We start from the raw sequence: 71,605 nt of genomic DNA, 5'->3' as shown, positions 1-71,605 counted from the left end.
TCCAACAAAGGCCACTTCGAGAGTGTCTCTCTTAAAGACTTTCACATCCGTTAGTCCGAATAGTGTGTCATAACCAACGGAAGCTAATTGGCGAACTGAAAGTAAATGATATTGAAGAGATTGGACAAGCATGACATTTGCAAGAGACATGGCATTAGTGATTACCACCTTGCCCAACCCAATTACCTGCCCTTTCGACCCTCCACCGAATACAATGCTCATGTATGGTCGAATGGCTTGCATGAAGTCATAGAGCAAGTTACTATCTCCGGTCATATGATTGGTGCATCCACTGTCGATCACCCATTTGACTCCTCCGGAGAAAACAGCCTGTAACGAATTAAGACTTGGTTTGAGGTGCCCATTTCATCATGGGGCCTCTCACATTAGTTACAAGAGTCTTAGAGACCCAAATAGCATAAAACCGGAATGCATTACGGGGACCAACGAATTTAGCATAAACCTCTCCTTCCTTTGATTTGCGAAGTACATAGGATGGAGGCATGAATTCAGTTGTCTTGTTGAGGGTGGGCAAACCCCTAGTGGCCGACCCACTCACAACCTTACCTTTTTCCTTGTGTCCCTCTCATACAAATATTTCTTTAAGTGGAGTGGTATACTTGAGAGGAGATGCACTTTTCTTGGCGGTGCTTGGATTGAACCCAATCCCTTCCTTGGCAAAGACTCCAATGTGTTGACTTAAGATCTCATTGAGAGTCTTTTGTCCTTGTGCACATGTCATGAGACCTCTATCTAGTTGTGCCTTTAGCAAACAGTTTTCCTCAAGGATAGATGACAGTTCACTACTAGAGTTAGTAGTGCAGGTATCAACATTAATAATAGGTGAGGAGTAAGCCTTAGCTAGAGTGTCAAGATAAGTAACCTTGAGTGCCTCAAAGCTCTTTGTAAGAACAGTGAGTTTCTCTTCCTTGTCCTTGAGAGACAAGGATAGGCGCTCACAGTCCTTAGAAAGAGAAGCATGAGAGTTTACAAGTCGGTTTTTATCATTTAATAACTCTTTGCACACAGATTCATCCTTTTTCAAGGAGGCAAGATCGTTAGCATGTTTATCAAGGTTTTCACCAACTTTTGAGCATAATGCATTATTTTGTGCTTCCTCATACAGGACTTTCTACTCAAGGATTTCATTTCTTTCCTTCTCCTCAGTGACGAGGGTTTCGAGTTCCTTGATGGTATTGGTGTGCTTACTCACCATTTCCATAAGTATGCGAAACATAGTGAGCTTCTTTCCTTTAAGAGAGCACATAAATTTGTTTATTTTGGCAAACATAGGATGATCTAAGTCATTATCCTCATAGTTATCTTCTGCATCAAGGTACTCATTAGGTGAGGTAGAAGCTAGACTGAAAGAGTTTAACCGTGGAGTTACCTTAACCTTATCATGGGAGCTTTGGTCTTCCTCATCTTGTATGGCAGTCTTTGCCATCAAACACTTGTGGGTGTTTCCCTTGTAGTCTTTCATATAGTTGTAGTGAACAACATCACCACTTTTGTTGACTAGCCTCAAGGTGTTTTGTGTATCCTGAGCTACTCCGGCAACCCCACCAACGTCTTCTGGATCTGATTCTTCTTGTGCAACCATTGCTCTTCCATCTATTCTCTTGAGCTTGGAGTTCATAGGGTTTGGCAATTTATTCTTTACAAAGGTCTTCAGAAACCTTGGTTTATCTTCTCTCTTCTCATAAGGGCAGTCATTGGAGAAGTGGTTGGTTTCCTCGCAATTATAGCATTTCCTTACTTTCTTCTTTGGGAATCTTCCCTTGAATTTTCTTGCACTGAACTTCTTTACAAAGAGAGCAATGTCCTCATAAGATGGGCTTTCATCAGAGTCAGCATCATCACCATCTTCGCAGTCATCATCACCCTCTTCTTCTTCACTTTCTTCTTCGTCACATTCATGCTTGGCTTTCAAAGCAAGATTGATCTTTGATGTTGAAGTGCCATGCATGTCAAGGTGCTTTGTTGCATTTCCCTTTGACTCTTCAAATAATTGGAAAGTGGATATAATGTCATCTGGAGACATTTCTTCAAACCCATGGTGTTGCCTCATGTCCCATACCATTTGATGGTGGTACGAAGCAAGAGCATGAAGTAGCTTGTCCACGAGAAATCTCTTGGTCAGGTTGAAACCATCTTCCGTCTTGTCACGGTCACAGGACTCAATGTCTGCGGCGAGAGTCATGAGCCGTTCTAGCAGTTGCTTGGGAGATTCACCCTTTTCTATACAGAAATTCTGTAATTGCCCCTTGGCAATTTCATATTGAGCAAGCCAAAGAGTGGAGGTACCGGTCTTGGTCCTTATAATGCTATCCCACAGTTCCTTGGCACTTGTGATGTGAATGTAAGGTCTCCGTTGCTTGTCATTCATTCCTTTTCTTATGCACATGATCGCAGTGTCGTTGAGATGCTTGTCATAAGTTTCTTTGGGAGTGAGGCACCTTGGATCTACAGGATTGTAGCCATGCTCGAGGATGTCCAACATCTCATCATTGGCGTACCTAAGATGATCCTGCATACCAACTCTCCACAAAGCAAAATTGGAATTGTCATCAAGCAAAGGAGGTTTTCCTCCAGGATTGTACTTAGGTTTCTCAACTTGAGATCTAGCATAAAGCCATAGAACACTGGTTTGGTTATTGCCTGGAGGTTGTTGGCCAAATGAAGAACCGTGCACATTTTGCCATGAGGCCCTCGGGGATGTGGTTGTCCCCGTGGTTAATGATGCCAGTCTTAGTTGGACCAAGGCCTCAAGAGAAGCATCATGCTCCTCTTTTTGCTTGGCAAGGGCCCATTCCAGGTCCTCAAAGGTGAAGGACCTGACTTCCGTGGAAGTCCCGTCCCTCTCCACTAGAGCTACAGTAGTGGGAATCCCGTCCATCTCGCTCTAGGGCGGTTAAGCCACAAGAATAGAGCACGAGGCTCTAATACCAATTGAAAAGGATCGAGATGGACCTAGAGGGGGGTGAATAGGTACAGTTCCAAATTTTAATAATTACTTAGCAATTTTAGGCAAAGGTACGAAATATGAGCGTGAGCCTAATAATTGCAATGACAAGGAGTAAACTATTTAGAGTGAAGTAAGGCAACCGGTAAACAATAATCAAATGCAAGTACGTAATAAGGATTAACACAAGTAGAGAGTTAGGGTTAGGAATAACCGAAACTCCAAGAGAGACGAGGATGTATCCCGATGTTCACTTCCTTGGAGGGAAGCTACGTCACATATTAGAGGGGCGGATGTTACCACGAAGGCACACCAACGCCACGAAGGCTCACCCTATTCTCCCTTTGAGATAACTCCGCGAAGGCGTTTCTCAACCACTAGTGGTAAGCCTTAAGGTGGCTTCCAAACCTTCACAAACTTTTCGGGGGTAATCACAATGGTTTGATTCCTCTCCGAAGACTCCTACCGCCTAGGAGTCTCCAACCTCCAAGAGTAACAAGATCACGGGGATTGCTCAAAACTTGCTCAAATCACAAATCACTTTGGTGGAGAGGAGGGGAAGGAGATGATCTATCTTTTGATTGGAACAAGACTCAAAGGGACTCACAAATGCTCTTGGGATCTAAGATTGGGTGTAGGCAAGAGTGAGTGAGGAGAAAGGTGTTCTTGTAAGTGTTCTAGCTGTGTTGGACACCCTCTCACGAAGTGGGAGGGGGTATTTATAGTGGGGAGAGTAAAACAACCGTTGGGGTCACTTAAGTCTGACAGTGGTCGGACATCCCGCAGTTTCTCGGATGTCCGGACGCCCACAAGGTGTCGGATGTCCGACAAGGTTCAGTCGTCCGAGAGATGTATATATATCTGGAATCACTGTGTAGTTGAACTGGGACCGTACGTCCGGAGGAAGCTGGAAGTCCGAGTTATTCGACTCAAACTTTTGTGGTGCGAGATTCCGGATTTCTGAGGGAGGTCGGACGTCCGGCCCTCGGACGTCCGGAGGGAGCCAGAAGTCCGAGTTATATGGCTCAAGTTTCTCTGGTGCAAAGTTCCGGATTTTCGAAGTTGGTCGGACGTCCGGCCCTCGGACGTCCGGAGGGTGCCGGAAGTCCGAGTTATATGGCTCAAGTTTCTCTCGTGCAAGGTTCCGGATTTTCGAAGGAGGTCGGACGTCCGGCCCTCGGACGTCCTGAGGAGGCCGGATGTTTGAGGCATTGGTTCTGTTTTGAGATAAGAGTAGAGTAGTGGAGATGTGGCATGAGCAGAAAAGTAGAGATGTAGTATGAGCAAGTTCATCGCAAAACCTCTGATCCCCTCTTAATAGTGCGAGATCCCTATACTCAAGAATAGTAAATTCAAAGGATAGTCTACATCATCTTTTCTCAACCCCGAGCCTTCTTGACATATAAGTCCCGATCTGCTCAGACCACCTTGGCACATAATTCTCAATCTACTAAAAGTACTTGCCATCGTGAGATACACTCAACAAATAAGATTGGTTTCCTATGTATGTGTTGTCATTAACACCAAAACTCGATTAAGGGCATGACTGCACTTTCAGGCGTGTGTGGCACGAAGTCTACTACGAGTAGGACATGTATTGTACCCGGCTCCGCCCAGCATAATCATCAATAGTGGCTCAAGTATCTCTTCCATACTATGCATATGCATAGGAGAGCTAGAATCATACGAACGGGAATTCCGGACTCCATGAGAATGCCTTTTTATTTTGTTGTTTCAGTCATCACTATAATCATTTTCCTTTATTCTCTTTTATGTCATTTAATTACAAGTCTTTACATGACTCATTTATCCTTTATATCCACACTCACTCTACTTTAAAGTCTACAACTATTTGTAGGCACAAAAATATATAATTTTCTACAAGAGGCAATAGTCTGATTGATGTGCTCCTTGTGGGATGGATACTCTTCCTTCGAGAAGGCTGCAACTAAACCCCATGAACTTGCATGTTATTAAGATTTTCTGACGCCGTTGTGGTGCTTTTGGACCTTGCCTTAAGTTTTGAAATATTTTGTGTTCTAATGATTATTTCAGATAAAGAGCAGCCATGGTCCTTCAAGAAGAAATTTGTCACGTAGGAGTGGAATTGGTAGCAGGACCATCTCGAGGAATGTTATACCAGTTGTTCCCGGCCTACCTGGCATGACATTTGAGATAAACCCTCGTTGATTGCTTTGGTGAAGAAAAATATATTCCAAGGTTATGCAGCTGAATCCGCGTATCAGCATATCAAAAAAATTAACCAAGCTTGTGAAACTTTTCAGTTGCAGAACTTGACTAATGAGGAAATAAAAGCAAAAAAACTTTCCTTATTCATTAGACCGAGGGGATACCAAATGGCTAGAACGACAACTCTTGATTCTCATGAGAAACCGGTCCGAATTATTGGCCACGTTTTATGCCTATTATTTTCCTCAAAGAAAATTGTATGTTATAAAAAGGAAGATTGGCACCTTTGGGCAGCGAGAAGGTGTGAAATTAGTAGACACGTATATAAGGTATCGTGAAATACTCCTTGCATGCCTTGAACACCATTATCTTTATTGTTTACTAGTCGATTTCTTTTATGGTGGGCTGGACTCACAAAGTAAACAAGCTTTAGATTTCGATTGTGAAGGTTCTTTTATGGGAACCGAGGTATCGGAGGCTTGGAGTTTCCTTGACACGATGAGGTATAATGCTGAAAATTGGTACCTCTATTCAAAGGAAAAGAGTAAGGTTGATACTTTTTATGATAGTATCAAGTGTTTCCTTGGGACTGCAAAAGTAAAAGAATTGCATCGTGAGCTAAATATTGGAACTGACCCCATGTTGCATGTTTTGAAAGACTTTTCTAAGTTTTTAAATTTGCCAAAAAAAGTACCATAAACATAGGAGGGAGTCAAAAGCTATCCGCATGGTGGAAGCTATAAAGGTGAAGACTACTTCACCTAAGAGGCGACAAGAAACTCACGGTAAGCCAAATGGCAGGAGGCTAGAGGTAACACCCTATGCTAAGGGGAAGACGAGCGTCAAGATAGAACAATGTGGATCTCCACCCTATGTTGATACAATAAAAGAGCTTGCCACACCTATACCGGTGATGAACAAAGAAGTCTACCTAGATAAAGACACCACCTCTTATCTTAAAGGGTGTGTCGAACATAAAGACGCACATAAACAGATTTTATTATGTTTCATCGGGTGCAAGTCCTACTTTGGGTTATGTGACCCTGGTTCCCCTGTCAACATTATTCCTTATAGTTTTTATGCAAAAATATATAAATAGATTTCTCCATGTACTCTTGAGCCCACTGATGTTGGTAGTAGGCTTACAGATAAAACCGATAGGAGACCATGTGGCATCCATAAAGATGTCAATATTATAATAGGATCGCTCATTTATCCCATTTATATTTATGTACTAATGATATTTGATGATAAAGATTTCCATATTGTTTTTGGAGCCCCTTTTCTGAATGTTGCAGGATCTTATATTAAGAAGAAGCCTATCTCAAGATAATGGAGAGAAGAAATGATTAAGTTCTTGTTTTCTTCAATGTTAAGCAAACCATATGAATAGGAAGCTCGCGATAATGAAGAGAAAAAGTTGAACCAACTGTCTGAGAACCATCTCCAAACACCTACACACAAATTTGAACTCGTACTGGTAAGACCCGAATCCTTACTTGAATACAAGGAGGTGGAGGAAATTGAAATGATAATAGACACCACCACGATAGTTTGCCCGCACCTGAATAAAGTATATGTGTCACTTGAATGAAAATGATACGAGGAACTACCTCCTCCTAACTTGAAACCCTTGCCTAAGGGGCCGAGGCATGAATTTATGGATAATACAGAAAGATTTCCTGTTATTGTTAATGCTAAACTTTCAAGAAAAGAAAAGGAGAACCTATTGATGGTGCTGAGTAAGCATCGTAAAGCTTTAGGCTACTCAATGGAAGATGTAAAGGGGATATATCCATCATCTACTCTCATGCTATACCTATAGAAGAAGGGTATAAACCGATGATTGGAATCCAACGGAGTCTACACCCAGCTTCCAAAAGGTGGTAAGGAAAGAAATAATACGTCTTCTTGATTTAGGTGTAATTTATGCTATATCTGATAGTAAATGGTTAAGTCTTGTTCATTGCATTCCTACTAAAGGAGGAGTCTCCTTGGTAACTAATGAAAATAATGACCTCGTCCCTACTAGAGCTATTGTTGGATATGGAACGTACGTTGATTTCATGAAACTAAATAAATGGATCAAGAAAGATCACTACCCGCTAGAGTTCATAAACGAAATATTGTAGATATTGGTCAGTAACTCTTACTTTTGTTATGTTGAAGGATATTCTTGAATCTCGCAAATACCTATCCGGCCTGAAGACCAAGAAAATAGCACCATTACATGCCCATACAGTACATATGCACATCGTAGGATGCCATTTGGTATATGTAATGGAACACCCTAGTTTCAAAAATGAATTTCTAAAATTTTCCCTGGCTTTCTTGAAAATATTGTTGAGTTTTTTATGGAAAAAACATTCCCAAGCTACATCCTTCGATAATTATCTCTGTAATCTCACAAAAAGTTTGCACACATGCGAAGAAATAGGTTTTGTGTTGAATTGGGAAAAGAGTCACTTCATGTTCATATAAGGGATAGTGCTAGCGCACAGATTTTCAAGAAAGAGCATCAAAATAGATCAAGATAGAACTAAGGTAATAGAGAATTTACATTACCCTGAAGATGTAAAATGTATGCAAAATTTCATGGAACGCATTATTTTATATAGAAGGTTCATTAAAGATTTCTCCAAAATACCAAAGCCTTTAACTGACCTTTTGCACAAGGATGTGCCCTATTCTTTTGACAGAATTTGTGTAGAGGCCTATGAGAAGTTGAGAGACGCTCTAATCACAGCTTCTGTCGTTCAACCTCCAAAGTGGGATGAACCTTTGGAAATTATGTGTGCTGCTAGCAATTACGTTGTTGAGGCTGTCTTAGGACAGCGAGATGATAAAAAACTCAATGTGATATTTTATGCTAGCAGAAGCTTGGATGAAGACCAGATACACTTACCAACTATGGAGAAAGAGTCGCTTGCTATTGCCTTTACATGTAATAAATGTTGGCCTTATATTATTAATTACAAAGTGATAGTTCATACGGATCATCATGCCTTGCGATACCTTCTTGCAAAGAAGGATGCTAAGCCCCGATTGATTCGATGGATATTACTACTTCAAGAATTTGATTTGCATATAGTAGATCGTAAAGGAGAAGGCAATCTAGTAGCACACCAGTTGTCGCACACGGAAAAGGATACCTTATGATCCACTCCCTATACATGAATCCTTTCCAGGTGATAGTTTGGCTATGGTTAAAAAGATAGAACCTTGGTTTGCAGATTATGCTAACTTTCTTGTAGGAAAGTACATGTCGCCTGGTATGAACTATCATCATAGGAAGAAATTCTTCAGTGACCTGAAGTATTACTTATGGTATGACCCCTTCATTTATCGGCTTGGACCATATGACATGATAAGGTATTGTATTTGAGAGCATGAGATGAATGATATACTCGAAAGGTGCCACAACAGTCCATATGCACGACATCTTTCTAGAGACAGAACCACCACTAAGGTGCTTCAGTCAGGCTTCTATTGGTTGACTCTCTTCAGATATGCTCAAAGGTTTGTTAAAAATTGTGACGCGTGCCAACGTACAAGTGACATAGGAAAGAGGCAATAAATGCTCATGAGTTTTAGTCTAGTTTGTGAACCCTTTGATGTTTAAGGAATAGACTATTTGGGACCTTCTCCCGTTTTAGAATGGTACGCTCATATTCTTCTGGTAGTAGATTATGTTACCAAATGGGTGGAAGCTTTACCAACCAAACATGCAGATGTGGCTACTTCATTGAAGATGATTAAGGACGTCATATTTACCCAGGTTCAGAGTTCCTACAATACTTATCACTAATGATGGATCTCATTTTATACAGAGAATTTTTGGCAGAGTACTTCATAAGTATGGGCTGACCCACCGAATAGCTTCACCATACCATCCACAAACTAGTGGTCAAGTGAAACTCTCACTCGTGCCAACATTGAAGCGACGCATTGGTCGGGAGCGTTGCCTATGCCGCATCCCAGTGTTTGCGCTTGTTCAATGTGAGAGCGACGTTACTGAATAGGTCGGGACAAGTCATATCTACCGCACTCAAATGGGTTACCCGTTCACCTGTTTGTCATCATTAAACACACATGTCGGCTACAAGACCAACTATGGTGCCCGCATTAGCACATCCCACCACTTGGCCTGGTCGGCATCCACTATTTAAATGAGGTCATGTCTGGCACAAACCGCACCACATCATGTCCTCCTTCACATCCTCCTCCATGCACCATCCCCACAATGACTGCGAGTTGTAGTGCATTTTGTGAGAGCCTATCCCCAGAGCAGAAGCACAAGTTGGGCAACCTTACAGCCGGACGTCAGGGGCATTGTGCGAGGCGGATAAAGGTCGTCCTGCCAGCCAACTCCCCAAAGGTGTCCGATGATGACCCGACAATGGAGAGGGCCTCTGATGATGAGTCGGTGCCCCTTCCTATGTCGTTTAATGTCGGATTGACCATGGAGCAGGCGCATGAGCACTTCAATGCTACCATGGTGGAGAAGCACTTGGCACCACAACCGGTATCGTCATTTCTGTAGGAGCCGGATGAGCAATGGTACAACATCTACCTTTACGAGCAGCACCGACTCGCGCACAGGGCCAAATCTACGGTAGGCTTGTGAGTGAGGAGGCCATGTCGACTATGGTCGTGGAGAACCCCAACTTCATCACTGAGCAGCAGGTGTTGTACGAGGTTGCGCGCGCTCACGTTGGCTGCAACGCAATCACTATGTTGGCAATTGCTGACGAGAGTGTTGGTGGATGTAGGTCATCCGCACTGCCAACTGTGGTTTCTTGGCTCCATACAACAATGAGGCCGACCCGCCCATGTCCACCATCAACCTTATGTCCACCGGTGACATATAGGTCATGGACTCCCGCGAGGAGAAGTAGGGCATGAGAGGCGGCAGGGTCTCGGGTCCTAAGTGGGCTAGTCTGTGTGCCATGTCCTACTCTTCCTCGTTGGCGACCGCACCTTCTCTATGCAGTTGCGTACATGGACATGATCGACCGACATGGGCATGAAGGGGAACTACAGAAACTTAGAGGACATGTGTTGCCGTTAGATTAAGTTTAGATCTGGTCGTTTTTGTTTAATGAAATAAGTCAAAAAGTATAATGAAGTGCTCTTGTTTAGATGTAAATCATTTGGTTTACATGGAATTTGTCTGATTTGTTCAAATCCGGTTTTAAAATGTATGCGAACACGGTTAGATGTCCCGCTCCCATACAGGCCTGCGCACAGGGGGTGCAACCTGTGCAGGCGCACAGTACCCCCACCCCCCACCCCCCCCCCCCACCCCCCACCCCCCCCCCCCCACCCCCGCTTTTTGGGGCCCTACTACTTCTCAAACAACAGCACCAGAAATTGACACGTTGACGGCGATTGGGCTTGCTTTGGTTTTTCCCTTGAAGAGGAAAGGGTGATGCAGCACAGGAGCAGTAAGTATTTTCCTCAGTTTGAGAACCAAGGTATCGATCTAGAAGGAGGGTCTCGTCAAGTCAAAAGTACCTGCACAAACACAAACAAGCTTGCACCGACCGCTTCAAAGGGGTTGTCAATCCCTTCAAGATTGTTTGCAAAGTGAGATCTGAAGGCGAAAAGTGCAACGAAGTAAAAAAGTGTAAGGCTGAAAATATGGTGTGGAGTAGACCCTGGGGGCCATAGTGTTCACTAGAGGCTTCTCTCAAAATAGCAAGTAATACGGTGGGTGAACAAATTACTGTCGAGCAATTGATAGAACCGCGCAAAGTCATGACAATATCTAAGGCAATGATCATACATATAGACATCACGTCCGAGACAAGTAGACCGATACTTTCTGCATCTACTACTATTACTCCACACATCGACCGCTATCCAGCATGCATCTAGTCTATTGAGTTCATGACGAATAGAGTAACGCTTTAAGCAAGATGACATGATGTAGATGGATAATCTCAAACCAATGATGAAAACCCCATCATTTTACCCTTGATGGCAACAACACGATACGTGCCTCGCTACCCCTTCTGTCATTGGGTGAGGTTACCGCACGGTATGAACCCAAAACCAAGCACTTCTCCCATTGCAAGAATCATAGATCTAGTTGGCCAAACAAAACCCACAACTCGAAGAGAAATACAAGGATATGAAATCATGCATATGGGAGATCATAAGAAACTCAAATAAGATTCATAGATAATCTGATCATAAATCCAGAATTCATCGGATCTCGACAAACACACCGCAAAAGAAGATTACATCGAATAGATCTCCATGAAGATCATGAAGAACTTTGTATTGAAGATCCAAGAGAGAGAAGAAGCCATCTAGTTACTATCTATGGACCCGTAGGTCTATGGTGAACTACTCACGCATCATCGGAGAGGTCATGGTGTTGATGAAGAAGCCCTCCGTGTCCGAATCCCCCCTCCGGCAGGGCACCAGGACGTGCCCCAGATGGGATCTTGTGGAGACAGAAGCTTGCGGCGGCGGAAAAGTGATTACGATGCTCCCTTTATTTTTTTGGGAATATTTGGGAATTTATAGGCGCAGGATCTAGGTCAGGGGACCTCCAGTGGGCCCACAAGCCTGCATGGCGCCCCCCTGGTCGCGGGGTGGGCGCTTGTGGGGCCCCTGGGGCTCTTCTGGCTTGGCTCCCAAGTCCTTCGATCTTCTTCCGTTCCAGAAAAAATCTTTTCGGGGATTTTCTTCTGTTTGGACTCCGTTTCAAAATCTCCTCTGAAAGGGGTAAAAAACATGGAAAAAACAGGAACTGGCACTTGGCACTTAGTTAATAAGTTAGTCCCAGAAAATAAATAAAAGGCATGCAAAACATCCAAAGTTGACAAGATAATAGCATGAAACCATCAAAATTATAGATACGTTGGAGACGTATCAAGCATCCCCAAGCCTAACTCCTGCTCGTCCTCGAGTAGGGAAGTGACAAAGAATGAATTTTTGATGTGGAATGCTACCTAGCATAGTTCTCCTTTGCAACTTATTTCACGTGGCATGAATGTTCAGATCCGTACGATTCAAAACAATAGTTTGCTATTGACATGAAAAGAGTAATACTTCAAGCAAACTAGCAAAGTAATCATGAACTTTCAAAATAACAGGGCCAAAGAAAGTTATCCCTACAAAATCATTTAGTCTGGCTATGCTCCATCATCCTCACACAACTAATGCAAATCATGCACAACCCCGGAATTGGCCAAGTAATTGTTTCGCACTCTTACTTTCTCAAACTTTTTATAACTATCACGCAATACATGAGCGCGAGCCATGGATATAGTACTATAGGTGGAATAGAGTGTGGTGGAGGTTGTGAGACAAAAAAAAAGGAGGAGATGGTCACATTGACTCGGCGTATCAATAGGCTATGGAGATGCCCATTAATAGATATCAATGTGAATGAGTAGGGATTGCCATACAAGAGATGAACTAGAGCTATAAGTATGTGAAAGCTCAAGAGGAAAACTAGTGGGTGTGCATCCAACTTGCTTGCTCACGAAGACCTAGGGCAATTTTGAGGAAACCCATCATTGAAATATACAAGACAAGTTATATAATGAAGATTCCACTAGCATATGGTAGTGACAAAGCATGAAGCTCTCAATCATGAAGAACATGGTCCTAACATGAAGCACAAGTGTGGAAAAAGATAGTAGCATTGTCCCTTCTTTCTTTTTTTATATGGGCTCTTAGGCCTCTTTTTTTATTTTCTCTTTTCTCTCTTTTGGGGGGGGGGGCTCTTTGGCCTCTCTTTTTTATTTTTTCTTATTTTTTATTTCCTCACATGAGACAATGCTCTAATAATGATGATCATCACACTTTTATTTACTCACGGCTCAAAGATCACAATGATGATGACTCCATAGGAAATGCCTCCGACAGTGTACCGGGATGTGCAACGATCTAGTATGATCATGCAATGGCAATATAAGAGTGACGGCACAAGTCATGGGACGGAACGGTGGTAGTTGCATGGCAATATATCTCGGAATGGCTATGAAAATGCCATAGTAGGTAGGTATGGTGGCTATTTTGAGGAAGGAATTTGGTGGGTTTGTGCACCGGCGAGAATTGCGTGGCACTAGAGAGGCTAGCAATGGTGGAAGGTGAAAGTGCATCTATACCATGGACTCAACATTAGTCATAAAGAACTCACATACTTGTTGCGAAAGTTTCTATTGGTAATAGAAAGAAAGTGCTAAACGCATACTCTGAGGGGAAGGGGTGGTAGGTGTAAACCATCGCGCGATCCCGACCTCAACAAAAAGGATGACAATCAATAACACAAGTATTTCTAGATTCACAATACTCTACTAACATAACTCTCAGTATTACCAAATCCATGTCTCAAAACTAATTGAGAGGAATCGAAACTTCTCTTTCTCCTCAATGCACATGAAGATGGAGGTTTTTGCATCCTCTTTGGGTACCTAGCACATGGGACTACTTTCATAGCATAAGCAAACTACCAAATCACGCACCGTCGTGCTCTAAAGATATAAGTGAAGCACATGAGCAAAAGTATCTAGCTTTTTTCGAGAAAGCGCAAAAGTATCTAGCTCAAAAGATATAAGTGAAGCACATGAGAAAAAGTATCTAGCTCAAAAGATATAAGTGAAGCACTAGAGCAAAAGTATCTAGCTCAAAAGATATAAGTGAAGCACTAGAGAAAAAGTATCTAGCTCAAAAGATATAAGTGGAGCACTATGAGCATTCTAGCAAAATCATGATGAGTGCATGTCTATCTCACTCAAAAAGGTGTGCAGCAAGGATGATTGTGACACAACAAAAAGAAAATACTCCTATGATACAAGACGCTCCAAGTAAAACACATATCATGTGGTGAATAAAAATATAGCTCCAAGTAATGTTACCGATGGATTGAAGACGAAAGAGGGGATGCCTTCCCGGGGCATCCCCAAGCTTAGGCTTTTTGGTGTCCTTGAATTTGGCTTAGGGTGCCTTGGGCATCCCCAAGCTTGAGCTCTTTCCACTCCTTGTCTCTTTGTCCATGAGAGCATCACCCAAAACTTGAAAACTTCACAACACAAAACTTAAACAAAAACTTGTGATAACATTAGTATAAGAAAACAAACTACCACTTCTTTTGGTACTGTAGCAAACTTGAATTCCATCTATATTGATGAAGGGCTACTGTATTCTCACTTTTCCATGGCTAGTACCCCCCGATACTAACCATAGTTTCATCAAAACAAGCAACCAACTCAACAAAAACAGAATCTGTCAAAAACAGACCAGACGGTAGTAATCTGTATACTTCGTATACTTCTCGTACCTCAAAAAATCTGAAAAATTACGACGGTCTGGGTAAAACGCATATCAATCAGAGACAAAAAGAATCAACTCAAAATCTCTTTCTGAATAAAAATGTAAAATCATCTCGTGAGCAAAAAGTTTCTGTCTTTTTCCAGCACGATCAAACAACCATTACCAAGACTAATTATAAAGGCTTTGCTTGGCTCAAACACAAAAAGAAACACAAAAAACACAATCACAACAGAATTATGAAAATGTGGACACAACAAAACAGAAAGAAAAAGATAGATTCATTGGGTTGCCTCCCAACAAGCGCTATTATTTAACGCCCTTAGCTAGGCATAAAAGCGATAGAATCATGTATCGTCATCTTTGGTGCTCAAACCATAAGTGGCCCTCATCATGGATTCATAAGGCAATCTTATTTTCTTTCTAGGAAAGTGTTCCATACCCTTCCTTAAAGGAAATTGAAATCTAATATTCCCTTCCTTCATATCGATGATAGCACCGATAGTCCTTAGGAAAGGTCTACCAAGAATAATAGGGCATGTAGGATTGCAATCAATGTCAAGCACAATGAAATCCACGGGTACATAGTTCCTATTTGAAATAATAAGAACATCATTGATCCTTCCCATGGGTTTCTTGACAATAGAATCAGCAAGATGCAAATTAAGAGAACACTCTTCAATCTCATTAAAACCCAGAACATCACATAAAGATTTTGGAATCGCAGAAACACCAGCACCCAAATCACACAAAGCATTGCACTCATAGTTTTTTATTTTGATTTTGATGGTAGGTTCCCACTCATCATGAAGCTTTCTAGGGATAGAGACTTCCAATTCAAGTTTCTCTTCAAGAGCTTTTATCATAGCTTCGACGATATGATCGGTAAAGGCTTTGTTTTGGCTATAAGCGTGTGGAGAGTTCAACATGGATTGCATCAAGGAAATACATTAAATCAAGGAGCAACTATCATAATTGAACTCCTTGAAATCCATGGTAGTATTTTCATTACCACTCAAAGTTTTAACGTCTTCTACTCCACTTTTAATGCTTTTAGCATCATGGTAGATGGACTCCGAATCATTGGGGCACTTTTCAACCAAAGTGGATTCATATCCAGCCCCATAATCATTAGGTTTGACACAAGAAAACAAAGATTCAATGGGAGTCACACCAAGCACTTTAAGATCTTCGTGATTCTCATCACGAGAGCACGCCTTTTAAGCCATTCATGTCTAGCACGAATTTGGGCGGTTCTTTCTTGGCTCTCAATCATGGAAACACGCATAGCTTTCAAAGTTTACTCCATGTTGATTTTGGGAGGAGCACATCTAACTTTCAAAGCATCAACATCACAAGAAATCCTATCAACGCTCTTAGCCAAATCGTAAATTTTGAGTAGTTTTTCCTCTATGGACGCATTGAAAATCTTTTGAGAGTTGATGAACTCTTTGATATTACTCTCTACATCAGAGGGTAATCTATTGTAATTTCCATGAGTATTGTTGTAGGAGTTGCCAAAATAATTAGAGGAGTTACTAGGAAAAGGCCTAGGAACATAGTTTGCTCTAAAAGCATTGTTGTTGCCAAAGTTATTCCTACCAACAAAATTAACGTCCAAGCTAGCGTTGCTACTCTCAATCAAAGAAGACAAAGGCATATCATTAGGATCCAAAGGAGCACTTCTACTAGCAACCAAATTCATTAACTCATCCATCTTAGCACTCAACGAGTTAATAACTTCTATAGCGTGTACCTTCTTACTAGTAGGTGACCTTTCAGTGTGCCACTGAGAGTAGTTTGTCATGATGTTGTCTAAGAGCTTTGTGGCTTCTCCTAATGTGATTTCCATGAACGTTCCACCTGAGGCGGAGTCCAACATATTTCTAGAAGCGAAATTCAAGCCAGCGTAAAAGATTTGAATAATCATCCAAAGGCTCAAGCCATGAGCGGGACAATTTCTAATCATTAACTTCATTCTCTCCCAAGCTTGTGCAACATGTTCATGATCAAGTTGCTTGAAATTCATGATATCATTACGGAGAGAGATGATCTTAGCCGGCGGAAAATACTTGGATATAAGCATCTTTGCACTTATCCCAAGAATCGATACTATTTTTGGGCAAAGAAGAAAACCAAGTTTTTGCGCGATCTCGCAACGAGAAAGGAAAAAGCTTCAATTTAATCACGTCATTATCCACATCTTTTTCCTTTTGCATATTGCAAAGCTCAATGAAGGTATTGAGATGGGATGCGGCATCTTCACTAGGAAGGCCAAAGGATTGCTCTTTCATAACAAGATTCAGCAAAGCGGCATTGATTTCGTATGACTCCGCACTAGTGGCGGGAGCAATTGGAGTACTAATAAAATCATTATTATTAGTATTCGAGAAGTCACAAAGTTTGTTATTTTTGTTCATGGCGACTTTTGCAAGCAAGAAAGCACACAAGAAAACAAAACGCAGGCGAGAAAAAGGCGAATGAAAAGGGCGAATGAAAAAAGGCAAATTGGTGAAGTGGGGGAGAGGAAAACGAGAGGCAACTGGCAAACAAATTAAATGCAAGAGATGAGTTTGTGACACTTACTTGGATGAGTTCTTGACTTGATCTTCCTCCCCGACAACGGCGCCAGAAATCCTTCTGCTACTTCTCAAACAACAGCGCCAGAAATTGACACGTCGACGGAGATTGGGATTGCGTTGAATTTCCCCCTTGAAGAGGAAAGGGTGATGCAGCACATGAGCAGTAAGTATTTCCCTTAGTTTGAGAACCAAGGTATCGATCTAGAAGTAGGGTCTCGTCAAGTCCAGAGTACCTGCGCAAACACAAACAAGCTTGCACCCAACGCTTCAAAGGGGTTGTCAATCCCTTCAAGATTGTTTGCAAAGTGAGATCTGAAGGCGGAAAGTGCAACGAAGTAAAAAGTGTAAGGCTGAAAATTTGGTGTGGAGTAGACCCTGGGGCCATAGTGTGGGTGAACAAATTACTGTCGAGCAATTGATAGAACCGCGCAAAGTCATGACGATATCTAAGGCAATGATCATACATATAGGCATCACGTCCGAGACAAGTAGACCGATACTTTCTGCATCTACTACTATTACTCCACACATCGACCGCTATCCAGCATGCATCAAGTGTATTGAGTTCATGAAGAACAGAGTAACGCTTTAAGCAAGATGACATGATGTAGAGGGATAATCTCAAACCAATGATGAAAACCCCATCTTTTTACCCTTGATGGCAACAACACGATACGTGCCTCGCTACCCCTTATGTCACTGGGTGAGGTCACTGCACGGTATGAACACAAAACCAAGCACTTCTTCCATTGCAAGAATCATAGATCTAGTTGGCCAAACAAAACCCACAACTCGAGGAGAATTACAAGGATATGAAATCATGCATAAGAGAGATCATAAGAAACTCAAATAAGATTCATAGATAATCTGATCATAAATCCACAATTCATCGGATCTCGACAAACACACCGCAAAAGAAGATTACATCGGATAGATCTTCATGAAGATCATGATGAACTTTGTATTGAAGATCCAAGAGAGAGAAGAAGCCATCTAGTTACTAGCTATGGACCCGTAGGTCTATGGTGAACTACTCACGCATCATCGGAGAGATCATGGTATTGATGAAGAAGCCCTCCGTGTCCGAATCCCCCCTCCGGTAGGGCACCGGGACGTGGCCCAGATGGGATCTTGCGGAGACAGAAGCTTGCGGCGGCGGAAAAGTGATTATGATGCTCCCTTTATTTTTTGGGGAATATTTGGGAATTTATAGGCGCAAGATCTAGGTCAGGGGACCTCCAAGGGGGGCACAAGCCTGCATGGCGTGCCCCCTGGCCGCGGGGTGGGGGCTTGTGGGGCCCCTGGGGCTCTTCTAGCTTGGCTCCCAAGTCCTCCGATCTTCTTCCGTTCCAGAAAAAATCTTTTCGGGGATTTTCTTCCGTTTGGACTCCGTTTCAAAATCTCCTATGAAAGGGGTCAAAAACATGGAAAAAACAGGAACTGGAACTTGGAACTGAGTTAATAAGTTAGTCCTAGAAAATAATTAAAAGGCATGCAAAACATACAAAGTTTGACAACATAATAACATGAAACCATCAAAAATTATAGATACGTTGGAGACGTATCACGCCCCAATCTTCTACTGCATTGTAGTACATAGTTTTTTTACTAAACAGTACTATGGTTTGGTGCTTAGATGAGCCTTTTCAAGTCTTCCGCACGGGCCGCTATTGCCTCGCATCTGGTGCACGTGAAGCAGCCTGCTAGGGGCAGTACTCCTCGTCTTCCAGCGATCATCAAGAAAAACCACCGAAGACCGAAGTGACACATCTCCTCGTCTTTTCGTCTAGCAGCCATAGACGGACAACCCGATAGGTTTGGGCTCCTCCTTGGCTCCTGCTCTTGCTCAGGAGTCACGACATGAGAATGAAGTCATCTTATCGTCTGTTCTTGATGGCTTGATGGCTTGCATCACTGCATTAGGTCTCAATGAAGAACGGAAGCCCACAACCAACAGTGAGGATCTAAAGGCAAGGAAAGTTGAAGCCATCTCGGCATCGCCTGATCTCCGATATTCTTAAGTATTGTTTAATCGCATCGAGCATCGATAACCTGTAGGCGATCCTGTGGGGCTCACTGTGATTTCTAATTTCTATTTGCTCTTTCCTATTGCTAAAATCTTGTATCTAAGTTTATTCTTTTCATCTATTATAGGAATCAAAGGAACGAGGCTTTTCTTAATTGAAGTTATCAAAGTCCTATATGTGCACTGCCATAACATAACAAAGACTTACTAATTTGGCCACAATAACAAAGACTTACTGATTTCGCCACAATAATAAAGACTTACTTATTTGGCCACAATTTCATCTATAAGGAGAGGATTGATTATGAGGATGTTATTGAAGATTTTATTTCGAGGAACACCAAAAGTATGATGTTATTAAGTGAAGAGTACACAACCAAGAATGGGTACGATTCTTGATATTTCTCATTGCTATGTACGATATTACCATATTTATATTACTATAGTTATATTTATGTAGTTTTTATTAATGAGGTAGGGCTCATTTTAGAGTTTGGCACACGGCCTAAGATTTTTCTGGCCCGGCTCTGCTCCCATATCACTATCCATGGACAGTTATCATATCCGCTTTAGAGGTCAGCGTTGAAGATGCCCTAAGCCCCTAAAACCAAAACTTTTCGGAATAGATTACCTCTTTTCTATATAATAATCTTAATCAAACAAGAAATACTCCTTTGACATAAGATACAATTTGCTCCTTCCTTTTTATACACCCCCCCCCCCCCAAATTACTTGTGTTTTAGTATTAGACTAGAAGAATTAAGCGCGTGTTGTTGTGTCGTTGGTGTTGTTATGTTTTTATAAAATAAATTATTCTATTTGTTTTTAAAATATAGGTGTATTAGATTTCTAAAAGTCAAAACTCCTCAAGTTTGACCAAATTTGTAGAGAACTATATTAATATTTGTAATATCAACTTGTGATCATTAAATTCATTACGAAATAAATTTTCATATTTTCTTTATTTAGTATTGTGGATGCCAATATTTTTATGAACTTAGTCAAAGTTAAATAAATTTAACTTTTTAAGAAAAAAATACACCTTATATCTTGGAACTGAGAAAGGATTTGATTTGGCTAGCGTGAGAGGCTATGTAGTGTTTTCGTGGGTCTTTCGTCGTGTGATTTTGTGTTATGTGCTAATCAATCGATATTTACATTAGAGAATTTTCCGCGTCATTGTATGCATGTGCTATATGATGTTACAATAATATATTTGTAGGTGACGAGGGATTCACGGGATTGATATATTATTATAAGTGAGTTGCTCCCAATTAATTTTAAAAATCGTTGACCAAATCAGAATTATGAACCCAATCCCAAATCGAATACCTCAATTGAATCAAAAAGCTCCAAAATTAAGGAGCATAGTGCATTAAAAAATTGAATAGAAGAGCTTGTTAAGAAATTGCTGATCCGATCAAAACTGGATGACCAAATTTCAATTGGAGACCTTAATTGATTGTGAGGCCTCTGATCCTAAAAGGATTAGTGATATAGTATATACATCTGGATCTAAAAAAATCTGAAACATGTAATTTTCGACGGAGCTAATACATTTTTCTATGCAAGTTATCATTGCAACAAGAAACCAAAGGCTTGATGAAAGATAGTAAGGCCAACTCAAACGCACGACCTCAAACGGACGTCCGTTTTGTCTGGATTTCGTCCGTTTGGGGGTGGAAATGGGGTCACTTTCGTCTGGATATGTGTTTGCGTCGGCCTGGTGCCCAATGTGCGGCCGCATCTTGTCCCTGTGCATGCAAACATTGAGAGCCAAGGTCATTGGCCGCCGCCACGGTTCGCACTAGTTCACACCGGTCGGTAACACAGTCGACGGCCTATCGAATACTCACCCCATAGTCTTACGCCGGCAACAGGGCGAGCGGCCGATACAGGAGCCAACCTTCAAAAATGACATGTTTGACACTGGCAATAGAGCCAGTTGCCGGCACAAGAGCGATCCCTCAAAATGAACAGGTTTTTTATGCCGTGAACAAAGCCAGCAGCTGGCACACGGGTAACAAAGGTCTCACCTAGTTTAGGCCGTCGTGGGCGAAATCAGTGTCCTCATAGTGGTCGCGGTCGTCCTGGCTCTGGCCTCCTCAGGATTGAAAGCCTGACCTTGGTCGTGGTGCTGGAAGGCCTTGCCATGGCCCTCGAAGATGACGCTCTCCATGAACTCCAAGCAATCAGGGTCGTCGGTGGTGGGCGTCGGTTGTGCCATTCCATCAAACAGCTTGCACGCGCCCACGAAGCTTGTCGTCGAAATGACCTAGGTTGCTTCCTTTGCATCTCATTGGTCGTGTGGCCAGCGCCACTGTACCCCGGCGTCACGTTGAGGTCGACGACACCCGCGGGCGTGGCCGGAGCGACCACGCTGCCCTCCAGCGACATGGAAAACTGTGTCTGGCCATTGACGTAAGGGTGTGGCGGACGGGGTGAGGTGGACGAGCTGAGCGACCTTTACTAAGGAGGATGAACGACCGACGATCCCATGCTCGCCGCAGCGATGACAGCGACCGAGAGGATGGCTGGCGGTGGTCGTGCCAACCCTAGCATGAGGAGGGTGTTCACCTTGGAGACGACAAATTCCTTCTCCTCGACATCGGCAAGATGATGCGCTTGATGCCACGCGGCGACCTCGATAGCATAGGTCGTAGACGCCTTCATCTCCTTCGCCTTTGTCCGTCGGGCCCTCCTCTTCGCCTCTTAGGCGCCGAGTCTGACGATCTCCTTCGGCGTGCACTCAGATTGAGGCTTCCTCGAACCTTTGGAACCCTTCTTCTTTTCTGCGAGGCGCGCGGTCGTGGCCGCATCACCGGGGTTCCTCGGGTCACCGTCTATGGAGGAGGGCAGAAAGGGGGCGCGCGGGAAGGTTTGGATGAAATGGAGGAAAAGTGGGACGGGTGTGTACCAAACGGGCAGGCCGGGGAAGTACAAGGGTGCGTGTCCCTCCAGTCCCCGCGTTGTCCGTTTACCCGCAAATGCGGTCCAAACTTGAGGCAAAAATGGATCGAAAGCAGACTGAAAACGAACATTTATTTGTTTGTTCCCGCGCGTTGGGTCATGGCTTATGTTCATTTACTCATAAACAAACGCGGACAGACAAATTATGGCAGTGTGTTGGAGTCCTAAGAGCAACTCCAACGGGGTGACCCATTTTGTCTGTCGTCGTTCATTTGGGTCCGCGCAAACAAAAAGTTGGCCCAACCGCCGACCCAGACGAACGCGCGTCTATTTTTTGTCCGCGTGCCGACCCATTTCCAACCCAATCTTGAGCCTAATTTGCATCAGCCCGGACACGAAGCGGACGCGCGCAACGCGTGCCTACTCCCCTCCCTGGCCCGCCAGTCGGTGGCAAAGCGGACACTTTTTCCCTTCACTTTCCCCAAACCCTCCCGCGCCTGCTCGCACCGCCATGGACAATGACCTCGAGGCCGCCGCCGGCCTCACCTCCCTCGCCTCGTCCGGCGCCGCCCCCGCAGGCAGAGGCAAGCCATGCCCCACACCCCCTCCCCCCCCCCCCACACACACACAAGACCGTTGCGCCACCCAAGAAGAAGAAGAAGGAGTTGACGCCCGAGAAGCGGTCGTGGAGTCGGCCAAGAGGAAGGTTCGAAGGCACGCGCAGGTTGCAAGGGGCGAGGCAGCTGTCGCCACCGCCATCACCGCCGCCGCGCAGCAGGAAGACACCAATGCCCGGGTGATGGTGGCAATGAGGAAGGCCTTGTTGTACCTAGGGGTAAACCCTAGCCAACACGGGCTTGTCAACACTGCCATTGATGCGGCCGCACCCAACACGGGCTCGTCAGCATATCCTCGGATGATGCGGCCAGAGTCGCCGCGCGCGTATTCCACTCACCCGATTTCCGGCTTCCACGTCTACCCGCAAGGCAGACGCTTCTCCGGGGAATGCTCACTGAACGTGACCATTGTGGCCCCTTCCACGCCTGCGCCGATGACCATTGACATCAACGCCACGCCGGTGGCAGGCGGATCACCGTCCGGAGGCACGAGGAAACGCCAGCGCGAGATGTCAGCCGACATGCTCACCGATGCCCACAATATGTTCGACAGAATGTTGAGATGGACGCGGAGAAGCAAGCCAAGATGCTTGAGTTGGAGGAGGCGAAGCAAGCCAAGATGCTCGAGATCGAGGCCGCCAATGCCAAGACTAAGGCGAAAGAAGTGACCCTCGCAAGCATGAAGACGGGTGTAGAGATCATGAAGGATATCTGAACATCGTGTTGTCGAGGAAGATGTTATGGTCCGAGAAGATGCAGGCCGAAATGCTCAAGTTCGATTAGCTGTGATCTGCGACGGAGATCACGGTCCTTTTTTTGTATGCCGGCAAGTGTGCTGGCATGACTATGGGCCGACTTGGCATGGTCGAATTCCCGACCCTTTTGGTATGTTGACATGTGTGTCGAACTGCGTGGTGGTTTTCTGTAAGCTGGCAATGTATGTCGGCCGCTGGCATGATGCCGGCATAAACTATCGTTGGTATGATCTATGGTCGGGGACCTTTTTAATCTAAATATGTGGACATTACATGGATCGCCCACGTTGGACGCACGATCTACCTAAACAAACATGACGGACGCGAACCGGGCGATCGACCCAAACGGGTAAAAAAACGGATAAAGTGTGCGTCCGTTTAGAACAACTCCAACGGGGCGACCCAAACGGACAGTGTTTTTGTCCTCTTTTTGTCCGTTTGGGTCGTGTTTCGGTCTATCCATGTCTGTTTTTAATGGGCACATGCACTCAATGAAAAGTAAGTGGGCAGCGGCACTGTGGTATTAAAATAATAGAAGAGAGGTGGGTGGTGTGGGCCAGTGAATTAAATAAGCAGGCAGAAGTGGGTGGGTGGCTGTATGACAAGTAGGTCAGGTCGGCCTCATACGGACACCGGGAGGACACGCACGTCCGCGCCGACGCATTTCAATCCCAAATTTCAACCAGAAATGGGTTGGCGCGGACGTGAAATGGACACGTTTTGACAATGGATATGTGTGTTGGGTCATTATTTTTATCCGCGCGGATTTAAACGAACGGTGACGGACGAAACGAACCGCTCCGTTGGATTTGCTCTAAGATCGATCCGTTGGAGTTGTTGTAAACTAACGGAACGGACGATTTGGGGTTGGATTAGAGTTGGCATAAAACAGCACTAGGCTCGGGATGACAAGCGCATGTCACGGCGGCAGACAACGCAACCGCCGGCCGCAGGGAACTCGACACGTCGACGGATCTTTCACCGCGGGTAAATCATTAGCGACTGTCGAGGTGTCGACGTCCCGGGCGTCCCGCGGCCCAAATCCGAGGCTCGGGACGGGGTAATAAATCCGGGGGCGACTGAAAGTCTCTGCGCGAGCCAATGGGAACTCGACAGACTAGCCGGGCCGGGCGCTGATGGGGACTGAGAGCGAGAGCAACGTGCGGGCGGGTGACAAAAAGGACGCGCCCAGCTAGGCAAGCGATGGGGCTTGAGTTCACAGGGACGCGCCGTCCTCCTCCGCCACTGGCCAATGCCACTGCACCGCCGATCCGTCCATTTGACCGTCTCGTCGTCGTTGCGCCGGATAGAAAGACAGCAGGAAAAGTCGCCCTCCTTTCTTTCTTTTCGCTCCTCCATCTAGTTCCATCGCGCACGTAGGATTATATGACGACATGCCAAGATTGGAGATAGGCCCGCTTTGTGTGGTTGGTCACAGTCGCGGTCACAGGGTAAAAAATCTAGTGCAGGAACAGGAGTTCATGTTCATGCCTTCCCTTTGCGATCCGAGCACCATGAAACGGGAGGCCTCATGAAACAGTGTAAGATCATCAAATCCGTCTCAAATGCTCGTACATGCCCACTGATCACTAACCGATCATTAAAAAAAAGACTCTAACGGGTATCTTAAACGGGTCTCAAACGTCATGTCTAACCGTCACTCTAATATCCAATCTAAACATGGGCCTATGTAGAAGCGACCGGGGTTTCATTATAGAGAAAATATAACTAACAGCACCGCATCTCGTCATTATCATGCGGCTGCGCAAGCGATTCGTTGTGTTCTCTTAGTCATGCATACATGCATGTAATGATTCATTTTTAAATGACCGAAATTTTTAAAAAAATTATCTCTTAAACCATTAATTCGATCGATGATCCATTTTCGTCGTTGACTTTGTTTCGACGAAATCTTTAAAACTAGATCCATGTCGACATGTTTCGACAACTTTTTTTTTACTCGTACTTACCACATTTGTTGTACTTACTTGTCATATTAACAAGTACTTACTTGTTTGATAAAAAATAACTTAATCGCCATATTTTCAAAAATTACATATAAATATGATATCTCGACATAATCAAACTAGCAAACACAAACAACTTTTTATAGACGATTACGCGCGAAAATATGACAACTCTACGTATTTAAAACCGATGACCACAAGAAATCTTTTTTGGTCATCGTTTGTAAATATGACAACTTGTCCTAGTTAAACTAACAAGCACACAAAATAGTTTTCTAGCAAAGTTGTATGTAAATACGGCAAGTTAGCATATTTAAATTGGCAAACACAACCTATTACATGCTTTTTTATATCATGCATAATAAAAACTGCTGCAAGGCTTTGTACAAAACAACATTAAGAAGTGTCAATCAAGTTATTTTTCTTAGACAAGTAAGTGGTTAATAATATGACGAGTGGGTCAAAAAATGTGGCAAGTATGAACCGAAAAAAGTAGTTGACAAAACATATCGACATGGGATCTAGTTTCGAAGAACTCGTCGCGAGAAAGTCAATGGTAAAACGGATCATCGATTGAATTAACGGTTTTGTAGATAAAACTTTTTGAATTTCAAACATCAAAGAGAATCGGGCCAAGTCGGTCGTTTAAGGAGTCGCCGCATGGGAGAGCACATATGTGGCGCCGCTCCCTACTCAATCCCTTCATTATATATTGATGTTCAAACTAGTTTATGATAGGTTTTCAAATTGGATTGGCAATGCATATCATGATGTAAACACCACATGGTTTCAACAAGAAATGTTGGGCATGCCTTGTTAAACAGAGTTGTGCTAAACCATTGTCTTCCTAAACAATCAAATGCCTTTTAGAACCTATTTTGCAATTTGGTGTTGAAACATAGCCAAGAAAGTAGAGAAAAACAATAGGGTAACCAAATGGAAAACAAATAGGCAAAAATTGGATGGAAAGTTGGATTATCACAATTCATCACAGAGCCAAACCCATTCTTGATATCCCTAAATTTTGCACATGGTCCCTCTTCCCTACAATAATCGTCTATACCTTATCTCTTACTCGATATCGCATGTTAAACATTTTTCTTAAATCACCGGGGGAAGAGATTCCTCACCTGAGGGGGAACACAAAGAGATTTACACCAAATGGATACAAAAAGAGGTGGGGATGATGGGGGGGGGGGGAGGGGGGAGGTCGATCATTCTCTCCTCACTGAGAAGCACGCTACCCAATCATTTCCATCGTGGCATTGATCACGCGGGAATCTGGCTCGTCATAGGACGACATCATCTTTGCACAACTTCCTAAGTTGAACAGTCAAGGGGGGTCGCCTCATAGAAGACGACAACATTCATGTGTTTCTAGAGGTTCTAAACATACAACATCATGAACGAACGAGGACGATGAGCTTTGACGACGGAGCAGCAAGTGAGCAAAGGGCGCCAACTCAAGAGCCGATGAGGTCGCCCCCATCGAGTGGTTCTCAGATCCCGTGGACAAACCAGCAGCCAAACAAAGTCCAAAATGAGACCATTTTCATAAATTTAAGAAAACTCTTGTGTCAAGAATGAGGAGTACAGAAGGACACGCCAAAAAACTGCCCAGAGCCGAGAGGGCTGGGTTATTACCCCACTCAAAATTTAAACTGTGATAAGTTTGTATCCCTTTGTAAAAAAATAAACTTACTTCCTTCTACCCATATTATCCGTCGTTTCAAACAGATGTATCTGGCATCGAAATACGTCTGGATACATCTGTTTGAGCCACAGGTAATATGCATCGAAGGGGATGCTACTTGATATCATCTAATTTTACAAAGAAACTCCTCCCCTCAAATCCTTTCCTCCCACCTACATAAAATAAAACAGGTAGCGGTTAAGAGCCTAACCATAAACAAACTTAATATCATCTATTTTTTTTTACTTCATATGAATTTTGTCTCCTCCATGAACAAACTTGCCCCCCTATGCTTGCATGTTGGCTTTGTCCCTGCTCCCACCTACATAAAACAGGTAGCGGTTAAGAGCCTAACCATAAACAAACTTAATATCATCTATTTTTTTTTACTTCATATGAATTTTGTCTCCTCCATGAACAAACTTGCCCCCCTATGCTTGCATGTTGGCTTTGTCCCTGCTCCCACCTACATAAAACAGGTAGCGGTTAAGAGCCTAACCATAAACAAACTTAATATCATCTATTTTTTTTTACTTCATATGAATTTTGTCTCCTCCATGAACAAACTTGCCCCCCTATGCTTGCATGTTGGCTTTGTCCCTGCTCCCACCTACATAAAACAGGTAGCGGTTAAGAGCCTAACCATAAACAAACTTAATATCATCTATTTTTTTTTACTTCATATGAATTTTGTCTCCTCCATGAACAAACTTGCCCCCCTATGCTTGCATGTTGGCTTTGTCCCTGCTCCCACCTACATAAAACAGGTAGCGGTTAAGAGCCTAACCATAAACAAACTTAATATCATCTATTTTTTTTACTTCATATGAATTTTGTCTCCTCCATGAACAAACTTGCCCCCCTATGCTTGCATGTTGGCTTTGTCCCTGCTCCCACCTACATAAAACAGGTAGCGGTTAAGAGCCTAACCATAAACAAACTTAATATCATCTATTTTTTTTACTTCATATGAATTTTGTCTCCTCCATGAACAAACTTGCCCCCCTATGCTTGCATGTTGGCTTTGTCCCTGCTCCCACCTACATAAAACAGGTAGCGGTTAAGAGCCTAACCATAAACAAACTTAATATCATCTATTTTTTTTACTTCATATGAATTTTGTCTCCTTCATGAACAAACTTGCCCCCCTATGCTTGCATGTTGGCTTTGTCCCTGCTCCCACCTACATAAAACAGTTAGCGGTTAAGAGCCTAACCGTGTGCTAGCTAGCTAGCTAGCTAGCTAATGAATTTAGTCCGAGGGAGGGAACACATAGAAAGCATGGAGCTGATCTAGACTGTTGTATATTCGCTCTCCGCCTCTCTCCTTGGCCGGACGACGTACGTACCGCACTCCTCCTTTCCTAGACGGGCAATAGGCCATTTGACCCAGTGACCCACCCACTCCCCCCCTTTCCCAAACACGACTCTTCCCCATCGCCACGCCACGCCACAGGAGTAGTAACTGGTCCAGAGACAGAGAGATCAATGGACTTGTTGGTGGCCGGCCGAGGCCGATGGATAGATTCTCCTCACCCAGGCCGTCGACAGCAACCATCTAGGAAAGCCTGACGCACGCGGTACACCTCCGCAGGTGCTCGTGCTCCAGCAGCTAGCTAGCTCGCTCTAGAGCCGTCGAGCTGGAGGAGGAGCTAGCCCAGTCCCAGAGATCTCTCTCTCCTCTCCTCTCCTCCTCTATAAGTACGTCAGGCCGTCCTGGTGCAACAACCGCAGCAACAACGGGAGCGAGCTTCGACAAGACAAAACCACGCCTTCATTTCATCACACACCGCCGCCTCTACCTGCTCGCCGGCGGCGGAGAAGGATCACCGCGGTGACAAGCAGAAGAGGATGGTGGGGAGCAGCATGCAGCGCGGGGACCCGCTGGTGGTGGGGCGGGTGATCGGCGACGTGGTGGACCCGTTCGTGCGGCGGGTGGCGCTGCGGGTCGGCTACGCGTCCAGGGACGTGGCCAACGGCTGCGAGCTCCGGCCGTCCGCCATCGCCGACCAGCCGCGCGTCGAGGTCGGCGGCCCGGACATGCGCACCTTCTACACCCTGGTCAGTTCCACTTCCCCGCCGTACGTCCGTACGTCGCTCTGGTTAATTGCTTACTCCGCGGTGCGCGCAGGTGATGGTGGATCCGGATGCTCCAAGCCCCAGCGACCCCAGCCTTAGGGAGTACTTGCACTGGTGAGAGCAGAGCATGCACCATGTCCATATGACCAACAAAACAAAACATCTCCCTCCTCCTACTTGGCTACTTCCCTAGCTTGCTTGCTTGCTTGGAAATATCCCCACCAACATGCCGTGCCCCTGACCTAGCAGTAGCAGAGTAGTAGTAGTAGTAGTATTCTAAATCTAATCTAATCTAAATTCAGATTTATTGCCGCAGCCGCTCGCAGATATTTGTACACAGTTGACGGGGCCAAATAGGATCTTTCAGCCAGAAAAAAAACGCATTGAATACACTTGCAAGAGATTACCGATCGAGGGATAGGCGGATAGCTCACTCTCTCACGTGGTGTGGTGAAGACATGTATGGGCGAATGGCCCACTCACCACCTGAGTTCTATCAAATCTCTTGCGCACCTGACCTCCGAGTACATGCTAGGACTCTAGCTGATTTCAGAACCAAAGATAAAAGTACAGTAGTAACAAATAAGGAAAGGATTCTTGATTTTATGGGCAGAGTGGCTAATAAATGATACGCTAAGTAAATAAATAAGATAAATTTCTTATGTACTCACTTGTTTGTGTATGGTGCTAGATTCACATATCTCCATGGTTTAGTCATCAGGGACTGCACATTTAGATGCCCAATAATATGATCAAGCAACTATTTAATGTACCTATAAAAGAGTTCAAGTCTATCTTTAAATCATCTCACTAATTAGTAACTTCGAAAATATCTTACATTATCCCATATATGGACATCAAAGCATATTATCTAGACCCATGCATATGCATGGGAGGCGCATGTACTTAGGAGTGGAAAAGTTTATACAGAAACACACACACACACACACACACACACACACACACACACACGCAACTATTCTAATGCATAAATTATATTAAGCAAAAGTTTAAAGAACAAAAAATCAAGACATACCAAAATACTATATGAAATAAGGAAGATGCTTGCATTGTACAATTAGAATCGAATTGAGATAGCCAGGACAGTTATATCTTTGCTAATTCGCATCATCACGTTATGGATTTATACTTGCTTACATTAAAAATAAAAACAGGTTCATATGCAACAATTACACTAGAACAAAGGTAATTACACCATAAACGATATTACAAATTCATTGCAAAAGTTTACTAGAACTTCCATCGAAGCAAAGCAAACAAAGAACACAAATTAACTAAAAATTAAAGGTTGGAATTGCCTATATTTTGATAATATGTATTTAGATAAAGATTTAAGGGGAGGGGGTGTTCTTATTCATCGTTTCGGGTTTGATGTATTTAATGTGTTGAGTTTGAACTATATGTACCATACAACGCTACAAAGTAACTCCTTCGCTTTTGCAAGTTTCAAAACAGGAAAGAGAAATCCTCACGAGGTCTTACAACATTAAGCCAAACAAAATAAAGAAGTAAGACATTAACATTATTTCTTATGAAATATTATCATGGTGTCATAGCACAGTTGAGATTGCACGTGAGCGAGGAAAGTATGTGATCAGGAAACGGTACATAAATGGAAGGAAATATTTCCTCTGTTCCAAAATAACTGTCTTAACTTTGTACTACCTTTATTACAAAGTTATACTAGGTTTAAGACACTTATTTTACGACGGAGCGAGTAAAATAATTTTGAGTGATTATCTAAAAAAACTAACATGTGGTCCAACATGCTAATAAATGCACATCTTGTGCATTATTCAGTTTTTTCGGGTGTTTCGTCGGGCTTATAGTAGTATTTTGCACTTCGGCTTTGGCTTTCGGCTTTTGGCCTACTTATTTTCCAACCAAATGAAACTTGCGCAGCACAAAAAATGGCTTATCCCTCTTTACATACCCATGCTGGCTGCATGACAACCATTGTGTAAATACCCGGTTGGCTTATTCTATAGCTAAAAACGTCACCACAAATCGCAACAGAATCTTCAGGTTTTCCTGAGGCCAGAATGTGTTGCACAAACTTCACTTAATCATCAACTTCACTTTTTTATGGGAAACTTCACCCAAGACTTGTCATCTGCTTCCTTCTTCTACGGCTGGTTGTAGTGGAAAGTATCATATACTAGTATCATGCATATGATACTAGTCTATGATACCACATTCGTAATGCATAGTATCATATGTTAGTATCATAGAGTAGTTCATTTATTGTCATGCAAGACATATAGTAGCACATCATTTAATATGATAGTATCATGATATGATACTCAACCCTTTTTTCATTTAATTCTATGTCATCTCATTGAAATTGTTTAGTTGGCATGCATGATACTGCATATGATACTTCCATTACAGACAGCCTAATTAAGCAAAGCAAATGCAGTTCCCCTATGCATGCACTGAGCCAAAATTAATGTGATGTACCGATGCAGGCTGGTCACCGACATCCCGGCCACGACAGGAGTGTCTTTTGGTACAGGAGAAGAAACCTGATCTTATGTTTTCAATCACTTCACTATATATAATCCTAATCTAATGAAACTTTTGTGTGTGTGGATACATATCTAGGTACCGAGGTTGTGTGCTACGAGGGCCCGCGGCCGGTGCTCGGGATCCACCGACTGGTGTTCCTGCTCTTCCAGCAACTCGGCCGACAGACGGTGTACGCCCCGGGGTGGCGGCAGAACTTCAGCACCCGCGACTTTGCCGAGCTCTACAACCTCGGCCTGCCCGTCGCCGCCGTCTACTTCAACTGCCAGAGGGAGACCGGAACCGGCGGGAGAAGGATGTGATGATCGACTCCTTGTAGTATAATACTAGTACTAGTATATGTGACCACACAAGAAGAAGAAGAAGAAGATGATGATGATGATGATGATGATGATGATGATGATAATGAGGTCGTATGGGTGGTTTATACGGGGCGAAATGGAGAAAACATTGTAATATTGAAGAAATAATAAGTAACTATGCGTGCGACATTTTTTGATCTGATGCCGGTACTATATCGAAGAAATAATACCTATGTGTTGTAATCTACTATGTGAACTGTCTTTACACTTTTTAGAAATGTATTCTTGGGTGCTTGAGATTGTCCATTTCCCATCCCGCCTCCTCTCTACCAAGAGTAATTTTCTTACAAGGTGGCTGTCTCTTCTGGTCCCAATATTGTTTTCACGTCTGAAGAAGTGCAACAGGTTATTTCTACGGCTTTCTGTTTAGTATTTAGCACAAGTAGTTTTATGTAACCATTGTTTCGATCGAAATGAGGCAACATAACGGAGAATAAACAAGTATTTGTTGAATCCAATACATGATTTCAATACTTAAGAACCATGAATAAAAACATAATTTTGCATTTATTTCTCATCTTTGTAAAACGTACTTGTAGCAACAACTTGCATCTCGTATGTTCCTTTGACAAGGGAAGACATTCAAATATTACTCAACGGTGCGAACCAACCGGTGGTTGGATGGTTAGAGGGACAGTGGTATCCTCAATTCATCAGTGTTTAAGTTCTAGTGCTCGCACTATTCCTGAATTTATTTAGGATTGTCTGCGATGGGCGTTCAATGAAAGAAGACGTTCCCGTCGACAAAGATGCGTCTACGATGACTTCGTAAATCTCAAGATGATATGACAGCTCAGTCTCTTGAAGATGTCTATACGGATAGGATGTGCATGTGTGCATTCATAAAAATGGGTGTATGCGTGTTTATATGAACGCTTGCGTTTGTATTGTGTTTAAAATATGACTCGGTGGTTGTGAAAACACATGTATTTATCATTTATATTGCTAGAAGCTGATAACAAATATTCGCAACATTATGGTAATGTTCATGAGGCACGACTGCAACAAAGGAAGTGGGTTTACTCAAGAACTGAGAATACAAATATCAATTTGCTCATTTTCTTTCTTTCTTTTTTGTTTCCGTGTTTCTTGTTGTAGATCAAAGCTTTCTGTACTCTTTAACCGCTAGTTTCTCGTTCTCCCTCTCTAGAGACACGACGGCACTGTGGTGGTGATGGTTGCATCCTCCAGATGAAGAATAAGGTTTTCCCAACTCCTGGTCCACCCAAGAGGAGGACGACAGATCATCTAGTCACTGTCCGTCTCGAATGGTGGATCTGCTTGTATCTTTGTGTTATGCAGGGGGTCTTCGAAGGGGTCTTTTGGCAGAGTGCACCCGCTTCATGTCTTGGTCCTATGGCTCCTTCTCCGACCGACGACATTCGACCAATTTCAACATCGCCGGGGAGCTTCTGTGGTTAGGTGTCTCTCCATCTATCTAGCCGAATCAGAGGCAATTGCTCGACCCTTTCATCATCTTGTTCTCTTGGATGGCGATATGTCTTTTCAAATCTATTTCGGCTCCGACTGCAAACTTTTCAGCTGCTAAGTCAACAACATTTATGTGGCTTCGATGGTGTTTCAGAGGTCCAGAGACAGCATCGAGCTTCGCTCACAGCGTGCCGCCGGCGAGTGCAAGAGAAAGACCACATCAATTTCCCCCAAGGACATGTACATAATTTCCAGTTTATGTAAGGATGGCCTTGTACGGATTGGTCCGCTTTAATATATGGCCTTTGGCCTTTTCTCAGCAACAAAAGAACTCTAAACATATGATGTAAAACGTTCTTGTAGAAACAACTCACATATTCCTTCACAAATAAATAGCATCCGACCCACATTTATGTATCATTTGTGTTATTGGAAGCAGAGAACAAATATTAGCAAAACTATGCTTGTGCAGTTATGCTACTATTCAAGATGCATAAGGGGCCTGCTCGACCCCAGCCACCACCAAATCTACTTCGCTTTGCTCTTTCGCAACTTTAAACCCATATTTAAAACATGTGAATTTTTTATTTTGACATTCCTTTAATCGTAATGCATATTTAATATTTTATAATGTCTCCACATATTTTAAAATTATGTACGCCTATTGCATATACAGTTAACATTTTCAGAAGTTATCTACAAAACGAGGAAGAGCTGTAAAATATTTTTTTCAATATGGGTGCTAGCAAAAAAATACAAATGCATGGTCATATGTGCATGAAAAGAATTAGGAAAAGTGTGTATACATCTTTTCTGAGTAAAGCAATGTTAGGTCATATTATGCACAGTAAACATGTTAAGATATTTGCTAGAATTTTTTTGCATATTACGGCAGGTATACATCTACGGGATTTCTAGAATACTTTTTTTTGAGAGTTTTTTCATTCATATCAAGTACAGTGAAGTTGACCCTTACAAACACACTAAAACGCAAACACGGAGGACCTTGAACACCTAGAGTACCTAAGACAACCATAACAAGAGGATCTCCGGAGCCTTGTGTCATCATCTCTGAATCTTGAGAGAAGACCCCTGCAGCAGAAGGATCTACAACCAGTCGCAAGCATGTCATCATCTTCGACCATGGTACAATTGCCGCCACATTGTTTCCTCCTTACTTGACACCAGCGCTGAAAGGGCATGGACATCAATCCAACACACCTGCAACAGTCGTCGCCATCTTTGGCTTTGAGTACCGTGAAAAGTGTCCCTTCCGGAAAGAAGAGAACTCGAGTCATCCGACCGGTCCAGCACCGCGGCCGGGCCATCGGCCCGGACAAAGCATGATCTCCCACCAGCACCAGCGCTGAGGAAGGAGAAGAACAGCAGCAACAAATCATACCAACAAGGAAGAATAAGGGTCTTCGTCTCCCTGCATCCATCGTCCATCTGAGGACCCAAACGGCCAGTACCAATGGACCTCCAGCCACCATAGCCCGCGACCTTGACGAGATCCGGGGATCCCCAACCCCGCTGGCTCCTAGACGAAGGCAAAGGCTCGCCTGACCATGAACGAAGCCCGGAGAAACTTATTCCGACGCGACACCACCGCAACGGCCTCGACGGCGTCTCCCTCCACCCTAACCGTACCACACACACCCACCTAGCGAACAGACCCGAGGTTCCCCCTCCCTCCCACCGCCGGAGCGGCCAACGAAGAGAGAGGGAACCGGAGGCGTCGCTGGCGGCGCGCAAGGGAACCCTCGTCGCCTCCCTTGATCGCCTCGTGCGATTTCTAGAATACTTAAATGCACAAATACAATGGTAATATGTATGTGAAACTGTAATATCAAGATTACAGTTTCTATTGACTATTGGTGAATTTTCCTTGCTTGGAGAATAGACAGACCAGTTTCTATTGACCATTGGTGAATTTTCCTTGCTTGGAGAATACAAGAAAGAGGAAATGCTCTTCAATCTTCACCAGAAGATTTTGTCACGCGACAGTTGCTAAAAATCAATACCCAAAACTGTTCCTCGTGATCTCAATCACTCTATAGAGCTGAGATTCCTTACAATTGCTAGAACATAGACGACAGAACGACAAAATAAATCAAAAATGGGAAGATTTTCACAACCGTCAAGCATGATATAAATCAACAGAGAAAATCATGAAGCATATGCTATAGTTCATTCTAAACCATGAAGCATAAACATAAACAAAGAGGTGAGATTTTCCCAGGTCCTAGAATGTATCCTGCTATCAGGTTGGTTAGTAGCAGTGCCACAATCTTGTCAGTCGAACTGTAAGATCAACCTCGCCAACAGTCCAGCTTCAGTTTGTAAGTAGTAACAACGAACTTATGCACATGGAATCCTTGGTAGGGCATCAATATTTACCATAGTGGGTTAAATGTGGGATAGAAAAATGAGAAAGGGGCCTAAACTGGTTCGCATGCTGAAGTTCTTATGAAGCGAATGGGGATGATTCTTCAATTGATTTCTGGTCTGTGGGCTTCAACTCCCAATTACGAAGGCTGCCAGTTGCCGAGTTGGACTTTGAAATGTACAAAACCTTGTTGTGGAACCTGTGAAGTGTTTTCCGGTGACCGACACTTATATATGTAATCCCTGCAGCTTCAATCTGACTGTATAGATGAACCTGTGCCGGAGGAGAAATAGTTAAAATGGTCTCAAAGTATAACTATTTGTGCAATTCAGTAAATATATAGATGATAATTCCAGAATTAGCCTTCTTCGCAATTTGTTGTAGGAAGCAGCTCGTAAGGGTAAAGATAGGCGCAATAGCAGTATATGGGTTGTTACCTCATTTGTATCATCTAGTGCACTTGTGGACTCGTCCAGTAGGACCAGAGTTGGTTTTGCGAGTAACAAACGAGCAAATGCAAGACGCTGTTGCTCCCCTAGCGAAAGAACACTGGCCCAATCATGGACAGAATCCATGCCATTGAAACGTGGCAGTATGTAGCCCAGCCTAACAACCTCAAGTACTCTGATCAGTTCATCAGTTGAGGGCATCTCAGGCTTGGCACCAACTCCATCTGACATGGAGGCTTCAGATAGAAAGGAAAGAGGAGCTGGTATTCATACAAAATAGCACAACTTTAGGTCAGTCGCACATGAATGTTTCAGAATCCACAGATGATCATAGGTTCGTCCCGCATCTGACAACAAAATTCAAACAGCTGTAGTACTCCTGCGTCACTGTCAGAACAGAATGACGCAACTACAAGATTAGAAGAAGGAAAATACAAGTAGCCGCTAGAATTTTTGCATTTTACTTCTGTTAGATGGAATCATTCTGCATTAACACTGAAATGAACATGCTAAATTTCAGAACCATCCCGTGGTACTACCCCTAGAACTTTTTCCAAATGCCTAGAATTATGTTAGTTTAAACGCCATAATATTTCTCATTTAGGCTTACAACCGGACCCCTCAACGTCTAATCAGACAGCCCAGTCACTGTCCAGACAGGAGAGAGAAGAAAAAAAGCCACCCAACCGGACCATCTCCGTCACAAGAAACAAAACACAGAAATGGTTTACGATATGAGCAATAATGTTTTCACCTCTTCCTTCTTTTAGTACATGAACACATTTCTCTTCTTGTACTAACAAAATTAAATTTGAACTTGATCTTTCATGTGTTAGTTATTTTTGGATTACCGTTACACAGTTCGTGGAGAATTTCCATGTTGACTCAACGTCCAAACTGATGTAGTTTGCACCTAGATGATATTTTGTACTCAATACCTCCCCATGAAACAAATTACCTTTGCTTTGAGCATCATTAGTTGGTGACTGATGTATATTTGCAGTCCATGTAGGATAGAGCAATTGCTGCCGAAGAGTGCCCAAAACCATATATGGTCTTTGTGGGACAAAAAATATGCCATTATCTCTTCTCTGCTTGGAACTTTGTAATAGTTCTTCACCCTCTGGCTTTATGATGGATGGCTCATTAGAACCTAAATTTGCTGTCTGAAGCTGCCTAGAATCTTTGGCATGGTATATGATATTCCCAGTGCCACTAGTCCAAAGGCCAGCCAAAGCACGCAGCAACGAGGTCTTCCCACAGCCGCTGGGTCCCATCACCTAAAAGTAAAAATGAGAACACCATATCAGTCTGATGTCACCAGTACTATTTGTGTTGCTGATTGTGCAACTAGATATAAGACATGAAATACCAGTAGATGGTCCTTGTCTTTTAATTCCATATTGAAGTCAGTAATAAGAATGTTTCCGCCCCTTGGTGTTAACAATGTCAAATCACAAATCTCAAGAACTATGCCTGGCTCAGATTGCATTTGTGATCCATTAGAACTAAGAACAGAAGGACTGACGCTCTTGAAAGAAATGTTGATCCCATCAATGCTATCACGTCCGGGTAATAGAGAAGACTCATTTTCACCCAATAGATCATCAAATTCACCTGTGGTTTAAAGTTTGATTAGGTTAACTTAGGTACCTTAGCAAGTAGTACAGAGAGAGAGCGGGGGGGGGGGGGGGGGGGGTTACCTAAACGATCAATGACAGCTGAGAATGCACTAATTGACTGAAACTGAAAAACAATGAGAGAAAAATCACTGAGGATGTGATTGAAAGCAGACACTGATTGGTTTATTACTCCAAACTCGATTTTTCCTGCAAAGAACATTGGAGCAACAACTGCAGCTGGCAGGATTTGAATTAAATATCGGTAACCATTGGTGAAGAACTCCAGATTCCGGGATGCTATCAGTAATTCCTGCAAAGATAACAAACATAGTTCAAAAAGGCGCTATTAGGCGCTCGCCTAGGCACGCTTAAGCTCTAGGTGTTGGCATAGCGCCTCGTTTTGTCCCTAGGCGCTCAAAAAAGCAGCCGGTGAGGTCCTCCGACAAGAAATCAGCGTTCCCGACAAGGAATCATGTTTCTAAAGAAAGAAATCAATCTCCCCGATGAGGATTGACCTCCCCTCCGTGGATTCATCCACTCCGATGACAAATCGACTGATTCCGGCAAGATATCGTGCTTCACTAGCTATTTCCTATCGGTGTAAGCAAGGTAAGGAGGAAGAGCAAGGGAGAGAGGATGAGGGGGAGAGGTGGCGTGAGGAGGAAACCTAGATTTTCTGTCGACTGTGCACCATACGAAAGCTTCAATAGGAGAATTGGAAGATGTGCTTGTGGTTTAATGGGCTAGACCAGGCCATCTAGCTTATTGCTTCATGCGACAGTACAAACGCCTAATTACGCTTAATTTTGCATAATCAGACCTAAGCTAGAAAAACGTAAGTAGGTGGCCAAACGCATTATTAACTCCTAGCCCTTTTTTGAACTTTGATAACAAACAAAGTCAAACATTAGACCATTCGCAAATATAAATTGCATCATAATTTTCTAGTTGGACATAAAAGTATATAGAGAGCAAAGCTGATGCAGGGTGCCTGTTTTCAAGAATGGTAGTGAATTCCCTCACGAGGGTATAAATATAAAAGCACTTTGTTCAGGGGTCCGAAAATCATCTTAGTTTGGATACTTTTTTCAGAAGTATATGTGTTCCATTCTTGTCAAAGTATAGGTTACAAGATGTACACACACCTAAGAAACACTGAAGGACACCTGGCCCCGCTCTTTTGCACAAATAACCCCCAACAAAGAAAACTACAAAAAAGGACGTGGTTACTAGGTGCAGTATATTTTAGTACAGTGGCAGTAGAACATTATGACTGTGTATGTAATACCAAAATTTTACTACAGCGTGATAAGAAAATGTAGTATTGATAAATTTACTGTAAACGTATAAAGCAGCATATTAATGTGAAATGTGACCTATGTAATACCACATCCAGAGAGACAAAGTTCTAGGCATTCAACATGCTTTTTTAGCTATGATGACATTTTATTTCACTCGCCGATCTTGCTGACGCTGAGGAGATTACGGCGACACCGCAACGTGTTGGTGGAGCAGATCTTGGACGAAGCAGAGATCTGGAAGTTAGTTGGCACTAAGCGAATGGCGCGCACAACCACCTACTATACTCCTGGTCAGAATTTTGGCTCAGGCTCTTTTGCGTGGCTTTGTGGCAGATTCAGGCTGCAGTTTTCATAGTTGGTTGTTAGCCTTTTGGTCATGTTTTGGGTCATAATCACCTGTGGCGTTCTATCTTCTGCGCCTTCTCAGTGTTTCTTCCGATGCAAAAATATACACTCTTTGCAGCTACTTAGCAGGCTTACCTACTGATAAATGACCCAATGGTGGCTTTCAAAATGTCGGAACAAGGAAAGTGGAGCAAAACAAAAGGGAATATAATGCCATAGACAGGCTATACAAGCAATGCTTACAGTTAGGTTTTGGTAAGCCCTCCTGAACCGATCCAACAGAAGTTGCAATTCATTTTCCTCACCACCATAAAAGGCAATTGATTCAGCATTTTCTCTAACACGGACAAGCCCGTAACGGAAATCAGCTTCTTTCTTTTCTTGCATGAAGTTCAAGTTGACCAAACTCTGTCAACACAAGCATGACCAACTATTAGTTACATGAATAACGAAAGAATGTGAACAATTATATCTATTTTGATTCAAGTTATAGATAAATAACACTGGTAAAAGCCTTACCTTACCAAGGAAGACACTAATAGCGGTCCCTCCAAGAGAATAAACGATAAGAACAACGAATAATGGTGGATAGATTCCATAAAGGATATTACTGAATGATACCAAATCCACGACAGCGTTGAGAAGTGTCAGGGAAAACGCAAGCGCAGTTCCAGTAAATGCACTTAGATCATCATTGATCCGCTGGTCTGGATTATCTATTAGTGATTGAGACTGAATCTTGTAGAATGTTCTGTTCTTAAAGTAGCGCTTCATGTAATAACTTGTCATCCATGATCGCCATCTTAAAGAGAGGGTTTCTCTTGCATAGTCCCTCAAGACAAAGAACTGTATAGCAGTGCAAGCAGGAGGTTGCAAATCAGAACATAAGTCTATTAAGAGGTACACTATTTGGTGAATCTGCAACATGAGAAGCAAAGTAGCGAATACAGTTCCTAAGAGATCAAATGTTCAATTGTGAAATTGTGTAGTACTTTTACCGGGAGTCCGGGACCTTTTGCTAAATAGAAGAGATAACCAGGTAGATTTCAGGTAAAACATCAACAATATATTTAGCTAGAGTCTCTTAAACAGAACATTGTGGATCTAGACAACCCTGGAAAGGATACCTATCATGATATACAAACCACTGATACTTAACACAGAAAACCGCAGCTATATTCCCTCTGTAAATACTAGTCATTGATTGTTAAACAGGATAGTGCACTGATGGAGAAAAGATTACTCATAAGGTAACATCATCCAATATTATCACTATTCAGTCTATTCATGTCAAGGTGCTGCAAATAGCAGCTTGAAGAGCAATACCTACAAAAGGGCAGCAATATGCTCACCGGAACTCCTACAGCGAAACCTCCCAAGTAGTACAGCAGTTGCTTGGTAAATTGTTCCTGATCCTTGTCTTCAAAGAGACACCACTAAATATGTGTTAGCCAGTAAAAACATAAGATGAAGTACGTCCACTTTGAATTATATGACATGACACCTTCAGTTACACCCATAACTGAAAAGGCTGAAAAATTACTTCTTGTCTACTTGGACATTGCAGATGACATCCAAAGATTCAACTGAGGTATGTCCTCTTTAGTAGGAAAAAGTGTTAATCGCTCCCTCTCCTACCCTCTATCTTAATCACGTGCACTAGCAATTATGTGTGTGTATTTCTTCAGAGCACTAACATTCAATCTACCAGTTCATAACAGTTTTAACAGAAGGCGAAACATACCAGCAAGGGCGTTGTAGAAATCACGGCCCAGAAAGTTGAATCCAACACTGATCCCTGTAGTCGCCAGCGTGAGAGCAAATACACCAGCAAGCTGCAGCCTTGCTTGGACCTTATCCTCTGACCACCAGTAAGGCGCGGCAACTTTCCAAAATCTTCTAGCTAGAGTTTTGAGGTCTGTGCCAGCTCTCTATCAGCATGAGATGAAGGAAATGTGCATTCATTAGCAACCCAATAAACAACAAACCAGCAACTAGCACAAGAGGCGCCGACATTTGCAGAGTGACATGCACAACGTCCAAAATGTCATTCGCTGCAGGTATAGAATGTTGAACACAGGAGGCTGGCTCAAAGCAACTCTAGATCCAGCAACTGCAGCTAATAGCGCGATGTGGAATTGCATTCAAGAACAACGATCCTTAATCCTATACTGTCAGTTTGACCGTACAAAATCAGCCTTATTGAAGCACATTGCAGCGACATCGCAATAGCAAAGCAGACAGGCTGGCATTTTGCTTATGCACGCCTAAACAATACTCTAAAATCACGACAAGAATTATGGAACGGAGTGAGGGAGTATTATGTATGCTGAACCTGAACTGCAAACCCGTGGTTGCAGATCGCACCACGAGGAGTGTGTGTCCATTGCAAAATCTAACAATGCGGCAGGACGCTAACAGTCCTTTTAGACACTTCAATAGGCGACTAAATACGAAACAAAATAAGTAAATCTACACTCTAAAATATGTCTATATACTTTACATCCATACATAGTCCAATAGTGTTATCTCTAAAAACGACTTATAGGAGTATTTAAGAAGAGAGGGAGTAGAAGCCAGTTGCAACACAGACCTAAAGCCCACAAGGAAAAGTAGGAAGAGTAAAAACATAGTGCTGGTTACTAAGCTCAAAGCGGAGCACCGAGCAGAGAAGACCACCATAATCACCTTGTCCTCGCCTCCTGGAGGAGGACCAGGGGAGTCGCTGGAGGCCTCTCCTGCGGCGGCGGCGGCGGCCGCCGCCCTCCGTCGCCCGCGGCGGCGCATGGCGGGGGGCGCCAAGGACCGGCGGAAGGGCATGCCGAAGCGCGGCGACGCGGAGTGGCCGAGGCCGCGAGACAGCGGCCGCGGAAGCGATGGTGGTGGTTGCGGAGCAGGCCAAGTGGTGGGGAAGCAGCAGCATGTGGGCAGGACGAGTAAGTGCATCTTCCTCGCCCACCTTTTTTTTTAAATCGTTTCTCCCCCACGTCAGAGGAGATGCTCGTGCTCGTCGTGGCAAGCGAGTAATGGCGAGCGCCGTGGACCACGGCGGCGGGCGTGGGAGGCGGTACTGGCGGAGCAGCAGAGACGTTACGGTTCACGCTGCTTGGAATCCACCCGCGGGAGGCGGACGGGTCGCTGACATCCTGGCCACCCGAGGATAGTGGCCCAGCTGCAGCCACCCGAACGAGCATGCCCGTCTCCTGGAGGACGACGACATGGCGTGGAGGTGGTGGTAACAAGCAGCAGCACCACACGTATCCTATCTTCTGAAAATGAAAACAGAAACAGCACGTACACGACGGAACACCAGCAGTAACAGAGAAGATCAGTTAAATAAGCTGTTCATATCAGCAAATGCATTGCATCAACAATTGGGCATTTTCTTTCCTATTGGATTCCTTTTCCTTTCTCTTCTTTTCTTTTTCACAGAAAGAAAGCATCAATTTATTACAGCAATGAAGAATTTACAATGCCTGGCTGCCAGTTAAACTGCTTTTTCTTTTCTCTAGCCTGGTAACACCTTCCTCGCTATCTAGCAAAATTATATATGTGACTAAAATACAAAGAAAAACACACGCTGGTTGCATGATGACTGACGGCCATGCACAAGATGATGAAAGAATCTTGGATGAATGTGGCGCTTCGCCACTGTAATTGGGGTTGGTTAGTCCTTGTGAGCAAGCACTTCAGTTCATGTACCCACGGCAGTTAGGAGCTTTACACAGGCAGGGAACCTTTCGATCCTCCGACTCGTCGGGGTCAAACTTGTAGTCATACCTGCGCAACAGAGCAAGAAATAGAGGGCCTCAGAACATCAATTGGTTGCACATTTCGTTTTTCGGTGTGTACATAAATCACAAAGTGGTGGACAGGGTTATGAAGGAGTTACGTCAATTCTTCTCCGGCTGAAACATCTCTTCTGGCAATCAGAATTATTTGGCTCTTGTTGTCGCCAACGCTCACGATCCTCGCGTAGCAGTTAGGCATGCACTGCAAACGTGACGAGTATGTTGGTTACCATTTCATGGGGTTCAACAAGATGCAGGTGTGAGAGCATGATGAAGGTTTACCGAGTGGTTAATTATACGGGCGATGTTTCCTCTCTCCGTAGCATCAATCACAACATCTTCGCTTATTTTGAACAGCTGCGGCAGCAAAATAATAATTCACCACGTCAGAACATCAAACTATACAGTTTTTATGTGATTCTAGTTGGTTCTACACTTGATCAAATTGTCATCAAGAAAAAGTTGCATGACGGCAATTAGTCATACCAGTTACAGTTCAAGTTGAAAGAAGAGAATCGACTAAAACAGTACAAAAAGGAAAGTATAAAAGTAACTCACGTAGCAGTCTTTATTTTCCTTGTGATATCGTGCTTCCCTCAAATCAGCAACACTGCGCCTGACTTGGTCCCCGCGATACTCGATAACCTGGAACAAGTTTGGTTAGCTCACAAATTAAGAACAGATTCCTCACAAATGGGGTGTATTTAAATAAGTGCTTCAATAACATTTGCATTGATTACCATTTGCCCCTCTTGAATTTTCCTAACAGCAAAGAGCCCCCATCCATGTACTCCAGATCGACCACAAGAGACCCTCTTATTTTCAGTTCTCTGAAATGATCAAACATATGTTTATTGGTTTGCTCATATAGTCTTTAATGAACCACGATCGTTCAGAAAGTAAACCTGTAAATATTGAAGCCTTTCTTTGAACGTAGCAAAAGGTCGGTCATCCTTCTGGTCCTGCTGACAAGGAAATAAGATGCCTAAATGTTTCTAGCATCCAAATGTAACTTCAAAAAAAGAAGTGGTGATGCTAAGGACCAGGCAATTACCATGTATGTGTTCAAAGCCTCAATCAAATCCTGAGAGTGGTGTCGGGGTCCCATTATTCGATGGGCAACTGCCTCTCCTTGTTGTTTCTGGAAGACAAAGATGACTTAGTACTAAGGACTTGCTGACAAAACACTAGAAATTAAAACAACACAGGTCTGTTAACATCATTTGCATTTAAGATTAACCTAAGTTGGGCATAACAGTATGTCACGCAAAACAGTGTTGCTGCAATTTTCAGAATCAACACACACGAACATGCACACACAAAGGGCAAAGAAATTATACAGGAAGGATGTAAAAAAATGGTCAATGTATATTAAGTATAAATGAACTTGCAACGAAAATTATCACAAGGTAATGTCCAAAAGATTAGCAGGAATGGTTAGTAAAGCAAGTGGATGTTGTATGATCGCTTAGAGATTTATGCATGAAAACAATCAGCACCGTTTTTTCTTAAATCGTGTGACAATACAATGGTATGTGTATGTGTAGTGGGGAGGTGTCCAGGGTGGGTGCAGAAAACCAAGATAATTGGAAAATACCTTGTTTTTCAACATTTCATAAGGTAGGCACCTTGCAGCTGGGCAGTCAGAAATTTCAGAAGGAAAAACCACCTCCTGGTGATTTTCGCACTTAGCTAGTCTTGCAGGAGATTGTTTCTCATTGTTTTGGAGCAAAAATTTGGTGGAGAACACTCCATCAGGTGTCTTCACTATCAACACATTATCTGGGTCAGGAGTACTGAAGTGGACAAGAAAGAATAACATGTGTTAGTAACATTTGCTGGTGTTAATTTATGCCTCAGGTTACATTTTCACTTCAGCAAATGACATTGTTCCAAGATCATGCCAGTTCCATGGACCATATTTGCCATTATTTTCTTATAAAATAGGTTTGATTGGTACTAAAATCAACCCCAAAAGGAAGTATATATAACAATCATGAAGCCAACTTACAATTGTTCTTCTAGATAACCACTCGTGAATTTAACTTAACCAAAACAGAAAAATCAAGTGAGAGAACTATTACCTGTGAAACGCACAGTAGGAGACCATTTTAGTCACCTTCCTACCATTTCTCTCAGAGTATTGCAACTGCAAGAGTACAGGAAAAGGACAATTTTAATCTTTATGTTCAAAATCGGTTAATAAAGGAACAAGCACCAGAAAATGTTTGCATCAAATGATGCACAGTTTAAACAGTTGTATCAAGTTATGCTTTAAAGACAGCATGCTTAAAAAAATTAGGATTAGCTCGAATGGAAGTATTTGAGCAACGACACAAAAAAAATGGCACAAGGAAACTTTTGCCACAGCATAGCTTAAATGTTTAAGTTGGTGGCAAAAACTTGCTAATCCACAGTAATACTACACAGAAGCAAAGAACATCAAGCTTGTAAGTGGCAGATGCTCAAACATAATCTTTCAGACAATCATTATAGCCAATAACATGCATTATGTTTTCATATAAGAAAAGAGAGTGGAGGTTAAATTAAAGGAAATGGACATGCAAACATATTATGATGACAATTTCCTCTACAAAAAGGGGGCAAAAGCAGTCTACCTCCATGCGATATCCAGCTCTTGATGCACATATTGCATGATAATAAGTGGAACACTTGTAGCACTGGGTGCAGGCCCCATGTATCTGCTTGCATATGATACATGTCTGGAGTTAACAACAAAAACACAGAGTTAAACAAAGAGTAAGGTTACTGAACACAGAAGCACATACAATAATTACCCATTAGGTAACCTTGCAAAAAGTACCAGATAAAAATCCTAACCTTCTTAAAGTACTCAGAAGGGATGCTCAATATGCCCATAGCTGGCTCCATTGTCTCGTCAACAGGAAATGAGACTTTAGGCTGATACCAGGCACACATGACATGAACCCACAGTTGGTCAATATCAGTTGGCTTGAGAGCACCACCTAGGAGGTCCAACAAGAAGTACAAGTTAACATCATGCGTAATCCATAAACAACATGGTAAACAAGACAAGAAAACATTAGAATATTATTAGATACCACTGTGCACCAATCAAATTTATCACATCAAAGGAATAAAAGTATAGAACTAAGCATGAATATTATTAGATACCACTGTGCACCAATCAAACTTATCACATCAAAGGAATAAAACTAAGCATGAGTCGGGAACACAATGAAAACGTCAACGCTCAAGGAAATTACTAAACGGTCCAAACAATTCCATGTTAATGATGAATCATGAAACTATGGAGCACACCAACTGGAGTCCTGTTTGGGATGCGGGAAAAATGAGGCCCTATTTGGGATACAAGAATTTCACAGGAATTGTTTCATATAGAAATTAGGAAAAGAACAAGTGTTCCAAACAATGTAGTATAGGTATTCATCGAGACAAAATACCTTTTACAGGGCATAGGCAGCATTCTTTTTTTTGTTGGGGCAGTTCACATGCTCGACAAACCCAATTAGTTAAATCCTGTACGACACGAGCTCCGTAGCACTCTTGATGGACAGCTATTTGACATCTGAATACATAAATTTTAGAGAAGCTTTTGTTAACCACTAAGCATAAAAATTTACATAAAATGTAGACTTAAAACATCGAAGGAATTCTTAAGTGAAGGTGATGGATAAAAATTCAAATGACGGCAGAAATTACCTGTTACAAATGATAATTTTGTTGTAGTCCCAATCCTCAACCCACCGACAGACAGCACAACGTTCAGTTGTCCATTTAGCATATACTGGACTATAAGGGTTTGCTGCAGATATTGGAAAAATCATCTGCGTTAAGTCATATTACAATCACCAACCACACAGCAAATGAAAAATCAAGAGTGATGTACCTTGTAATGAAAGCAACTCTTCTTTCTTAATACCTGGGGTAGAAGACTTGAAATTCCCACCGGGAATATCATGAAGCTGCAGATAATGACAAAAAAGGAATCTTGTCAGTTTTGCATGGATATGTGCCTTAGTGTCAACTAGTGATGATACGCAGGGCATTGCTGCGGGACTTGCTTGCAATTATTTCAATGAGATTTGATTACATGAAATATTAATATTTGGATTAATAATCTGAGAAACTGATACATTTATTATATTTGATTATTGTATAGTTGTAGAAAAATTATTGAATATGACTAGCATGCTTGGTGCATGTTAAGGCCATGTTGGGTTAATCCCCTCACCGCAGGATTGAAGGGGATTGGAGAGGTTTGAGGTGGATTTTGACTTACAAGGGATTTAATCCCCTTCAATCCCTCTCAAACCTCTTCAAACAATGCCTAACCGAGCAAGGCATAAGGCAGATACTTTCCCATGCATGGTGTCATGGTCAGTTGGCATAGTTGCATGTTGAGAGAATTGGAGTTAGTGGGGATCAACTATCTAGGTATATAGGATAAGAATTCGCGTGTTATGTTGAACCACAGATGTCCAAGTTGATGAAGATACTGAGGGCTTACCAAGTCAATTAGTGGCTCCCCAGTGCCCTTAAGTTTAATACTCATCTTCCAATTTTTCTTCCTTGAGCCAGTATGCCTCTCCCACTCATTCAGAGTCATCATCCTTTTCTTGCAAGACTTGCATTCACATAATATCCTGCCAGCAAAAACAATACTCAAATACCAATACTGGTGCAACCGTGCAATGATGCAAGCACACGAAAGGAAATCAATGCAACATGAAGACCACTAGCAACTGTGTAATGGTTTTTATTGCTTCTGGTCTCTAAACATCATATGAATTCCCATTACAAAAGTGACCAGTCCTCAAGGGGTGGCTACAGTAAGAACTAAAGCAACCTAAAAGCCACTTGCTTATGCCCCAAGTGAAGGTTAAAGGACCAATTGCCAAGTATACAGTAGCCACTTCAATTATGTAACATATGTTTGAGCACTTATACTTTAGCTCTCAAGTCAATTTTTCTAGCCCAGAAAATGAACCAAAAGAGGAAAGTTGCAGCTCCACGAAAAGAAAAGATGGCATATTTAATAGTATTTCTTTCTAAACAGTTGACTTGATACAAAAAATATTACTTTAAAATAATAAAATATTAGATTTAGATAGAGTATTGATAAATAAGCAAATTTAAAGAAACACGTAATCTGAAGATTCAGTAAAAAATATGTCAAATGCTTACATGTGCTTCTCTGGTAAGTACAATGCTTCCATCCCAAAGCAGCACACAGGTATGGATTCAGGCAATTTTTCCTTTGAAGTGCTGGCAAATCTGTGCGGAGACATGTTAGAAATTGGCATTCTTGTTTATTATAACAGCCAACAAACATCCATAGGTTTGAGAAAGAAATGAATAACTCACTCTGAACTGTTGGACGTGCTCGTTTGTTCAACTTTCAATACTCTCTTGCGTTTAGACTTACAATCAGGACAGAAATACTCAGTATTTTCTAAATCCTGGCAAATAATGTGTAGTCAGTGAAGCCTATCCATGGAAGCATTGCATATTATATACTGTATGTAACAAACATCATGGCATTAAAATGTCAACACCAAACAAAGGTAAACAAACAACCTTCAGTTCACTGCATGTCTGGTCGCATTCTACATGAACCCAAATCTGGCACTCATCACAGCATACCTGCGAAGAAACAGATTGCAGGTCAATGCATACAACAATCAAGAGAAGATAATCTATATAGCATAACCAACATGGCTTCAAGGCTTACCCAGTTTCCACCATCTGTGTGATGCCAAATTTTCTTGCATATGCCACAGTATTGCTTTGACTGCAATAGCTGCAGACATAATAGTATTTACCCATGTAAGGCACTAAATAGAAATGAATGGGTTAATAGAACATACAAAGCACCTTAGTTTGCAGTCACATGACTGAGACATACCTTCTCACAGTGCCTACAAAGTAACTGCTCTGCTTCTTGCTTCTTTTTCTTTGAAACCTTGGATGGGAGACGGTTACCACAACTATCACAGCATGCTGATGATTTAACAACAACCTGCAACACAGTAAATAAATCAGATAGCAGCCTAGCCAAGGAGAGGCGGCTACAAGCTCGGCTATTACACGTCCAGTTACCTGGGAATGAGATTGACACTCCTGCTCGTTATTAGAACCGGTCACTTCATGTGCGCCATCAGCGACAGAATGCTCATTAACAGACTTATCCAGAGAGCAGACCCCTTCTATCTGGAGCTCAAAAAAGCCACGCTCGGCAAGGAAAGCCTCCTCAATTGCTGCACGGAATTTGCTTGGCTTGAGCTTAAGCTTGTGCAGAGATTGTCCCTGGAACCTGTCTAGGTACTCCACAAAGGGAAAGATCATCCCTTGCTTAACCCATCCATAGTCCTACATACAAATGAATACGACAATGTGAGACCTGGAAAAGAAAAACAGAAAGGAACCGTTTGGTTCGTATAAACCAACCAATTCGACCAGGAAAAGAAAACTGCAACCCTTATCCAGGACAGTGTGATAAATAAATTACCCTGTTCTGGCCGCCGGCAGAGTAACCGAAGAACATGACGCAGAGCGCGCCGGGGACGCAAGAGTTGAGCACGACCTCCGGGGCGTGCTGCAGCGGGTTGATCACCAACGCGGGCCATGCAGGGCTCTTCTTCCCCGACCTTGCCCACACCACGTCCCCGAGCACAAAATCCTCTGGCCAGTAGAAATCCTCTCGCCTCACCTCGGCCTCCTGCTTCGGCTTGCACTCCACCACCGGGGACCTCCCCTCCGGCACGGCATTCCCAGCAGCGGCATTGCTGGTGGGCGTGACGACCACGGGCCTCTCCTCCGGCGCGCATTTCCCACCGGCATTGCTGACAGAAGTGACGACGCTCCCACTGAAACAGCCCGAGCTGCCTCCGCTCCTGCTGATGTTGCGGCACGCGCGGTACAGCTCCTCCTCTGTCTGCGCCGGCTTGCCTGCCCACACCGCAGTCTGCACGGCCCCAACCGCAAAGGAGTCGTCTTTCGGGGCGACGGCGCGCACCTCCACCTCGTACACCTCGCCGTCCCCGTCCTCGGCGGCGGCGGCGGCGGGCTTGCAGGCCTTCTTGGCGGGCGGCGGCGCGACGGCCGAGTCCCGGAACCGCGAGGGCACGACGCGCTCCCGGCGGCGCTTGGCGGGCGGCATGCCCTCGGCAGCGGCAGCGGCGGCGGCGGGGGGCTCCAGCTCGTATGGGACGGCGGCGGTGCAGCGCTTGGGCGGGATGCGGGAGGCGAGCATGGCACTGGCGCCCGCGGCGGCTAGGGCATGGGGGTCAGGGGCGCGCGATGCCCTGGAACCTCGAATCGGGGCGGCGGATTGTTGGGCGGGGCCTTAGGGTTCCGGCGGCGGCGGCGAGTAGTAGTAGTGTAGGGATTTAAAGGTCGGATGGGATTTGGATTGTTGGGTCGGCTCCGTCCGAGATGGGGATTTGGGGCGGAGGCGGATAGGGACGAGACGATGCGCGCCGACGCGGGGCCGAAAATTTCGGGTTCCCTCCGCCCGTCGGAGGGATTTGGGTGGGTGGGGGCGTGCGGGTTGGGTTTTGAATGAAGTTTACGGAACGCGTTGCCTGTCAGGGTCGGAACTCGCGTAGTTGTAGGAAGACAAGAGGCCGGGGAGGGGAGTGAGCTGGGGAAGACGACTCAATGGTCGGGTTGCGGCAAACAGAGTTTTCGCGCCGATCTGGATGGTCTCTCTCTCTCTCTCTGGCTCGTGCCGTGTGGCTGGCGCTGACGCGTGAGTGAAGATCGATTCCCCGGCCATTGGATTCTGGGGGCTTTTTGTTGCTCGGATCGCGGGGGGGGGGGGGGGGGGGGGGGGGGGGGCTCTCCTCTCTCTGTGTCCGACTATGCTTTGCGTCCACACGCCGCCGTCGCCGGGCTCCGAGTCCGGTAGCCTCAGATGACGCAAATACGTGCCTCTTTTTCTTTGGCAAAAGAAGGGCTTTTCCCTTCCGATTTTCTACAAGTACCTCTAATTGGAAAATCAATGTGTGTCAGTATTCAGTCATTAATGTGAACATGATTTAAAGACGAAGAACCAAATCAATTTAGAAATCAACTCACTTTAACTAGATAAAAAAATAATTACACATACAAATAATTAAGTCCATCTAAATAGTAGGGATTTTTGCGTCAAAACAATTATGAAATTGAGCCATTAATGCAATTTATTAATTACTCAAAGATTTAATTTAGGGTGCAAATAATTAATAGTAGAAAGTTTTTTTAATCGTTTATCTACTCCTAAAGGGACAGTACATGGGCCGGTCATTCATTCGTCACACCTTCCATCGATTTTTATTCCACCTCGCATTGAACTTTTTTCAACAAAGAAACAAACCCATCGATCTTTTTCGAGTGAACCCCACCTTTGACTTGGTGTTTCTCTTCTCAGATTGTTTCCACCCGTTCTGATTTTTTCCATAAATCCTTGCAGATCCATTATTAAAAACATACTTCTCGCTCCATTCCTAACTCTATTTTTCTTTTCAAACTGTCGGTGTCAGAACCGGCAGACCTCGGGTAGGGCGGTCCGAGCTGTGAGATCGGATCGAGGTTAACAGGATACAAAGAACACTAGGGCTTTTACCCAGGTTCGGGTCCTCTCCATGGAGGTAAAACCATGCATCCTGCTTTTCTCGTATTGATGTTGTAGCAATTACAGAGTTGATCTACCTTGAGATCGTGAGTTTGTGGTCTAAACCCTAGGGTTCGAGATGTTGTTCTTCGCCTTCGGTCATCGGTCTTGAATATTGATTCAATAAGTCTTTACATCTTTGATCTTGGGGACAGTCAAGGTGTATGTGAAGATTTCACACGTCGGGGTTCCGAGGAGCCCCTTCAAGTCCCTGGCTTTTATCAATGCCTTGTTATTTTTCGTGCCACACCTATGGTTCGAAGCTTTTTCCCGTGCAGCAGTGTCTTCTTGCGCCCAAGCTCCAACGTTAGACTGCATCCGAGGTGTCTTTGTGCAGCTGAGCTCCAACGTTGATCTGCATCCAAGGTGTCATAGGTTACCTCATCTTGAAAAAAGTTGAAGGAGTTAAACCGAGATGATTGTCGGGAACGTCCTCTATGGAACCAGCCACTCGTATCCGAGCTTTATGACACACTACTTCCAAGGTAGTGTAATTTATTCTATGCTGAGACGCATAACCAGTAGCACGCAAGGTATGTGGCGACCTAAAATCCGGGATGCACCTGAAGGATAACATAAAACCGCTAATCCCAGTAGCCCCTGACACTCGGATCGATACACGAAATCGGCTTGAGGATCAACTCCTTGCTCGGCAGCATACTTTAGGAATAGAAACGCGATGTGCAGTAGCCCTCGAGACTCGGGTTGGGTGCGACCGACCAACTTGAGGATCGTAATCTCCTCGGAAATTGTTTTGCACTTTAATTTTATGCATTGAGTCGTCAATGAAGTAGCCCCGATACTTGGGTTGGGCAACATGGCCGACCTTGGCATTGTATCTCCTTCAGAACTAGTTCGAATGTTATGTACATTTTGACAACACCAAGGTGCAGCTCGGCAGGAAAGATGTCGAACTACGGGTCGAAAAAGATTTCCCGAGCAGAACCACCACGCACAGCACCCCGAACAAGAGGATGTCCCGCCTCCTGAAAGAAAAACATAAAAATAGGCTAAAGGTGCCATAATATTGGAAAACCAAAAAACTTTTAGCAAAAACTTTACGTTTGAAATAAATCAAGTTTGTTGATGCCAATCCAAAAATTGGTCTTAAAATTAATATGAGCTTTCCTCGAGCTTTAACATGATACATTCAATCTCCCGACTTCAAGCGGGTCAGGCTTCGGCTTCAACCTCCATATCCGGAAGGCGGAGTGTTTCTCCGGGGCGTGTTTAGCGAACTAAACTCAAGCAAATTTAGAAAAAACCAGGCTACTCAGCTATTGACCACACACTCGCGTCGGAAAAAAGGAGCAATAGAAAAAGACTTTGCAATGACCAAGAAGAAAACACATTTATTTCAAAATGGTCATATAAATTGAAGAGCCCCAAGTTTATCTTGGGTAAAAGAAGGTTGTTTTTTTAACAAACAATGGTTTTAACAATAACAGATCCATTGGTTGTCTTCCACAACAACAGGCTCGATGTGATAACACCGTCATTTGTAACGATCAAGACTGGTAAGTCCATCAGTCCAAATAGTTGTCCATGTACTATTAGAAAGATTCGACAGCTACTGCAGCTCGTAACATTTTATGATCTACTTGATAGTCGCCAATTAAAAGGAGATTGACGGGGATATAGCCCTAGGGTAGGGTCATAGGTCTGACCAATACGTCCTACCCAAGGGCACCTCATTATTAGTTTAAAGGACTACAAGGGAAATTCCTACTGGACCGTGACAACATCTAATCCACTCGGTACGGATCCACTCAGACAAGTACATTCCATCCACTCGGATGACAGTCATCCACTCGGCCGTATGACTCACTCGGTCATGCAAATACCAACAGTCGGCAAGACATCTGTAGTGGGTTGACATTATGGCATCAATGCCCCATCTTGTAACATAAGAGGTGAGGAGGTAGCGCACTCTATATAAGCCACCCCCTCCACGTAGCTAGGGGGAACTTCTCCTCCTTCGGGCTCATTCTTTCCCTCGAGCTCTGGCTCTCTCTATATACTATGTAACTCATGTCCATGACAGATAACACGAAGCCTCTCCGGAGCACGAGACGTAGGATTGTTATCTCCACTTTGAGAGGCCCAAACTCGCTAAAACCACCGTGTCACCCATGTGCATCTTGATAGATCACGCTCCGTTATCCTACCCCCTTTCTATTGTCGGAATCGATACCACGACAGTTGGCGCCCACCGTGGGGCATAACGTCTGTTGAGCCATGATGCATATGGTTATTTCTTCAACCACCAGCAGAAGATCGATTTCCGCTAGTGCCCTCTATTCGATTAGATCTTCACACTTTCACACATTTTTCATACTGTTCATCTCACCACAAACAAAGAGTCTCAAACAAAAAGGAAGCACACATCCATCTGATCACATACAAGGAAAATTATCAACCTTTAGCTTCGTCCCTGCCGCTTCGTCGTCGCCACGCGCGGCCTCTGGCGCTGCCCGCTTCGTCGTCGCCACGCGTAGCCTCCGGCGCCACTCGCTTCATCGTCGCCACACACGGCTCCGGCGCCTCCCGCTTCGTCGTTGCACGCGCAGCCTCCAGCGCCGCCTGCTTCATCATCGCCACGCGCGGCCTCCGGCGCCGGCTGCTTCATCGTTGCCACGCAAACGGCCACCGACGCGTCGATGCATCATACTCATTTGCGACATCATCGTCGAGCCCCTGCAAACAGCCACGACGAGATCCAACCCGTCGTTTTCGGCCCCTAGGACACCACCGTCGAGCTTCCACACATGGCAGCCCCATTTTGTGGCATCGGCTCTGCCTGCAACCCATGGAGCGGCATCTCAGTGATCAGGTCCGTGCATTCGACACAATATTTTCTGCCTTGTATGCATACAGTAATTATCTATGCCAGACTTCATGCCTGGACTGAATGCGATCAGTTTCGCATGCATGGATTAAACGTTTTCAGTTTCGCATGCATAGAGTAACTAGCTTTACCTCACTCATGCATGGAGTAAATATCTTCAGTTTCACATGCATGGACTAAATAACATTACCTCACGTCATGCATGTTGGACAAAACGTCACGTTGAGAGTAACTAGCCGGTCGTTCAATGCCGATGGTAAGTGCATGCGTTACATGACCACTTGGTCGATCAATTAACTACATGCAGGAAAAACGAAAACGGAAGGACGTGGTGGCCTTCAACGCCGGGTTAATTTGCTGGAGGATCAACTCCATGCAGTAAACGTGGGCTAACCGTTTTGGCTGAGGTAATTGCCTTGTTAAACACCTTATCAGCTATACTTGCTACTAACTGGCAGGGTCACTCGTTCATCATCGTCCCCGAACAACGGTTTATTCGAACGGACTGTCTATTCGAGTCAGACGTGTCATCATCACTCGGTCGCCTTGCATGCCGTCGCTCAGTCGAAAGCATCGTCATCACTCGGCCGCTCTGCGCGTCGTCACTAGGTCGGACGCGCGTCGTTGCTCGGACAGACGCGCGTCGTCATCACTCGGCCGCCCTGCACATCGTCGCTGAGTTAGACGTGCGTCGTCATCACTCGGCAGCTCCGCGCATCGCCACTCGTCCGGACGCTCCATCGTCACTCGGCCACTCTGCACGCCGTCACTCTACTGGACACGTCGTCATCACTCGGCAGCTCCGCGCATCGCCTCTCAGCCAGACGCTCCATCGTCACTCGGCCACTCCGCGCGCCATCACTCTACTGGACGCGTCGTCATCACTCGGCAGCTCCGCGCATCGCCACTCAGTCGGACGCTCCATCCTCACTCGGCCGCTCCGCGCACCGTCACTCTACTGGACGCGCCGTCATCACTCGACCACTCTGCGCGTCAGCGCTTGGTCGAACACGCATCATCATCACTCGAACGCCCTGCATGATGTCACTCAGTCGGACGCGTCATCAGCACTCGGCCGCCCTACGCGCCGTCCCTCACTCGGATCCGTCGTTAGCACTCGGTAGCTTCGCGCATCGCCAGTCAGCAAGACAAGCCATCCTCACTCGGCTGGAGACTCCTTCGTCACCTGGCAGCTTCGCGTGTCGTCACTCGGCTGGAGGCTCCTTCGTCACCTGGTTGCTCTACGCGTCGTCACTCGGCCGCCTCGCGTGTCGCCACTCAGCTAGACGCGTCTTCATCGCTTGACCGCCCAACACGTCGCCACTCAGCCGGACGTGTCTACTTCGCTCGACCGCCCCGCGCGTCGTCAGGCAGCTAAGTCATTTTTTCACAGACTGCATTGTATTAAATAATCGTTTCTACATTACCGAGTGTCGAGGAAGTCGCACATGACGTTCACTCGGAGGCCACACCACTGAGTGTACCTCTGCACTCGGTTGTTTATTTTTACGTGGGAACACTTCACTTCCGCTTCGTTTGGGTCCAGTACTCAAACGAGTTCAGCCGGATCCTTCACTCTTTTAGACTCTTGCTGGTTCCGAACCAGCAATCACGTGGCACACCCAGTGGGTGTCTATGGGTGCAATTTACATGAACTATTTCAGAAAACATCATATTACTTTGATAAATTTTTATGCTGGCTTGTGCTATTTTTCATACACAGGTTACTCGACGCATCCGTGCACCATCCTCGTCGCTGCTCAGGCTCAGTCGCCGAAACGATCATTCATGCGTTTTCACGTGTTCGGAAGCCCCCGCAATGACGTAGTGGACACGGCCACCCCGCGTGCCGTCAGTGGGTCGGACGCCTCCTCGACATACATCACTTGGCCGCCCCGCGCGTTGCCACTCTGCCAGAATCGTCTACCTCACTCGGATGCCATGCGCATCGCCACTCCGTGTGGCACGTCTTCATCATTCGGCTGCCCCGCACGCCACCGCTCAGCTTAGCTGCGACTCCGTGTCGCCTAAGTTAAAACTACTTTGAGTACGGACACGCTCCACACTCAAGAACTTAGCTGCGACTCTGTATCACCTAAGTTAAAAACAACTCTAAGTGCGGACATGCTCCACACTCGGGGGCTTAGCTGCGACTCCGTATCGCCTAAGTTCAAAACTACTCCGAGTACAGACATGCTCCACACTCGGGGACTTAGCTGCGACTCCGTGTCGCCTAAGTTAAAACTACTTCGAGTACGGACACGCTCCACACTCGGGAACTTAGCTGCGACTGTGTATCGCCTAAGTTAAAAACAACTCTGAGTGCGGACGCGCTCCACACTCGGGGGCTTAGCTGCGACTCCGTATCGCCTAAGTTCAAAACTACTCCGAGTGCGGACATGCTCCACACTCGGGGACTTAGCTGCGACTCCGTGTCGCCTAAGTTAAAACTACTTCGAGTATGGACACGCTCCACACTCGGGAACTTAGCTGCGACTCTGTATCACCTAAGTTAAAAACAACTCTGAGTGCGGACATGCTCCGCACTCGGGGGCTTCACTGCGACTCTGTATCGCCTAAGTTAAAACTACTCCAAGTACGGACACGCTCCATGCTCGAGAACTTTGTTGTGAGTCTGTATCGCCTAAGTTAATAACAACTCTGTGTGCGGACATGCTCCACACCCGGGGACTTAGTTGCGACTCTGTATCGCCTAAGTTAAAAACTACTCCGAGTACAGACATGCTCCACACCCGGGAACTTAGCTGCGACCCCGTATCGCCTAAGTTAAAAAATACACTCGAAGACTTGACTTTGATCCAGAAATCATATGTTGCAGATTCTACAAACATTCAACATAACGAGCACTGGAAGTCTTAAACCCTCTGCCAGACTCATCTAGTCCGACAGAGGCTCGGGGACTACACCCAGTGGGTGCACTTAGCGTGCCCCCACTAGAAGAGAAATACAAAAAAGAAACATTCTGCTTGGTCAGGTCCACCAACAACATCCAAGTTCAATAGATTCAGCAGTCAGTCAGAGTCTCAAGATCCTGTTGGTCACTCGGATCTACTTCAATTCTTAAGTTCACTCGGACGTACTACTCAGCGGAATCGATCAGGGCGAATGATGAAGACTTCAATCAACGCATAATTTTGCAAGGCCCTGAAGCACGTTCAAGTTCGGTCTGCTGCTACAAGATTTACATCGACACCTTCACCACTCGGACCCTGATCCATTCGGGGGCTAATGACGAGGATATAGCCCTAGGGTAGGGTCATAGGTCTGACCAATACGTCCTACCCAAGGGCACCTCATTATTAGTTTAAAGGACTACAAGGGAAATTCCTACTGGATCATGACAACATCTAATCCACTCGGTACGGATCCACTCAGACAAGTACATTCCATCCACTCGGATGACAGTCATCCACTCGGCCGTATGACTCACTCGGTCATGCAAATACCAACAGTCGGCAAGACATCTGTAGTGGGTTGACATTATGGCATCAATGCCCCATCTTGTAACATAAGAGGTGAGGAGGTGGCGCACTCTATATAAGCCACCCCCCTCCACATAGCTAGGGGGAACTTCTCCTCCTTCGGTCTCATTCTTTCCCTCGAGCTCTGGCTCTCTCTATATACTATGTAACTCATGTCCATGACAGATAACACGAAGCCTCTCCGGAGCACGAGACGTAGGGTTGTTATCTCCACTGTGAGAGGCCCGAACTCGCTAAAACCACCGTGTCACCCATGTGCATCTTGATAGATCACGCTCCGTTATCCTACCCCCTTTCTATTGTCGGAATCGATACCACGACAGAGATATTTTCACAATTTTTGTTATAGCCCTTGCCGCTCTTGAAGTCGCTATTAGACTATCCATTCTTTCTCCCATCCATCGTAATAGGAAATCCACTCATACCAATTAATCTAATTTATTGAATAATTAGACTTTTTAATAATTAGACAATCTTGACTTACATCTGGTCAAGACCCCTATGAAGGAACGTTGCATGGGAAACAAAAAAATTCCTACGCACACGAAGAGCTATCATAGTGATGATCATCTGCGAGAGGGAGATCGGATGTACATACCCTTGTAGCTCGCTAAGAGGGAAGCGTTAAGTAATACAGTTGATGTAGTGGAACGTTTCCGCAATTCAAATCGCCGCCCCACGATCCGTCCCGATCTAGCACCGAACGGACGACACCTCCGCGTTCAGCACACGTACAACTCGATGACTATCTCCGCCTTCTTGATCGGCAAGAGAGACGAAGAGGTAGTTGAATTCTCCGGCAGCACGATGGCATGGCAGTGATGATGGTGGAGCTACTCCGGCAGGGCTTCGTCGTGCCGAACCAATCTAGCTGCGAGGTGTCACGGAGTAGTGTAGGGAGAGAGGTTTGCACAAAGGCTTGAGTTGCAAAAACCCTAAAACCCTCCACTATATATAGGAGGAACGAAGGGGAGGCTGCCTTGCCTCCTACTCCAAGTAGGAGGATTCAGCCAAAGCAAGGAGGAAGGTCTCCTCCTCCAATTCAGTTGGTGGAGGAGTCATTTCCTTCTTGTCCACCTCCTCTCCTTTTTTTTCTTTCCTTTTTTTTTATTTTTGCTTCAGCCAAAATAGCCCTATTGGGCTGGCCTCACTAGCCCACAAAGGGCCGGTGCGCCACCCATGGGCCTATTAGGTCCTCTCCTGTGTGGGTGGCCCCTCCCAGTAAAACCCCGCAACCCATTCGTAACTCTTGGTACTTTACCGATAATGCCCGAAATCTTTCTGGAAGCCAAATGCAACAATCCTATATATCAATCTTCGTTTTCGGACCATTCCGGAGACACTCGTGACATTCAGGATCTCATCCGGGACTCCGAACAACATTTGGTTACCAACACCAATAATTCAACTATACCAAAAACGTCATCGAACCTTAAGTGTGCAGACCCTGCGGGTTCGAGAACTATGCAGACATGACCGAGACACTCTCCGACCAATTCCAATAGAGGGACATGGACGTCCATATTGGATCCTACATATTCTGCGAAGATCTTATCGGTTGAACCTCTATGTCAAGGGTTCACACAATCCCGTATATAATTCCCTTTGTCCTTTGGTATGTTACTTGCCCGAGATTCGGTCGTAGGTATCTCCATACCTATTTCAATTTTGTTAACGACAGGTCTCTTTACTCGTTCCATAATACAAGATCCCGTGACTAACTCTTTAGTCACATTTCTTGCAAGGCTTGTTTGTTATGTTGTATTACCGAGTGGGCCCCGAGATACCTCTCCGTCACACGGAGTGACAAATCCCAGTCTTGATCCATGCTAACTCAGAGGACATCTTTGGAGATGCATGTAGAGTACCTTTATAGTCACCCAGTAATGTTGCGACGTTTGGTACCCACAAGGCATTCCTCCGGTGTTAGTGAGTTACATGATCTCATGGTCATAGGAATTAATACTTGACATGCAGAAAATAATAGCAACAAAATGACACGATCATATGCTACGTTCACAGTTTGGGTCTTGTCCATCACATCATTACCCTAATGATGCGATCCCGTCATTAAGTGACAACACTTGTCTGTGGCTAGGAAACCTTAACCATCCTTGACCAACAAGCTAGTCAACTAGAGGCTCGCTAGGGACATTGTTTTGCCTATATATCCACACATGCATTTATGTTTCCATTCAATACAGTTATAGCATGGATAATAAACGACTATCTTGAAACAGGAAATATAGTAATAACTATTTTATTATTGCCTCTAGGGCATATTTCCAAGAGTCTCCCACTTGCACTAAAGTCAATAATCTAGCTTCACATTTCTATGTGATTTACAACGTAATGAATCTAACACACATACAGTTCTAGTGTTGATCATGCTTTGCTCGTGGAAGAGGCTTAGTCAGCGGATCTTCAACATTCAGATCTGTGTGCACTTTGCAAATATTTATGTCCTCCTCCTTGATGTAATCACACATGGCGTTGAGGCGTCGCTCTATGTGTCTGGACCTCTTGTGAAACCTTGGTTCCTTGGCTAGAGCAATGGCACCAGTGTTGTCACATAAGAAATTGCTTGGATCCAGTGCACTTTGCACTACTTCAAGATCTGACATGAACTTCTTCATCCACACACCCTCCTTAGTCGCCTGTGAGGCAACTATGTACTCCGCTTCGCATGTAGAATCAGTTACGACACTTTGCTTGGAACTGCACCAGCTTACCGCACTCCCATTAAGAATAAATATGTATCCGGTTTGAGACTTAGAGTCATCCGGATCAGTGTTGAAACTTGCATCGATGTAACCCTTTACGACGAGCTCTTCGTCACCTCCATAAACGAGAAACATTTCCTTAATCCTTTTCAGGTACTTCGGAATATTCTTGACCGTCGCCCAGTGTTCCACTCATGGATCACTTTGAAACATGCCTGCCACACTTATGGCCAGGCTGACATCTGGTCTTGTGCACAACATTGCATACATGATAGACCCTATGGCTGAAGCATAGGGGACAACACTCACCTTTTCTTTATCTTCTGCAGTTACTAGGCATTGAGTCTTACTCAACTTTATACCTTGTAACACACGCAAGAACCCCTTCTTGGATTGTTCCATTTTGAACTTCTTCAAAACTTTATCAAGGTATGTGCTCTGTGAAAGAGCTATCAGGCGCCTTGACCTATCTCTATAGATATTTATGCCCAATATGTAAGCAGCTTCTCCTAGGTCTTTCATTGAAAAACTTTTATTCAAGTAATACTTTACGCTTTCCAAAAACTATACATTGTTTCTAATAAGCAATATGTCATCCACATATAATATTAGAAACGTTGTAGAGCTCCCACTCACTTTATTGTAAATACAAGCTTCTCCAAAAACTTGTATAAACCCAAACGCCTTGATCACCTCATCAAAGCGCTGATTCCAACACCGAGATGCTTGCACCATGCCATAAATGGATCTCTGGAGCTTGCACACTTTGTCAGCATTCTCTGGATCGACGAAACCTTCGGGTTGCATCATATACAACTCTTCCTTAAGAAACCCGTTAAGGAACGCCGTTTTGACATCCATCTGCCAGATTTCATAATCGAAAAATGCATCTATTGCTAACATGATTCGGACGGACTTAAGCATCGCTACGGGTGAGAATGTCTCATCGTAGTCAACTTCTTGAACTTATGAAAAACCCTTTGCCACAAGTTGAGATTTATAAACGGTCACATTACCATCCGCGTTCGTCTTCTTCTTAAAAATCCATTTGTTCTGAATAGCCTTGCGACCTTCATGTAATACTTCCAAAGTACATACTTTGTTTTCATACATAGATCCTATCTCGGATTTCAGGGCTTCTAACCATCTATTGGAATCTGGGCCCACCATTGCTTCTCCATAACTCGCAGGCTCATTGTTGTCCAAGAACATGATTGACAAGATAGTATTCTCGTACCACTCAGGAGCAGTACGTGCTCTTGTCGACCTGCGAGGTCCGATAGTGACTTGATCTAAAGCTTCATGATCATCATCATTAGCTTCCCCTTCAACTGGTGTTGCCTCGACAGAAAATTATTTCTGTCCTGCGCCACCATCTTGTTGAAGGAGAGGTTCTGCAACCTCATCAAGTTCTATCTTCCTCCCACTCAATTCTTCCGAGAGAAACTCTATCTCAAGAAAAGCTCAGTTCTTAGTGACAAACACTTTGCCCTCGGATCTGAGGTAGAAGGTATACCCAACTATCTCTTTTGGGTAACCTATGAAGACGCACTTTTCCGCTTTGGGTTCCAGCTTTTCAGGCTGATGTTTTTTGACATAAGCATCACATCCCCAAACTTTAAGAAACGACAACTTTGGTTTCTTGCCATACCATAGCTCATATGGTGTCGTCTCAACGGATTTTGATGGTGCCCTATTTAAAGTGAATGCAGTTGTCTCGAATGCATAGCCCCAAAATGATAATGGCAAATCGGTAAGAGACATCATAGATCTCACCATATCTAATAAAGTACGATTACGACGTTCAGACACACCATTATGTTGTGGTGTTCCAGGCGGTGCCAACTATGAAACAATTCCACATTGTCTTAAGTGAGCACCAAACTCATAACTCGAATATTCACCTCCTCAATCAGATTGTAGGAACTTGATCTTCTTGCTACGATGATTTTCAACTTCACTCTGAAATTGTTTGAACTTTTCAAATGTTTCAGACTTGTGCTTCATCAAGTAGATATAGCCATACCTACTCAAATTGTCAGTAAAGGTGAGAAAATAATGATATCCGCCTCGCGCATCTATGCTCATTGGTCCGCATACATCAGTATGTATGATCTCCAACAAGTCACTTGCACGCTCCATTGTTCCAGAGAACAAAGTCTTAGTCATCTTGCTCATGAGGCATGGTTCGCATGTGTCAAGTGATTCAAAATCAAATGACTCCAAAAGTCCATCAGCATGGAGTTTCTTCATGCACTTAACACCAATATTACCTAAGCGGCAGTGCCACAAGAAAGTGGCGCTATCATTGTTAACTCTACATCTTTTGGTCTCAATGTTATGGATATGAGTGTCCTCACAATCGAGATTCAATATGAACAAACCCCTCACATTGGGTGCATGACCATAAAAGATATTACTCATATAAATAGAACAACCATTATTCTCTGACTTAAATGAGTAACGTCTCGCAATAAACAAGATCCAAATATAATGTTCATGCTCAACGCTGGCACTAAATAACAATTATTTAAGTTCATAACTAATCCCGATGGTAACTGAAGTGAGACCGTGCCGACGACGATCGCATCAACCTTGGAACCATTTCCCACGCGCATCGTCACTTCATCCTTCGCCAGCCTTCGTTTATTCTATAGTTCCTGTTTCGAGTTGCAAATGTGAGCAACAGAACCGGTATAAAATACCCAGCCACTACTACGAGAGCTGGTGAGGTACACATCAATAACATGTATATCATATATACCTTGTTTGGCATTGGTCGCCTTCATATCGGCCAGATACTTGGGGCAGTTGCGCTTCCAGTGACCAGTTCCCTTGCAATAATAGCACTCAGTGTCGTGGGTATAAGTCTGACAGTAGATGTGTAGGGTACGAAAGGATGGGCAGAGCCTTAGCTACGGCGAGGTTGTATGAGTTCAGGCCCCTCTACGGTGGAGGTAAAAGCCCTATGTCTCAGTGCTCTTGGGAGCTTAGTGTCGAGTGGAATATAGGATTACAGTAAATGCCAACCCCTGCACCAGTGGGGAAGGGCGGCTTATATAGAGTGCGCTGCCCTCCACAATGGCCCGGTGGACAGGGGTGGAATAGTGGCGAATAAATGCCTGTGTTACAGGTAACGTATGCCTTAAACGCTAATAATGGTGTATAAAAACATATGACCGTTGCCCTCCTGGGAGGTTACGATGTACAGAGTGGAATTCAGTCGGTACGTTAAATACGCTCCGAATGCTCGTCACCGACTGGATGATGGGGGAGTACTTAGTTCAGTCGGAACTGTCTAAGGGCCTTGTCCTCTATGAAGGGTAGTCCTTGGGTAGGACCTATAGGGCATGCCTATGACCCTACCCTGGGACTATAACCCCATCATTAGTCCCCGAATGGATCGGGGTTGGGACGACGAAGTGATGCTTGGAGTACGGATCCGACTGGTATGGATGTGACTTTCGCGTTGTTTGCCTCGATCGATTTTATCCTCTCAACCAGTGATCCGAGTGAATATACCAGTGAAACGAACCGTCAGGGACCGAGTGCTTCCGCGGAATCTTTCGATGTGACCGGTCAAACTGACAGCGGCGGATTTTCTGGGATCCTCAATTTTCGGTTGTCGCGCGCTCAGCGGGGATGTCGACATCGCCATCGAGTAGTTTTTGCCGCCTCGATTACCGTGCCTTTATCTTCTCCACTAACATCGCAGCAGCCGGTCGGGGGATAAGATTTCAGGGCCACCTGTTAGTGACTCAGTCGGAAGCTTATTTAAGTCTCTCCGGCGGGGGTTTCTTGTTGCGCTGCCCTTGTTACTCGCTTTCACCTCGCTCCTCCCGTAGCTCCATGCGTGCTCCAAGCCTTCTCCTTCCTCTCCTCCTCGCGGGATCTGTTGCCTTCACCATGACGAAGGGGCAGACCAGCAAACTCGAGTCGCAGAAGAAGAAGAAGAAGAAGAAGAAGAAGAAGGGGGCGGCCCCTGCTCAGCGGCGACAGCGGGCACTGCCGGCGGGTTGGATCCAGGGGGATTTCCTCCCCTCCACGGTGACGGCGGACGACTTGCTGGAGCTAGTGGAGCACGGCATGATCGCCAACAAGTCGTGGAGGCTGCCGACGGAGGGCGAGACAGAGCCGGCGCCGCAGGAGGGGGAGCGCGTCCTGCTGCTCAGCCACGTGTTCAGGGGCTTCTCCTTGCCTCCCCACCCCTTCTTTAGAGGTATTATGAATCACTTCGGGGCGCAGCTCCATCATTTTCCTCCGAACGCGATAGGCCATCTTGCCGCATTCGCCACCCTTTGCGAGTGCTTTATTGGATGTCCCCCCCATTGGGGGCTCTTTAAGTACATCTTCTCCGCTAGGTCCTAGACTGTCAAAAAGCTTAGCCAGTCGGACAATAAAACCCATCTCCTCCAGCTCTGTGAGGGCTTAGGCTTCCAGAAGAAAACGAAGAGTAGCTACCCCCCTCTCTCCAGTTGCCCGAGTCAGTTAGGAACTGGCAGTCGACCTGGTTCTATTGCTAGGACATCGCTTGTCCAAATGCCGCTACTGGGTTGCCACCCTTTAGCCTAGACCATCCGGCCCCTCCCAGGCAGCTTGCGCTCTCAAAGGTGGAAAAGATCTAGATCCAACCTCTGGTCGACGCGCTGATAGCTGTCGTCCGCAAGGGAGTCACCGGCACAGATTTGCTGGAGACTTTTCTGGGTCGGCGCATCCAGCCGCTGCAAGCCCGACACCACGCCATGTGGCACTACACGGGGCCTGAGGATTCCACTCGGACTCATCCAGAATGCGTGACCGGGGAGGTTGTAACAGCGTGGGTCCGCGGCATCACAGGCGCATGCGACAACCCCAGAGGAGCCCGGTGGGTGAAGCCCTTCCGCGCCGATAATCCTCCTCCGAATGAGGTGAGCACCTCTTGTCGAGTGCTTTCTATCTTCTTAGATCTATCATTTTTCTTGTACCACCGCCTGACGTCTGACGTTGTCGACTGTGTTTTGTGCAGGAGTGGACCAACTGGTATTCTCCCGTCTCGAATGGGAATCCAGCTGAGGAAGAGGAGGGCAGCCAGGAGGGCAGCGTGGATAGCGCCGAGTACGTCTCCGATAGTGGGGAGACGGAGGAGGAGACTGAAGAGGAGGAGGGGGAGGTTGGGGAGCAGAGCTCGCCACCTCCACAATCAGAGCCTCGAACTAAGCGCCGTCACGAACCTGCGGCTCCGCCGGCTCCTCCAGCGGCCCCGAGTGCTCCGCCAGCCTCTCCCGTGGCTTCGAGTGCTCGGAGCGTGAAGAGGACTAGGGACGCTGCTGCCGAGCCCACGGATCAGCCGTCCAAGGTGGCAAAACCTAGCGGTTCCAGTCGCCTCAGCGTAAGTGTCTTGTTCTCCCATCTTGCTTCAGTATCTAGTTGAACTCATGCTTATCCGTCGAGTGGACTTTACTCGACAGAGCTGCTACCTCCGCCACCTCTCTGCCGGCCAAGATGATGATCCCATGGACACGGATAACGCTGCCACATCCCAGCAAGGTACGCTGTCACGACTCCGAGAGTTTGTATTATTGTTTCGCGAGCGCTGTCTTTAATCTTGCCCTTTTTCTGTAATTTCATGTTGTTCAGTCGGGCTTCCTTCGGAGGTGATTCACCTGGAGGACGACGACCAAAGGGTGTCAGGGCCAGCTTTGGCGCCTATCCTTGAGGTTGTCCCATCTGCTGCTGCTCCCACCATGGACGTGCCGCCGACCGAGACGATGCCGCCGACTGAGACGGTGCTCCTCGCAGCGGAACCGACTGGAGCGGAACTTGGGATGCCCAAGGAGTCTTCTGTCGTGCCGGGTCCGTCGACCGTCCAGTACGACGCCCGACACCTCCCGGAAGACCAAGTGGGGGCCGCCAAGGAGGCCATGGTGCAGGTGGAGCTGATGGTGGGTGACGCCAAGGGAGCATATGACTCCATCATGTCTTTGTACAAGAGAAGCTTGGAACTCCGGGACGATATCTGAGTAAGTGCGCTAGTAAGTGTTTACTTTCCTCTTGTTACCCACTGGGGGTTTAAGTGATATACTCGTATACGGTAGGATTAGTTTGCAGTGGGTTCACTCCGAGTGAACCCAGTGGGTGTAGTCCCCGAGACTTCTGTCGAGTGCTTGCACCGGCAGTTGTCTTTATATGCATTTTCCGTGACCTGATCAGATCAGAGCTGATCTGCCCGAATGGTACCAGTGGGGGCACTCCGAGTGCACCCACTGGGTGTAGTCCCCGAGAGTAGTGTTACTCAGGTCGGGTAATAGTAGTCTCATAGGCTTGTCTATTTGTCATGTAGCTCAATAGGGCCGGCCTGTTCGAGCTTCATGCCAGTGGGGTCACTCTTAGTGAACCCACTGGGTGTAGTCCCCGAGACCGCTGTCGATTGCTTGCATCGGCAGGGGTCTGAAGAACTTTGAGCTTTGTTTGTTTCCTTGTTGAATGTGTCTGATCTTCCCTTTGCGCTGATTTGGCAAAAGACTTGCGAAATGGGATCCGCGTACAATGCTCTGAAGGCTGAAAAGATTCAGCTTGTTGCGGAATTGGAGGTGGCTGTGAATGACTTGGCTAGTGTGAAGGGGGCTCTTGCTGACCGAGAGAAGTCTTTGAAGGAGTCCCGGGAGGCCAACAAGGCATTAGTGGCCGAAATTGAGAAAATGGGCAAGCAAAGAACTGAACTGATGGGTCAGATGAAGTTGATGAACAATCTGTGCATGGCGCAAGAGAAGTACGTCAGCGACTTGGAAAGGAAGATGATTGCACTGCTTGGTGGTAAGTTTTTTTGCCGAGTGCTTCTTGTCTTTGGAGTTTATTCTGCGCTTACTTTCTGCTTGTCTTTTCTTGGCAGATTTTTGTCTCGGTGCTGAGGCTGAAGCAGCCGACATCGAACGGTCAGTTGTTCCGAACGTTCCACTCGGCGACGAAGCCAACCGGGACATGCTCCGAGCGCATATTCGCCTTGGCAGAGTGGGACCTTTCATTGGCCGCCTGAGAGAAGTCATCGGCCGGATCGACAAGGAGCTGTGGCTCGAAGACGATTCCCGGCAAGAAATAGAAGGGTTGATGACTCGGTTAGAGGACGTCCCGAACCGAGTGCAGGCATGGAAGAAGTCTGCCGCTCGTTGTGGTGCGGACTTGGCGCTATCTCTGGTCCGAGTGCACCGCAAAGAAGCTCGCAAAGAAAAGCTGAAGGCGTTGCAGGTCGCCAACACCAAGAAGCTTCGATTCTAAGATTTCATGGAGACCTTCATCGACACAGCCACTCGCATCACAGACGGGATCGACCTTGACACCTTTGTGGAGCCTGCCAGTCCTGGTGACGCTTGAAAAACTTTATGGTGAACGCACTTTTGCCTCAGAATGCCGAGTGTTATCTGTATCAAACTTTGGCCACTGGTGTTGGCCGTCACATTCGTGGTTCGGTGTGGATAAGCTTGATCCACACCGAGCCGACTGATCGTAGATCCAACTTTGAATTCGAATCGAATATTTTGCTCTTCTTTCGCCAAGTTTTTTTTGACACGATTTTGGCTCATGGTTTTTGTTTGGCGTTTCTTGGTGAAGCCAATAGCAAACATGCGGAGCATGTAATTGTCAGTTGTCTTCACATCCACATGAGCCTCAATGAGGGTCTGCTAAGCCTCCGAGTGGATCTCGAGGATACACTCGAAGGAAGCTTTTTTACTTAGGCGATTCTGGATCGCAGCTAAGTCCCCGAGTGCGGCATCTCATGTGCACTCGGAGTGAGTTGATACTCATGTAGTTGTCGGTTGTCTTCACATCCACATGAGCCTCAATGAGGGTCTGCTAAGCCTCCGAGTGGATCTCGAGGATACACTCGAAGGAAGGTTTTTTACTTAGGCGATTCTAGATCGCAGCTAAGTCCCCGAGTGTGACTTTTCGTGCGCACTCAGAGTGAGTTGATACTCATGTAGTTGTCAGTTGTCTTCACATCCACATGAGCCTCAATGAGGGTCTGCTAAGCCTCTGAGTGGATCTCGAGGATACACTCGAAGGAAGCTTTTTACTTAGGCGATTCTGGATCACAGCTAAGTCTCTGAGTGCGGCTTTTCGTGCGCACTCGGAGCGAGTTTGTACTTAGGCGATTCTGAGTCGCAGCGAAGTCCCCGAGTGCGACTTTTAGTGCGCACTCGGAGCGAGTTTGTACTTAGGCGATTCTGGGTCGCACCTAAGTCTCCGAGTGCGGCTTTTAGTGCGCAATCGGAGCGAGTTTGTAGTTAGGCGATTCTGAGTCGCAGCTAAGTCCCCGAGTGCGACTTTTAGTGCGCACTCGGAGAGAGTTTGTACTTAGGCGATTTTGGGTCGCAGCTAAGTCTTCGAGTGCGGCTTTTAGTGCACACTCGGAGCGAGTTTGTACTTAGGCGATTCTGGGTCGCAGCTAAGTCCCCGAGTGCGACTTTTAGTGCGCACTCGGAGAGAGTTTGTACTTAGGCGATTCTGGGTTGCAGCTAAGTCTCCGAGTGCGGCTTTTAGTGCGCACTCGAAGCGAGTTTGTACTTAGGAGATTCTGGGTCACAGCTAAGTCCCCGAGTGCGACTTTTAGTGTGCACTCGGAGCGAGTTTGTACTTAGGCGATTCTAGGTCGCAGCTAAGTCCCCGAGTGCGACTTTTAGTGCGCACTCGGAGCGAGTTTGTACTTAGGCGATTCTGGGTCGCAGCTAAGTCCCCGAGTGTGACTTTTAGTGCGCACTCGGAGCGAATTTTTTAGACCGGAGTCTGCGAACACGGAGGAATTTTGAACCTGCAAGAAATCAATCTGCCTTGTATTACTTCAATGATACTTGTTCTTTACATTGCCCCCGTCGGTGGTCACGTGTAGAAGCGCTTCAGGAGATCTCCGTTCCATGCTCGCGGCTCGTCCGTTTCTCTGTCGAGGTTGTAGAGTCGATATGCTCCGTTGTTCAGCACCTTAGAGATGATGAAGGGTCCTTCCCACGCGGGAGCCAACTTGTGAGGCCTCTGTTGGTCCACTCGGAGCACCAGGTCGCCTGCTTGGAATGTGCGACTCCTGACGTGCCGCGCGTGAAATCGCCGCAGATCTTGTTGATAAATTGTTGAGCGAGTCAGTGCCATCTCACGCTCTTCTTCTAGTAGATCAACTCCGTCTTGCCTGGCTTGCTCTGCTTCGGCTTCGGAGAAGAGTTCGACTCGTGGAGAGTTGTGAAGCAATTCACTCAGAAGGACTGCCTCGGCTCCATAAACGAGGAAGAACGGGGATCGCCCTGTAGATCTAATCAGAGTTGTGCGGAGGCCCCACAACACCGAAGGCAGCTCGGTGACCCATGCGCTGGCGGCATGTCCAACTTCTCGCAGGAGTCGAGGCTTCAACCCTTGAAGAATAAGTCCATTCGCTCGCTCTGCTTGCCCGTTTGTTTGGGGGTGCGCCACACATGCAAAATCCACTCGGATACCTTGGCCTGTGCAAAAACCTTTGAATCTGTCCGAGTCAAAGTTTGTGCCATTGTGAGTGATTATGCTGTGCGGGACTCCGAATCTGGCGATGATGTCTCTGACAAATTTGATGGCCGTAAGGGCGTCGAGCTTCTTGATGGGCTTGGCTTCAACCCACTTGGTGAACTTGTCGACTGCTACCAACAGATGAGTGAATCCCCCTTGGCCTGTTCTGAATGGTCCGACTGTATCTAATCCCCACACTGCGAACGGCCAAACAAGAGGGATTGTCTTCAACGCAGATGTTGGCTTGTGGGACTTGTTCGAATAGAACTGACAGCCTTCGCATCGGTCGACCATATCTTTTGCCATTTCATTCGCCTGCAACCAGAAGAAGCCAGCTCTGAATGCTTTGGCGACGATTGCTCTTGAGGAAGCATGATGGCCGCAGGTTCCAGAGTGAATTTCTTCCAGGATTAACTGTCCCTCCTCAGGGGAGATGCACCGCTGAAGGAGCCTGAAACACTTTCCTTGTACAACTGGCCATCAATGACGGTGAAGGACTTCGACCTGCGGACGATCTGCCTCGCTTGGACTTCGTCTTCTGGTAATTCTTGCCTCAGGATGTACGCAATGAACGACACAGTCCAATCGGGGATGAGAGCAAGAATCTCCATGATCAAATCAACCACAGCGGGGACCTCGACTTCAGTCGGATCTGTTGAGCTCTTCGGTTGTACTGTTTCCTCTGTGAAAGGATCTTCTTTTACTGAGGGAAGGTGTAGGTGCTCGAGGCAGACATCACTCGGGACCGGTCTCCGAGTGGATCCAAGTTTCGCCAATTCATCAGCTGCTTGGTTTTTTAGTCACGGAACATGGTGAAGTTCCAGACCTTCAAACTTCTTCTCGAGCTTCCTTACTGCGTTGCAGTATGCAGTCATGGTGAGGTTCCTTACATCCCACTCCTTCATCACTTGATTAACCACCAGATCTGAATCACCATAGACCATCAGGCGACGGACGCCGAGTCTGATGGCCATGCGCAATCCATAAAGGAGAGCTTCATACTCTGCCTCATTGTTGGAGGAATCGAAATGTATCTGCAACACATACTTAAGTTTATCACCTT

At 45.1% G+C, this 71,605-nt stretch overlaps 3 protein-coding genes across 4 annotated transcripts; 1 reads left to right on the top strand and 2 right to left on the bottom strand.

The window, feature by feature from the left end:
• The first annotated feature begins 28,429 nt into the window (after positions 1–28,429).
• On the top strand, positions 28,430–32,170 carry LOC123443129 (protein HEADING DATE 3A-like). The gene is made up of 4 exons (XM_045119402.1): positions 28,430–29,056; positions 29,127–29,188; positions 31,564–31,604; positions 31,700–32,170. Exons 1-4 carry the CDS (start codon positions 28,847–28,849, stop codon positions 31,921–31,923), a joined length of 537 nt encoding a protein of 178 aa, XP_044975337.1. The 5' UTR covers positions 28,430–28,846; the 3' UTR covers positions 31,924–32,170.
• A 3,251-nt stretch (positions 32,171–35,421) lies between these two features.
• Positions 35,422–42,734, bottom strand: LOC123443127 (ABC transporter D family member 2, chloroplastic). Of its 2 annotated transcripts, XM_045119400.1 has the most exons (10): positions 42,209–42,734; positions 41,265–41,451; positions 40,873–40,940; positions 40,040–40,366; positions 39,764–39,928; positions 37,956–38,184; positions 37,625–37,869; positions 37,211–37,532; positions 36,241–36,512; positions 35,422–36,076 (listed from the first exon to the last, which is right to left on the bottom strand). In XM_045119400.1, the coding sequence occupies exons 1-10, from the start codon at positions 42,464–42,466 to the stop codon at positions 35,882–35,884; spliced, it is 2,268 nt and encodes a 755-aa protein (XP_044975335.1). In that variant the 5' UTR covers positions 42,467–42,734; the 3' UTR covers positions 35,422–35,881. The 2 variants fall into 2 exon arrangements, with proteins under 2 accessions (XP_044975335.1, XP_044975336.1); XM_045119401.1 differs by lacking the exons at positions 35,422–36,076; positions 36,241–36,512 and adding an exon at positions 36,519–36,639.
• Positions 42,735–42,836: 102 nt separating this feature from the next.
• LOC123443126 (histone-lysine N-methyltransferase ATX4-like) lies at positions 42,837–51,025 on the bottom strand. The gene is made up of 22 exons (XM_045119399.1): positions 49,826–51,025; positions 49,417–49,686; positions 49,223–49,336; positions 49,049–49,117; positions 48,895–48,960; positions 48,682–48,776; positions 48,502–48,591; positions 47,825–47,960; positions 47,204–47,279; positions 47,017–47,119; positions 46,758–46,882; positions 46,153–46,298; positions 45,930–46,034; positions 45,396–45,460; positions 44,909–45,107; positions 44,366–44,452; positions 44,217–44,273; positions 44,052–44,141; positions 43,870–43,956; positions 43,594–43,668; positions 43,413–43,513; positions 42,837–43,300 (listed from the first exon to the last, which is right to left on the bottom strand). Exons 1-22 carry the CDS (start codon positions 50,567–50,569, stop codon positions 43,210–43,212), a joined length of 2,991 nt encoding a protein of 996 aa, XP_044975334.1. The 5' UTR covers positions 50,570–51,025; the 3' UTR covers positions 42,837–43,209.
• Between the last annotated feature and the right edge of the window lie 20,580 nt (positions 51,026–71,605).

Source organism: Hordeum vulgare, chromosome 3H (genome assembly GCF_904849725.1).
Source record: "Hordeum vulgare subsp. vulgare chromosome 3H, MorexV3_pseudomolecules_assembly, whole genome shotgun sequence".
Classification (NCBI taxonomy): domain Eukaryota; kingdom Viridiplantae; phylum Streptophyta; class Magnoliopsida; order Poales; family Poaceae; genus Hordeum; species Hordeum vulgare.
This window is presented reverse-complemented; position numbering and strand designations above follow the sequence as displayed.

Excerpts from the sequence above, each read along its gene's own strand:
- LOC123443129 (XM_045119402.1), top strand. The coding sequence starts at position 28,847 with ATGGTGGGGAGCAGCATGCAGCGCGGGGACCCGCTGGTGGTGGGGCGG. Across the intron at positions 29,057-29,126 it reads TGCGCACCTTCTACACCCTG|GTGATGGTGGATCCGGATGC; the intron begins GTCAGTTCCACT and ends CGGTGCGCGCAG. Across the intron at positions 29,189-31,563 it reads CTTAGGGAGTACTTGCACTG|GCTGGTCACCGACATCCCGG; the intron begins GTGAGAGCAGAG and ends GTACCGATGCAG.
- LOC123443127 (XM_045119400.1), bottom strand. The coding sequence starts at position 42,466 with ATGCACTTACTCGTCCTGCCCACATGCTGCTGCTTCCCCACCACTTGG. Across the intron at positions 37,870-37,955 it reads AGCTGTCATTGATCGTTTAG|GTGAATTTGATGATCTATTG; the intron begins GTAACCCCCCCC and ends TTTAAACCACAG. Across the intron at positions 37,533-37,624 it reads AAGACAAGGACCATCTACTG|GTGATGGGACCCAGCGGCTG; the intron begins GTATTTCATGTC and ends TTTTACTTTTAG.
- LOC123443126 (XM_045119399.1), bottom strand. The coding sequence starts at position 50,569 with ATGCTCGCCTCCCGCATCCCGCCCAAGCGCTGCACCGCCGCCGTCCCA. Across the intron at positions 46,035-46,152 it reads CTTCTGAGTACTTTAAGAAG|ACATGTATCATATGCAAGCA; the intron begins GTTAGGATTTTT and ends TGTTAACTCCAG. Across the intron at positions 43,301-43,412 it reads TCAGCCGGAGAAGAATTGAC|GTATGACTACAAGTTTGACC; the intron begins GTAACTCCTTCA and ends TCTGTTGCGCAG.